The sequence below is a fragment of the Schistocerca cancellata genome, chromosome 2 (assembly GCF_023864275.1).
Source record: "Schistocerca cancellata isolate TAMUIC-IGC-003103 chromosome 2, iqSchCanc2.1, whole genome shotgun sequence".
Classification (NCBI taxonomy): Eukaryota; Metazoa; Arthropoda; class Insecta; order Orthoptera; family Acrididae; genus Schistocerca; species Schistocerca cancellata.
The window spans coordinates 60,425,142-60,486,132 of NC_064627.1; the positions used below are offsets into that span (position 1 = coordinate 60,425,142).

General features: G+C 41.0%; 1 protein-coding gene across 3 annotated transcripts; it reads left to right on the forward strand.

Annotated features, from left to right (window-relative positions):
* The first annotated feature begins 10,586 nt into the window (after positions 1-10,586).
* LOC126161335 (hydroxymethylglutaryl-CoA lyase, mitochondrial) lies at positions 10,587-57,056 on the forward strand. 3 transcript variants are annotated; one of them, XM_049917098.1, is made up of 5 exons: positions 10,587-10,791; positions 12,827-13,108; positions 29,041-29,253; positions 33,957-34,145; positions 54,172-57,056. In XM_049917098.1, the coding sequence occupies exons 1-5, from the start codon at positions 10,768-10,770 to the stop codon at positions 54,397-54,399; spliced, it is 936 nt and encodes a 311-aa protein (XP_049773055.1). In that variant the 5' UTR covers positions 10,587-10,767; the 3' UTR covers positions 54,400-57,056. The 3 variants fall into 3 exon arrangements, with proteins under 3 accessions (XP_049773055.1, XP_049773053.1, XP_049773054.1); XM_049917096.1 differs by lacking the exon at positions 10,587-10,791 and adding an exon at positions 10,819-10,966; XM_049917097.1 differs by lacking the exon at positions 10,587-10,791 and adding an exon at positions 11,075-11,205.
* Positions 57,057-60,991: the final 3,935 nt, after the last annotated feature.

Here is a 60,991-nt window from a genome sequence, read left to right on the forward strand (position 1 = left end):
GGTGGATGGTGCTTCGATACCGACGGCGTTGGTAATTCGACTGGTAAATTCGATAAGAGACAATGAGAATGCTCAATTGATTGTGGTGGAATACAGGAGCGGTGAGAACATTTGCGTATGTTTAGAGCAGGAAGGCTATCACGTTATGTCCGGGAGGAATGGATTCGGCAATATTTTGGTAAAAAGGTTCTGTTAGAATTTCCGTGCATACAAGCTGAAGCATCAAGAAAGAAAGCGTTAACTATTTCTGGGACACTATACAATTCCCGAGAGGTTGACTTGGCTCTTATTTTTTTTACAAAGCGGTGTGACGTAAGAATGAGATGGGGAAGGTTGTTAGACGAGTTTGTAATTATGTGCGTGCACTTGGCGGTGTTGCGTTGGTCACGCTGGGGGGCGGGTACGTGCGGTTGAGGGTGTGTGTCAGTACGCTTTGTGCTATTCTGCCTTCAGTGGTAAAGACAAGTGGTGCCTGGAGATGCCTCGAATATGAGACTGCAGTGAATTCACTTTGGAATGCTGTGACACTATAACGGTGACTGTGTAGAGGCATGCAACCTTCACCTGTGTTCGGTGGCAGCGGCTGGTAGGTGTGACGGAGCGGGCGGGACCCTAGCTGCGGCCGCCTCACTTCGCGAGGGTCGTGGCGCCCGCGGACCAGCTTCACTCGTGTCATCGTTGGCGTCTAGGTGAACATCTACAGGGTGTTTCAAAAATGACCGGTATATTTGAAACGGCAATAAAAACTAAACGAGCAGCGATAGAAATACGCCGTTTGTTGCAATATGCTTGGGACAACAGTACATTTTCAGGCAGACAAACTTTCGAAATTACAGTAGTTACAATTTTCAACAACAGATGGCGCTGCGGTCTGGGAAACTCTATAGTACGATATTTTCCACATATCTACCATGCGTAGCAATAATATGGCGTAGTCTCTGAATGAAATTACCCGAAACCTTTGACAACGTGTCTGGCGGAATGGCTTCACATGCAGATGAGATGTACTGCTTCAGCTGTTCAATTGTTTCTGGATTCTGGCGGTACACCTGGTCTTTCAAGTGTCCCCACAGAAAGAAGTCACAGGGGTTCATGTCTGGCGAATAGGGAGGCCAATCCACGCCGCCTCCTGTATGTTTCGGATAGCCCAAAGCAATCACACGATCATCGAAATATTCATTCAGGAAATTAAAGACGCCGGCCGTGCGATGTGGCCGGGCACCATCTTGCATAAACCACGAGGTGTTCGCAGTGTCGTCTAAGGCAGTTTGTACCGCCACAAATTCACGAAGAATGTCCAGATAGCGTGATGCAGTAATCGTTTCGGATCTGAAAAATGGGCCAATGATTCCTTTGGAAGAAATGGCGGCCCAAACCAGTACTTTTTGAGGATGCAGGGACGATGGGACTGCAACATGGGGCTTTTCGGTTCCCCATATGCGCCAGTTCTGTTTATTGACGAAGCCGTCCAGGTAAAAATAAGCTTCGTCACAGTAAACCAAATGCTGCCCACATGCATATCGCCGTCATCAATCCTGTGCACTATATCGTTAGCGAATGTCTCTCGTGCAGCAATGGTAGCGGCGCTGAGGGGTTGCCGCGTTTGAATTTTGTATGGATAGAGGTGTAAACTCTGGCGCATGAGACGATACGTGGGCGTTGGCGTCATTTGGACCCCAGCTGCAACACGGCGAACGGAAACCCGAGGCCGCTGTCGGATCACCTGCTGCACTAGCTGCGCGTTGCCCTCTGTGGTTGCCGTACGCGGTCGCCCTACCTTTCCAGCACGTTCGTCCGTCACGTTCCCAGTCCGTTGAAATTTTTCAAACAGATCCTTTATTGTATCGCTTTTCGGTCCTTTGGTTACATTAAACCTCCGTTGAAAACTTCGTCTTGTTGCAACAACACTGTGTTCTAGGCGGTGGAATTCCAACACCAGAAAAATCCTCTGTTCTAAGGAATAAACCATGTTGTCTACAGCACACTTGCACGTTGTGAACAGCACACGCTTACAGCAGAAAGACGACGTACAGAATGGCGCACCCACAGACTGCGTTGTCTTCTATATCTTTCACATCACTTGCAGCGCCATCTGTTGTTGAAAATTGTAACTACTGTAATTTCGAAAGTTTGTCCGCCTGAAAATGTACTGTTGTCCCAAGTGTATTGCAACAAACGGTGTATTTCTATCGCTGTTCGTTTAGTTTTTATTGCCGTTTCTAATATACCGGTCATTTTTGAAACACCCTGTATGTGGATAGGAATTTCACAGGTGTGGAGTATGAATGCGGCTGTCACCACCTCATGTTTGCGGAAGCCGAGCATGGAGCCGTGCATGGTTTGGCAGCCGATGGGCGTGTGACTTCGCAGTCCTGTGGACAGGGCGTGGCGGAGGGTGCTTGCGCGTGTTGATTGCATTATTTTGCGATTGGGCCTGTAGTCTGCGCTATGCGTTATTTGGACAGTTCATGAGTACTGAGTGTGTTTGCAGATATGTGCACTGCATTATTTAGGAGCAGTTTGCTATTGTGTACTTAAATTATGAGTCGGTTGCGTGTCTCTGGGCTGTGCGACATGGCCCCCGGCACACCTGGGTGGGTATTTTGTGATAGTGTGATAGATATACTCTATCGTTAAATAAGTTGTTTCAAAATAAATACAGTGCTGTCAATCTTTACCCTCCCCGGCAGCCCAGAGCAGGCTGAGTCGTTTTCCCTAACCATCTTGGTTTACGCCACTAAAAGAATGACGGCATCCTCTGCTGGTGATACTATTAGACCTCGTGGAGAATACACTGTTTGCCGCCATCATGGATAACGGTACTTGCGTCATCAGTTGGTGTCACTGTGGCGTCCTCTGATGGCGAGGAAATGTACTAAGCCAGTTGGGGTCTGGAGCCATCTTAGATTACGGTACTTGCGCCACTACAGCGTCCTCTAATGGCATCGATATGGACAGGTCAGGAAAACTACTGGTGAATCCTGTTGATGCCTTGGGCAGATGGAGGGAATATTTTGAAGAGTTGCTCAATGTAGGTGAAAATACGATCAGTAATGTTTCAGATTTCGATGTACAATGGGATAGGAATGATGATGGAAATAGGATCACATTTGAGGAAGTGGAGAAAATGGTCGATATGTTGCAGTGCAGTAAAGCGGCTGGGGTGGATGAAATTAAGTCGGAACTCATCAAATACAGTGGAATGTCAGGTCTTAAATGGCTACACAGGATAATTGAAATGGCCTGGGAGTCAGGACAGCTTCCATCGGACTGGACAAAAGCAGTAATCACACCAATCTTTAAACATGGAAACAGAAAAGATTGTAACAACTGCAGAGGTATCTCTTTAATCAGCGTTGTGGGTAAAATCTTCTCAGGTATTGTTGAAAGGAAAGTGCGAGTATTAGTTGAGGACAAATTGGATGAAAAACAGTGTGGGTTTAGGCCTCTTAGAGGTTTTCAGGACCAGATCTTTAGCTTACGGCAAATAATGGAGAAGTGTTATGAGTGGAACAGGGAATTGTATCTTTGCTTTATAGATCTAGAAAAGGCATATGACCGGGTTCCTAGAAGGAAGTTATTGTCTGTTCTACGAGATTATGGAATAGGAGGCAAACTTTTGCAAGCAATTAAAGGTCTTTACATGGATAGTCAGGCAGCAGTTAGAGTTGACGGTAAATTGAGTTCATGGGTCAGAGTAGTTTCAGGGGTAAGACAAGGCTGCAACCTGTCTCCACTGTTGTTCCTATTATTTATGGATCATATGTTGAAAACAATAGACTGGCTGGGTGAGATTAAGATATGTGAACACAAAATAAGCACTCTCGCATATGCGGATGACTTAGTTGTGATGGCAGATTCGATTGAAAGTTTGCAAAGTAATATTTCAGAGCTAGATCAGAAATGTAAGGACTATGGTATGAAGATTAACATCTCCAAAACGAAAGTAATGGCAGTGGGAAAGATATATAAACGGATTGAGTGCCAAATAGGAGGAACAAAGTTAGAACAGGTGGACAGTTTCAAGTACTTAGGATGCATATTCTCACAGGATGGCAACATAGTGAAAGAACTGGAAGCGAGGTGTAGCAAAGCTAATGCAGTGAGTGCTCAGCTACGATCTACTCTCTTCTGCAAGAAGGAAGTCAGTACCAAGACTAAGTTATCTGTTCACCGTTCAATCTTACGACCAACTTTGTTGTATGGGAGCGAAAGCTGGGTGGATTCAGGTTACCTTATCAATAAGGTTGAGGTTACGGATATGAAAGTAGCTAGGATGATTGCAGGTACTAGTAGATGGGAACAATGGCACGAGGGTGTCCACAATGAGGAAATCAAAGAAAAACTGGGAATGAACTCTATAGATGTAGCAGTCAGGGCGAACAGGCTTAGATGGTGGGGGCATGTTACTCGCATGGGAGAAGCAAGGTTACCCAAGAGACTCATGGGTTCAGCAATAGAGGGTAGGAGGAGTCGGGGCAGACCAAGGAGAAGGTACCTGGATTCGGTTAAGAATGATTTTGAAGTAATAGGCTTAACATCAGAAGAGGCATCAATGTTAGCACTGAGGAGAGGATCATGGAGGAATTTTATAAGGGGGGCTATGCTCCAGACTGAACGCTGAAGGGCATAATCAGTCTTAAATGATGATGATGATGAACTAAGTCAGTTGGCCTATGGACTCAGTGGCGAATACACTGGGTGATGGTGCTGCCTCTAAATAAAGGCTGGTGTATGATTTCGACAGTTGACTATTAGCAATGAGAGTCTTTTAGATGGATTATTATTTTGACAATTTACGAGTTGTTTGGCTATCTGGACCTAAATGCTCTGCATTGTTTATGAGCAGTTCGCATGTCTATAGGCTGTGTAATGTGTTACTTTTGACAGTTTGCAATTAGCAAGTGTGTGTGTCTAGAGCTTTATACATGAGTTATGTAGGAGTAGTTTGCAGGTCTGTATGTTGTAGGGCATGTCAGAGCGTGTGTTCTGTGATAGATATACTCCATCCCTAAATAAACTGCTCCCAAATAAATAAAGTACACTCCTTCCTCTCACCATCAGCCTAGTGCGGGCTGAGTCCTTTTACCACCTGACCTTAGGAAGAGGTGGCGGTCTGACGAATTAGGTTAGTGCTAGTGGTGAGCTTCATTTGCAGCAATTTTCTTAAGTTGGGAGCGAAAACGCAAGTGAGCTTTGTTTACTGGCAGAATTCACACTTGGCGCCGGATCCTAGGAGGAAGTGGCGGTCGGGTGGACGAGGTTAGTACAAGTCTCCTTTCTTTCCTCAGAATTTTCTTAGGTTGGTAGCAAAAGCGCAAGTGACCTTTCTTTACTGTCAGAATTCAAACTTGGCGACAGTTCCTAGGAAGAGGTACCAGTCTGGTCCTTGAAAAGCAGTTGAAACTAGGTAGTTGAATGTATAGTGAACACCTTTTCATACCTATATGAAATTGTAAATTGAATTGTTTAATATGATAAAAATTGAAATGCAATTAAGTACTTAGGTAACTGATAGGTTAGGTGCGCCCATATTTACAGAAGACTATGTTCGGCGTGTGTATGGAGGTGGCGGCCAAGGGTTGAAACGTCCCCTTAGAACAATTTATACAAGACTGTGCTTAACCTGACACACAATAATTTTAGCGCAACGCAATCTGACTATCAAAAATCCCTGCAAAAGAATGGCCCTGAGTAACATTAAACTATACCTTTCTGAAATCACTTACCTCACAAAAATCTTCGTTACTCGAACTACTGCAATACAGCGAGCGCCACTACTGCCAGCTAAATAAAAGATTCAAACTACTGAAGGTACTAACTACTGATAGGGATAGTTAGCAAATGAAAGATATTAATAGAGAACAAACAATGTATTTACCTTTGTTGTTGTTGTTGTGGTCTTCAGTCCTGAGACTGGTTTGATGCAGCTCTCCATGCTACTCTATCCTGTGCAAGCTTCTTCATCTCCCAGTACCTACTGCAACCTACATCCTTCTGAATCTGCTTAGGGTATTCATCTCTTGGTCTCCCCCTACGATTTTTACCCTCCACGCTGCCCTCCAATACTAAATTGGTGATCCCTTGATGCCTCAGAACATGTCCTACTAACCGATCCCTTCTTCTGGTAGAGTTGTGCCTCAAACTTCTCTTCTCCCCAATCCTATTCAATACTTCCTCATTAGTTATGTGATCTACCCATCTAATCTTGAGCATTCTTCTGTAGCACCACATTTCGAAAGCTTCTATTCTCTTCTTGTCCGAACTATTTACCGTCCATGTTTCACTTCCATACATGGCTACACTCCATACAGATACTTTCAGAAATGACACTTAAATCTATACTCGATGTTAACAAATTTCTCTTCTTACCTTAATATTCATAATTGACATCCAGTATTACAAATTATCAAAACTCCGCCATCTCTCTCCCCACATCCACCACTGCTGGCGGCTCACCTCCAACTGCGCAACGCTACGCGCTGTTCACATCCAGCTGCCGCTGCCCAACACTACAATGGCAGACAACAATGCAAACTAGGCACAGACTGCACACAGCACAGCCAGTGATTTTCATATAGAGCGCTACGTAACGTTGCCAATATAAAAATCTAAACAGCCTACTTACAGGGTGTATGACATAAGTGGTCAGACGCCTGCGGGCCAGTGGTGTGGCGCGTGTCTGATTACAATGCGTGCGCAAGAGAGAGAGCAGATGATCTTCTGTCATTATGCAACGTCACGGTAATGTCCTCTGGTATTGACGATATGAACTAAGCCACTTGAGCTCTGGAGCTCTCGGTGAACACAGTGGCTGCCATCATCTTGAATAACGGTACTTGCGTCATGATCTGACATCAGAAGAGCGCCCTCTGGTGGCACCCATATGAACTAAGTCAGTTGGAGTCCAGACCCAGTGGAGAACACATCTGCTTGAAATTGGTTAAATAATGAAGACAAGTCCGTTTTTCCCGCCATTAACGTAGGTGTGCCGCATTATCATGTTGGAATTTGAACTTGGCGCGATTTTTCTTGGGGAGGGGTTTAGGTTAGTGGAGGTAGGCCAAGTGTCCAATCATACACCACGTGGTGGATACACTGGGTGTAGCCATCTTGAATAATGGTACTTGCATCATGATCTGACATCACGATGGCACTCTCTGGTGACAATGATATGAACTAAGCCAGTTGGGCTCTAGAGCTCATGGAGAACACGCATGCTTGAAACTGGTTAAATAATAAAGACAAGTCTCTTTTTCCCGCCATTTTTCCAGGTATGACACATTATCATGTTGGAATTGAAATTCCTGGCATTTTTCTGGAGGAGGGGGGGGGTGGCACTTTCCTGCCAAAATTCAAACTTCCCGCCAAAATCCGCCATCTTGAATGAAGTCACTGCCGCCATCTTGGATGACTTAATCGCCAACTTCTTGGATAACTGTACTTTGCGCTAGAACACAGGTTGTTCCAATACTTTGGATGTCCTGTGCATAATGTTTATTGTTGCAAAATGACAACTAGAGGTACAATAAGTGGTAACGCACTTGATTTCACCTTTCTAAACGTCATAAGTACTGAAATATGTGGCTTGTAAAGGATAGCAAGGCCGTCACAGTTTCTCACATAACGCATCGCATGTAGTACTGTGCTGAGAGCAGGGGTTACCTGCACTGGTGCCTGTAGCTGCCGTAAACATATCAACACCACCGCGACATTCTCTACCTTCAGTGTACAAGTCTCTCCTACTGTGGTCCGCTGAACTGCTCTCATACTGTAACGTGATTCACGTATGTCGCCACATTAAAACCTGTCTTCTTGTGGCTTGTTAGATTTGCCATCTTCTAGTCGATATGCTGGCCTTCAGTAATGAAAAAAACTAGATATTATTTTAATTTATGGCGAATGTCATAGAAATGCAACCGCAGCTGTGACATTATACGCTGAACGCTACCCAGATCGGCGGTGTCCGTCACGTCCAACCAACGGCAACATCTGCAAGACACTCAAGAAAACAGGAAGCTGGGCTCCCACAAAAAGTCGACGTACAATGCCGGTGATTGGCAATGGAAATGAAATTGCTATTCTGGCTGATGTATGGCACAATCCTCAGGTGTACGAGAAATTGCGCGTAGTGCAGGAATAAGCCACAGTAGTGTGCGCAGAATCTTGCATCGGCATCGGTTTCATTCGTTCCATATCTCACTGCACCAAGAACTGTACGGGGATGACTTTGAATCTCGCATTGCATTCTGTCGTTTTGCACTTCACCAGTTGCAAGGTTGCAAGTTCCTAAGCATTACGTTGTTTACGGACGAGGCTTCATTTACAAACCATGGTAATGTGAATCTGAGAAACATGCACTACTGGTCCGTGCAAAGTCCCCACTGGATTCGCCAAGTTGCTCATCAACGACAGTGGAGTATCAGAGTTTGGTGCGGCATCATTGTTAACTGTATTGTAAGTCCCTATTCTTACTGTGGAACATTGAATGGACAGCGATGTGCATTATTTCTTCAACACACACTAGCGGTCCTCTTGGACGATATAGGATTGGGAACTCGTCAGTCAATGTGGTTCCAACATGATGGATGTCCTGCACACAATGCTAAAGTTGCCAGAGACGTTCTAGATGCGACATTTCCAAATAGGTGGATGGGGCAGGGAGGTACTGTGCGAAGGCCAGCACGGTCCCCTGACTTGACGCCATTAGACTTCTTTCTCTGGGGCGCAGTGAGGGATAGGGTGTGTCAACAACCCCCAACAACAGTAGAGGATGTGCGACATCGTATTACTGCGGCGTGTGCGGCAATATCTGTAGAAACTCTACAATCTGTGCAACACTCTCTCGTTACCCGTCTCCAGACGTGTATTGATGCAAACAGAGGGCACTTCAAAGTATGTTGACGTGACACATTTTCATTGGTCAAGATGTGGGTGTATTTTCTACATTGGATGTAATGCACAACAATACAGTTTCTGTGAGCGACAGGGCACTAGTAAACGTGTTTAGGAAAGTGAATTCAAGTGTGTTATCTCTAATTGTAGTTCTAGTTGTCAATTCGCTAGAATAAACATACAATTACAATTTGAAAAATGTAACTTTGCATTGGACGTGTTGTTTATTTTTGTGGATTGTGCATACCTTCCCATTGTGTGAACCTCTGACACAGGCAGGGTGAGGTCCACGCTTGAGTCTCACGACGTGCGTTAGCTGTGCGCTTCATTTATTTCAAGCATCAACTTCGCTTCGCAATTTCTCGGGATATAATTGACGTATTGCGATGCAACCAACGCCACTATTTTTGTGATTTTTCATGTTATTGATTGCTTACAAAATAATAGGGGGTGTCCATTTAAAAACACGCAAGATTGTGTTGAGGACAGAATTTGTTTACGTTTTAAAATTTCGCATAGTATTTGGTTTCCTAAACCCCTACCGTACGTTCACGCTGGTGAAAACCGTTTTTGAATATCAGTTGTTCCAGAGATACTTGAGGTGGCCGAGTTAGGTGAGACGCCCTGTATATCGATCCAGTGGATATATGAAAACGCATATGTATTCGAATGCAACGTTGTGTGAGTATTTCACAGGAATAGATAGGGGATGAACTTCTACAGATTAAAGATTAACGATTTTGAACAAAGTAACATTGACATTTTTATTTACACAGATTACAAGGCAGAACAACCCTGAGAGTTATTTGTCGATCGTTTCCTCATTCTCACCTTCATTTTTACTCGAGAATTTTGTCAGACTCTTCGGTCGTCTATCACAAAACAATCACCTCAATGGTCTGACGGCCAAAGCCTCGCTATTTAATTTTGAAAATGAATTATTTCATAAATGCTTACTGTCTTATACAAAGTTTTGCAGTATTTTGTCTAATAAAAGACTAACTTCTATTCTTCAACACTGGGGCTTTCTCGTCACAACATTCAAGTCATGCAATTTTTTTTATTATTCCTAATGTTCTCATGTCGTTGCTTCCTGAGACAATTTTTATTGAAACAGCTCAATCTGTTCAGAGAAGAGGAACACTTCAACAAACACTTTTCACATAATGCTTTTATAATTGTTGATTGTTATTAAAATACGAAATAGACTACAAGGTACACAACAATATACCTAGATCTTAAAAGAGAGTGAGGACGATACGGAAATCTTACACAATAAATTGAATTGTACTAACAGAAGCAGTAGGATGTGAAGTAAAATAGTGTTTCATTGTTGAGTGAAAGACGTCGACCCATATGTAGTCCAGCCTCTTAATTGCTACAGTTTTCCTTCTTTTCGAGCATTGGCTCCTATGGTCTACGGAACGGGAGTTTAGTTGCAAGTATAAAGTTCCGTGCAGATGACTGTGGCGACTTTTGTTCTGAACTCTATTGTTGATGACGAGAGTGTCCTGCAACCTCATGTACGTCTTTTAGAGATAAGTAATTTGTAAAGGATTTCATGGCTTTTTGCGAAATGTCTGTCGTTCAAAGACCTGTATACTGCGGTTGCCAGTTTGAAGCAAGGTCAGGGATAAGTGTGCCAACAGCGCACCTGCGGGAATTCAGTGGCTTGGTTTTCCTACGTCAATTGCGGAAGTTGGTGTGATCATACGCAACGCAGTCCCACTTCAAGAAGTGCCTCCTCAACGGAAGGTGTGATGTTCTTTCGGTGACTTTTCAAAATTTCTGCTGGTGTTTAGTGCTGAGAGATTTAATATTTAATTAAAACACCTACCCTGTGGTCACAGTTTTATAGTTATTGCTTCGCTAATGCACCTTACCCACGAGGAAACTGTGAGTAGATAAGCTATTCAGTGGTAGTACGTGATAGTACAATATCTTTGCTGTTGAGGCGGTATTATTCAATATGGCAGTGGCGTGTTGTGTGAGAAATGTTGTAGTGCAATCGAAATATTTTTGTTTCAACGTGAGAGGTGTTACTGCCAGCATAGTATCGCAGTTTGCTTCAGTAAGTAACGGGTGTGTCTTACTGGAACTGTTAACTGGATAATCAGCAAAAGAAGTTATACTACGCGACGTGCCGTTTCTGTCCAGCTGTAAGCAAGAGAATGTCAGAAATGTAAGGACTAATTATTGACACGAAAACCGCTCCCCTCATGGAATTCTTGTCTAACTATGTGGAGACTGGCAAAAGCAATTGTTAAGCAGTGTCAGTTTTCGTTTCTCGCATATGATTTCGAGAGTGAGGTGAGACATGGAGGGCTGCAAATGCATGATTGACAGTTTCTGAATTTATTTCAAATTTTCGAATGCGCACGTACTGAACGTTCCGCACTAGGTCACATTCACATACTGATAGTTTATTTCACTTAAGTAGCTAGCTTAGCATATCTTTCAGCTGCACGGAAGTGCAGCTGTTCCAGCACATTATGTACTAATAAGTAGCCACTGCACTTCCTGGTATGCAGCTGTAGCCTGTTTACCACCATGTCTCACAACCACTTGCACTGTTATTCCTTTTTCCCACAATGCTTGTGGTGCTATGTGAACAAGAGAGGCTATTAATTTTGGTGTCACACTGTGACATTAGTGTACTGTGATAATGCAGACATTTGCAATATTGCATCAGACATAGCAATGTCAGTTTTATGCATTGGTTCTAAGCGATTTTTTTTTAATCTTGCACAACTAGGCCAATGCAGAGGAAAGGACATCTCAGCCTGTGTGTCATTAACCCTTTCAGTCCCTCAGAACTTTAAGTTCAGTTGACAAGTTACGGATCTGCAAATGTAAGCATATGTACATTAATGCGTTCTTCCAGTTTTTCTTGGTTGAACATGGGTCATATTTAAGGGTAAAAAGCAAACAAATAATTTTATTCCATTACTATTTGTGAAATAACCCACCCCCCTCCAAAGCCCCTCTTGCATTTTTAGTTATTAATGTAGTGTATATGCACAAAAATAAGTGTTGTAGATACATCTATTGCATAATACAATTTTTCTGAGTGTACATTTCTGGTTTTGTTTTTATAATGAAATGCGTTGAGTATAGGGGTAGTATAGACCTTTGGCTATGTAACAGACCAGTTTAATATAACCTTGATTTTGTAGTTGAGTTCATTGGCTTTGCGAACTAACAATCCAACCTAAACTATCCCGAAGGTTACACTAGATAAGTTGGTTTCAGTATAGAGCAACTGTGACACTTAAAACTATTTGTTTATTATTGAATGAGTTTGTGCCTCACTAGGCCATGGTCAGATAACATCCTATTACTCTGGAACACTTCCTAGTCATTAACAAAATATGAACAAATAAGTTGGAAATTAATTAGTAATCAAAAAATATTGTAGTTCAACAACATGTAGTTTGTTTGCTTTTCATCTAAAACGTTCTGGATGTGGACTGCCCGATGGTTAATTAAAACTTTAATTTTTTAATGTGTGTATTTGTACATGCTTGAAGGATAGTGAAGTGCAAAAAAAATTTTTTTTCTGGGGACTTAGTTGTTCTCATTTCCAAATGGCTAATTTGAATCTCAGTACGTGTTTTGAATATATCCACAGTTGTCATTTAAAAAGTTTATCCAAAATCCAGTTTTGATATATGCAGCCATTATAGCAATTAGCGTATTTCACAAACTGATATTTAACTGGAAGTTTTCCGGTATGATAATGGTGTCAAAGGCAGTATGTGTTTTAAAACATTGTATGGTAGTTTATTTTGCTTTCCATAGCAGATGTAACTCCTTATTTAACTAGTCATTTTGTTTTTATCCCTGCACAATTTTTTGCTGTTATTATTATTCTCTAATTTTACTTGTGCTTCTGTGGTTGTGATTATTAAATTTGATAATTTTTCCTCAGACGCATGCTCATCCAAAGTACCCTACAAGTGTTCGTGTTGTTGAAGTTGGTCCACGAGACGGTCTACAGAATGAACCACAAATTGTTCCAACTGAAGTGAAAATAGAGTTCATCAACCGTTTATCAAGTGCTGGATTTAAAACAATAGAGGTTACAAGTTTTGTATCACCAAAATGGGTTCCTCAAATGGCAGATCACAAGGAAGTTTTAAAGGGCATAAAGAAATGGGAAAATGTAAGCTACCCTGTACTTGTCCCAAATCTCAAGGGACTTAATGCTGCTGTAAGTTTACATTATTAATATTTGCCTTTAATTTAAATGGCAGCTGTTTTGCTCGTTGTATTGTTTGTTAAATTGACTGTATTGTAATTTATGTGAACTATCCATTTGCCATGATGCTTAATATCAGTTTTACTGAGGCTTCTTACCAATTTTGAATAGGGGGTCCCGTGAGGCCACTAACGTAATGGTTGTTATCATGAGTCATAGCAGCTTGCAGAAAGGAAAATGCTCTTACTGTAAGGCAGCTATTGTAATATGAATTTGTGTGTGGACTGCAGGGCTTAAGAAAATGGAGCTGGAGTGTTAGTGTTGATCCTCCACTGCACCATCGCTCTGAATTCGTATTTTATGGTAATAATAATATTAGTTTACCACAGTATTATTGTATTTGGGAGTGAGGGTGCTTCTGTCGGGTTATCGTGAGCCTGTGTGTAATTGCGGTTGATAGTACGTGCACAACTGACCTGAAAGCATTAATAGTGCAATGTGTTTTAACTTAGTCACCCCTGAACTTGTTTACAGAAATGTCACTGCGTGTTTCCAATAATGGCAAAGCTCAATAATGTCTTTGAGTAGTAGTAACAACAATAATAATAATAATTGTTGCTGCTGGTCAGTGGTCTGGTGCATCTCTTTAAAGTCGAAGCCATGTTGGCAACTTGCATATCCATAACCTACCCTCAATAATTCTGTTGGTGAAAGAGGACCTATAGTTTAATGTGGAATCCAAACGGAAATACGGAAGCGTCCGATCCAACCCGTTGGCTTTGACCCATGACGTCACAAATATGGCGGAAACGACCATAAACGACAATTCCAATATGGCGGATATAAAAACGTTGCATACGTATCACAAAGACGAAAACACATAGAAAAACAACACACACAAAGGTTTCACAAGAACAATCTGCTAACATTGATAGCAAACAAAGATAATAATAAACAAGAGGGAGTCCTTCTCTGGACACACTGTAGGTTGGAAGGTAAAAGTTGTGTTGAGAGATGGCGAAGCTAATAAACATGACACCAAAATAAACCTTTTGGTAATAATTTAATCATGGTTCCAGCTGAACTAACAGTGCCGTGCTGTATTTTGGTTGGTGGTATGGTTGTGGTGAGAGTAGTGTCAGTTGGGGTGGGTAGAAGGAGAGGGAGGCAGAGAGGAAGTTGGATGGGTGCTAATGGCTTGAAGGGAGGTAGCCCATTTGCCAGCAATGAATGCAGGAGGGAGCGGTGGCAGGTGTGCGGGTAGGTATGTATGTAAGATTGTGGAAGCCAGTGGGAAGTGATGCACACTGAAGGTGACGCGGAGACATGTTTTGGGAGAGGTGGACAAGATGGAGGAAGGGGAAACTGTTGGGTAGGCCATGTCATAGACATCGGGTTGAGTCATTCCATGTCAAATCAACACTCCTATTTTACCTCACCCTCTTAGATTTTGCTGACAGTTGGTATACTTATAGTGGCCACAGAGACTAAGAAAAATACCAAATTTCAATTTTTTATCTCAAACCATTCCTGAAATATGGCTATGTAAAAATTTCAAAAACCAGTCAAAAATGTGTGAACGGACATTTTTAAAATTGTCCTAGGAGCTGCCCTAATTGAGCTAGAGAACTGGGAAAGGTGTCATTTTGCATGCTATTTCCAGTGATAGACAAAAAAACATAGCTTCTAATTAATAGCCTTTTTCAAAAAGGTAATTAATATTTTGATTTAATTTTTTTTTACAAATAGTATATAATTGAAAATTTTCAAAATATTTCCATAACTACTTCATACTATTGTAAATCATATGGCAAAATATAAATCTGGGATGACGATGGGTTCATTGTTAAAAAAAATTATTCCGGACTCTTGTTTTTTCACTAACGGCCCTAGTTTGATCAAATTGACCTTTAACAAACAGGAATTTATTTAAAATATACTGAAAGGTAAGTAAAAAAAGTATTAGAAATATCAAAACATCACCTTATTAAACCAAAACTAATCAGCATATTTTATAATTAAGTTGATGGCTTAGTTTAATTTCATACAACTTCACTAACAGTGTATTAACCGATATAACAAAAACAAGAAATTGAGCATTTAACTACAAACTGAAATAAAGTATGAATAAGTACAAGTATTTACATAATAGTTCTGGTCCATGATGTTCGAAATGGAACTATTAAACAAATTAAATACCTAATGCTTGTTTTTGAGTAACAGGTATCTGTACATAGCTAAATTTAACACAATGGGTACTACCAATAATTTTAAAACAGCTTTTTATAAAATATACATTAACACTAACCTGAGACAAAAATTAAGTTTTGAGTTGAAAGCAGTTTCCCAGTAAATTGTCTTGGAACTTCACATATTACATGTTAATAAAGCTGAATGTGTTTGGTTTACATCACTTTCATTAGGAATGTATGTTCTCCCTGTCGGAGTAAATGGATTCACTTTTGTGAGAACATCCACAACTGACACCCACAGGACATCTGCATGTGCAGGATAAGAGAATGACTTAGCTGGTCCACATGGATGAAGAAAAGTTATTTTCACTTCATCAAGTTCTTCATTTTTTTTTTTTTTTTCTAAAATGTACCCAAGCCGCCAGTTTCTGCCATATACAGTGGTGACAGAGCCTGATACATCTTGTAACTTCAGTTTGTATGGTGATGTAGTTACTTCCCTCTCCCATCTCTGCATATCACCTGAGAAATATTTGACTATTAATTTTGATGTAGTGTTGGGAATGAAAGCGTGAAATTGCTGTGTTCCTTTGATCGTCAATGCCTCTTCAAGTCGGCTTTTTAAGAATATTTCTGAAGCAGCGTAGTCTTCTTGAGTGGAACATGCAAAATCAACATTTGTGATATTATCTACTGCCCACTCAAATAGATCTCGTGCGGTTTGGATCTGATTTTGGTATGGCCTTTGCAAACTTGCACAAGCTGCCAGTCTCTTTACTGAACCCCTTACTCCATCACAAGGTCCTTTCCCATGTGCTGTGGCTGAAAAGTGCCACTTAGCTTTTATGTTGAAGTCTTCCTCATGAAGGCAAAGGTTCAGGAAGTTTTTCTTATTTTTATACTGAGCGGCAGAACTGTCAGAATAATAGTATATCTTTTTTGAAATCTTTTGAAATATATTGGTTAGATATGAAATTAGCTTCTTTTGAAAGGTGTAAACTGCAGTTGTATTGTGCTCCAGGCAATCAGAAACAATGACAAAGCTCATATGCTCAGTTTTGTCTTCCTGCTTGTAATATATAACAAAAGGATGAATGGTAATCTTCTGTCTTGTCCAGTGGAAACTCTGAGCTTCATCCTGTAGAACTATACTATAATTTTCTGAAAAATCACATACGACAACAAATTCAGATTCCATAAGGTTTTCTCTTGTGAAGTTAAGGATTGTTCGTTGTTGCTCTGCAATGAAGTCATGCCGAATCAAAGTCGACATCTTACTACAAAATAAATCTATGAATCTTCAGAAGTTTTCTGAACAATTTCCAGATTACATTGGTCAACTGACATCCACTGTCGGAACTGAACTTGTTCAATTAAGTTTTCATGAAGAGTCTTTTAAAATTTTACGTATGACAGTTTCTCCTGGGCAGTATTCACAGTTTCCCATGATGCAATCAACTGATGACGGGTTGCAAAGCATTTTTGCAATGCACTTCTTACAATTCTTTAAGCTGTTGTTTGTTTCTGTATTTAGTTTGGCATTTTCTATCATTAATTTTATGTTTTGGTGAGTTGTGCACACACAGACAGTTTGTGTGCCACTCCGGCCAGCTAATACACAGTGTTTTGGTCTCAACTCAGCAAATTTAGAGAAACCTATTTTTATGTTAGGAAACTTGTCTTTAAAATGCTTGTAAGCTTTTTTAAGGTTACACAAAATAAGTCTTTTTGATATTTTTGTTTTATTTCAACTTGTTTCTGTAATTGTCACACAATCTTTAATACCTGGCATTGCCCTGCTAACTTCATCATTTTCATAAAATGAATGTACAGTTTTGACAGTTTCTGTTGGTAAACACTTCCCTGGTTTTGGGGTTGGACCTTCCATAAATCCTTTCTCTTTCAAAATTTTTTTGGACTGCTGAACAATGTAATTAGGAGCATTAAATTCCCTCATTATTTTCCTGACACTCCACTTTTCAGGTAAACTTGTAAGAATCATTAGTTTTTTTTTGCTCTACTTATAGAATTTTTAAAGTTTCTTTTAAGATTTTCAAGAACGGATTCATCAGTAACTGATGAAGAAGTTTCAGGAGCAACAAAAAGTTTACGTGTCATTGATGAGATTTTCTTCACTTTTGATTTGGCGTAATGCCTAGATGTTAGTTTTCTCTTGTCAATTGGGGACTCACCTAGTTCTTGAAGTGTTGTTTTAAATGTTGTAACAGTTACTGAAGTTGGAGTGAAGTCAGGGTCTTGGTCTCGGATGATTATCTCTGATCCAGAAGATTCTTCTTCAACACTTTCATCCCTGATGGGCTCTGGTGTATTTTTCAATTTGGTTACATCTTTCCTACATTTATCACAAATCTTGGCACCACTTGGCATTTGAGGAAATAATTTGGGCATCCATGTTGTGACATTTCTCAGTTTTTTTCTGTCTCTAATAAAATGATTTGACTTCTTCAATGGATTACAACACTGCACTCTTACAGCACTGCACTTTTTACTTGGTTCCATATTTATACAAAAACCACTTATAAACTGCCCTTCAATGTATAGATTTACTTGAAAATGAACTATTAAATATAATAGATACAGACTGGTCAATACAGAGGTAACAATTGATTTGCACTAAAACCACAGTGCACAATAATGCTGTAGGCACACAAAGCCTTATAAGGTAACAATGGAGACTACATCATCTCAACAATGGCTCCAGTCTCTGAATTATTGTACAGACATCAAACCCTATGTATATGGTCCTCTACTGACGTACTTCCTTAAGTCAGTTTGATCAAACTAGGGCTGTTAGTGAAAAACAAGAGACCGGAATAATTTTTTTTAACAATGAACCCATCATCATCCCACATTTATATTTTGCCATGTGGTTTACAACAGCATGAAGTAGTTACGGAAATATTTTGAAAATTTTCAATTATGTACTTTTTGTAAAAAAATAAAATCAAAATATTAATTACCATTTTGAAAAAGGTTATTAATTAGAAGCTATGTTTTTTGTCCATCACTGGAAAGAGCATGAAAAATGCTGCTAAATGACACCTTTCCCAGTTCTCTAGCTCAATTAGGGCAGTTCCTAGGGCAATTTTTTAAAAAAAGTCCGTTCACACATTTTTGGCCAGTTTTTGAAAAGTTTACATGACCGTATTTCAGGAATGGTTTGAGGTAAAAATATTGAAATTAGGTATTTTTCTTAGTTTCGGCACCCACTATAAGTATACCAACTTTCAGCAAAATCTAAGAGGGTGAGGTAAAATTTTTATTTAAAGTGTGTTGATTTGACATGGAATGACTCGGTTGTGTGCGTGCATGCATGCTCAATAGCCAATGTGAATGCAATTTTGTTGTGTGTTTCTTTGCTCGATGCATTGATCAGCTAAAGTGTTGGTTGCCTTTCCCTTATTTTATGTAGTGCTGCATTCAGAAATTTCTGTTCTGAGAAAATAGGGTTAGGAAATGAAAAGTTAATATCTGTAATAATATAAATGCTTTTTCTTTGGTTGGTGGCACATGACCTCCATGATACAGCCTTAGGACTGAATATGGCCAGCAGAATCTCCACAGCACTTCAAAGGGGTATTAAGGGAGCTTCAGTTATACCCATTTATCGGAGCCAGTACAGTAACTGACTGAGTGACTACAGTTCATAGACTTTGGTCTGTGCTATAGGTTGCACTGTCAACATGCGTTTCGTGTACACAATTGTTGGCTTCAACATCTCTCAACCTAATTGTCACCATCCAACCTAACCGAAACCTTGGGCTATGCTACAAATCGTCACCTCAAAATACATTTCATATTCACATTTGATGGCTTTTTGACCAACTCACAGCCAGTCAGCTTCCAACCTAAGATATTGCAAAATAGAAATGCCAGGATGTTGTAATAGCAAAAAATTAAGGCTGGGCTGTCATCTCAATTGCTGAGTGTCTGTCATCAATACCAAAATACTGTTCTTCATACAAATCACCTCATATCAGTCTGATACAAAACATAAAGTATGTAATTTGTACAGTTCCATTGTCTACTTCAACAGATAAAATGCCGATATCAGTAATAGAAATGGCAGGATGTAGCAAATTTAAAAAAAAAAATAATGGGCTGTTTATACAACATGTGTAAGCCCTACCAGTCAGTCACTGCCAACAGTATTCCACATTTCAGACTAAATATTTCACAGTAAAAATCTGTATATAATAGAACACTGAGATGCTGCAATAGCAGTATCATCAGTACAAAAATTCACTACTGTAAACAAATTACTGCTTTTGGTCTGTCACAAGTAAAAAATTTTCATAATTTAAACACATCCTTGAAAGTAAAAAAAGTGTCTTCGCCAAATAGGGTTAGGAGAGAAAAATTACTAATGGTGTAGATATGCACAAGTTTTCAGGGCCAATGGCACCTTTTGGTGGAAAGGTTGAAGGGAAAGCAAGAAGGATGAAGGCAGAGGACTGGCCAGGTTTAGGAAATGGGGAGCGTTATGGGAAAGTCACCCACAACACCTAGTTGGTGAATACTTATTGGATGGGATGAGAAGGAAAGTAATTGCCAGTGCATGTACCAGATGCGATTTGAAAACATGAAAACTTAAAGGTGGAGGATAGAGTAATAAGCAAGATAGATTACTGAAAAAATACTACGCAAGAGCCAGTAAGAGCAGAGAGGTAAGTGGATTATTCAAGTTAGGCAGGTAGGGGGCTAGGTCAAGATATGAAAGATACAGAAAAACAAAAAGAAGCAACGAAAAGGAATAGTAACAGAAAAGAAATGCCACAGAAGAAATTAACACAGAATTAAGGCCAGATGGACGGCAAGAATAAAGCACTTGTTATGCCATGTAGTTTTGAGAACCTGGTGTCGGGAGGGAGAATTCAGATGGCACATGTGGTGAAAGAGGCACTGAGGCACAAACGTCATATTGTAGAGCATGCTGTGCAATGGGATACTGTGTGTTTGTTGCCAGTGTCTATGCCGATTCATCCTAAATGCTAACTTGGTCTTTGTACTAGAGTAGAAAGCCAAACAGTGTTTACATAACAGCTGGTACAAGACATGTCATTTCACAGATGACTGTCCCTCTGATAGTACGTTTTGCCAGTTACAGGGCTGCATGAGGCAAATTTTACAGTGCAGTAGGTCATGGGGACAGCAGTCATAGGGTAGGGAAGAGAGTACAGGAGGAGCATTGGGCCTGACTGGGATATTGCAGAGATTGGGAGGGGGGAGGGATGATATAAAGTTGTTCTGGGTACAGTGGGCAAAATGAAAGACAGAATAGACCTCATTTCAGGGCATGATTTTAGGAAGTTGTAGCCTAGCCGAAGTAGCTGATCAATACATTCAAAACAAGGATAGTATTGAGTGACAAGAGGTGTACTCCTAAGTTGTTTCTGGAGGGATCAGCAGTACCAGGATTTGATGTAATGGGCCAAGAAATCTACTTTTGACATAGGCTGATTGGGTAATTACATCCAGTGGCAATTGAGGTCAGAATGGTGGTGTATTGTTGTAAAGAGAGTGCATCTAAATGCATATGATTACCTTGAATGCCAAGTCTGTATGGCAGGGAACATTGGATATGGAAAGGATGGCAAGTGTTAAAATGTAAGTACTGTTTGTTTGTAAGTTTAACATAAACAGAAGTGTGTAGCTAATCTTCAGTGAGGATGAGGTCAACAGCAAGGAAAGTGGCATGGGATTCAGAAAAGTATAATGTGAAATCCAGTTGGAAGAATGTACTTAGAGATTCCAAGAATTTTAACAGGTCAGTCTCACTGCAAGCCCATATGGCAAAGATGTCATCAATGTATATAAACCAAACTGGGGGCAGAAGGTTCATGAATCCCAGGGAGCCCCCTCCAAGTGACCTGCAAAAAGGTTGACATAGGGAGTAGGCATCCTGGTTCCCATGGCTGTATCCCTGATCTATATGTATATACGCCCCTCAAAGGTAAAGTAATTGTTTGTAAGTATGAAATTTGCTAAATGGGTAGGAAGGAAGTTGTAGCTTTGGAATCAGGTGGGTTTTGGTTGAGGTAATGTTCAACAGCAGACCAGTTGTGTACATGGAGGATATTGGTGTAGAAGGAGGTGACAAGCAAGGTGTGTGGTAGGAGTGGGACTGTACAGATTTCAAACGATCTGGAAAATTGTTAGTGTCTTTAATATAGGAGGAGAGTTTTAGTTCAACAGGTTGCAGACGCTGATCAACCATATATGTTCATGGGTGCTTTGAATCCAGCAACTATGGGATGGCCAGGGTGACTGGGTTTATAGACTTTCAGAAGAAGGTAGAAGGTGGTAGTGCATAGTTTGGATGGGATAAGAAGTTCTATGGATTGAGGTGTTAGTTCTGGTGAGGGGCTTGAGGTTTTGAGATGGGATTGTAGGGCAGTTTGTACCACAGGGATGAGATCTTGTTGGCAGATGCTGTATACAGGGTGTCCACCCAAAATATCTCTGGAACAATAACAGCTATTGGAAAACGACTTTCACCTGTATCAATTTAGGGCTGGGGCCCATGAATGTACATATTTGGAAATATTCTAAGACAAAAGCATATGTGTTTTTTAACACAAACTTATGTTTTTTTAAATGGACCTCCTATATTTTTTCTTCAGCAATCCATAGCATGACAAAGCACATACACAATGGCGTTGATTGGATCCCAATATTCCCATGACATCCCGAGATATTAAGACGCGAAGTTGACGTTTGAAACACCCGACATGCGCTGCTAGCGCACATCCTGAGGCTCAGGCATGAACCTCATGCTGCCCGTAATCGCGATGTGATTGATATGCATAATCACACTTCCATACTTATCAAGAGGTCCGAAACGAATAATACGGTCTGCTGCCATCCTGCATTAACGTCGTACATTCCTGCAGGTATTTATCCCAAAGGTTAGGGGTGATGTGGTTCTGTAACATATCTGTGTACCGCAACGTTAGTCACAAAGTTAACTTCGCTTATCGTTAATCCGTTACTAAAAAGGTAATGCCGTTCAACGTTAAAACTTTACTTTACTGTAGATCTAGCGCAAGTGACAGTTAATCATTCACTCGTAATAGTAAAATTCATGCTTATAGTTTTAGTGAAACGAGCAAGTGGACTAAATGTTTTACCGTTGTTTAGGTAAAAATGTTTTGATTTGGGAGGTTCAGGTAGGACATAGAAGATGAATGTAAACATGTTTAACCAATTAGTTTTATTATCGCATAATTATCAATGTTATGTTTATCTAATGCGTTAAATGATAAATTGTTGCAAACAAATGTTTCTTAACATCACTGGGTAAAATGGCCCTTTGTAGAAACTTCCACTGTGATACCAGCATTACATACTAAATATAGCGTTCACATCTCATGCTCAAAGTGATGCCCATTGGCTTGCATACATAGGGTCACTCTGCGGATGAAGGATGCCCTACTTTGTGCTACCGTTTCCTCTTAGATGGCTGTACAAGCATCAATAATGTGTTGCTTCATCTCCTCTGGTGTTGTTGGTTCATGTTGGTAAACAGCATCCTTCACTGCTCCCTAAAGAAAATAATCCAGCGGTGTAAGGTCCGGAGATCGGGCAGGCCACCTAACTGGGCCACCTCGTCCAATCCACCTACCAGGGAACTTACGGTTCAGAAGTCGTCGTGCTTGTAAGGCATTATGTGCAGGGCATTCGTCATGCTGATAACACATGACCATTCTCCGGTCCAGAGGTGTGGTGTCCAAGAGAACAGGAAGATTGTGTCGTATAAATCTGGAGTATTGTCTCACACCAAACATTAACTTTCCACAGACATTGATGCTCTACCTGACGGAGCCATTTTGGATTGTCTGCGGACCAATAATGCATATTCCTCATATTGACAATTCCTTTGTTGGAGAATGATGCCTCGTCGGTAAAGAGAACATCTGCAAAAAAAATTAGACTAGTCAGAAGTTTTTGCTGAGCCCACCGACAAAATGTTACCCTATTGCGGAAGTCATTTCCATGAAGATCCTGGTGTAAATGAACATGGTAAGGATGAAATTTATGACGTTTAAGAATACGCTGTGCACTTGATTTCGACACACCAACTTCACGTTCAATTTGACATGTGCTGATTTGAGGAATCACAGCTATGGTAGCGAGCACAGCAGCTTCAGCACGTTCATCTTTGCATGTTCTAGGACGATGTCGAGGTCTTGGATTTAAGCTTCCCATTTCACGTAGACGAGATGTGAGACGACCAAACATCCAGCGCGAAGGTGATGGCTTGTCAAGGAATCGTCTTCTGTACAGCATTTCTGAACAGCATTTCGTCCACCTACAACAGGGTACAGTACAGATATGTAGAGTAGGGTAGAAAACAGACATATTAACTTAATAATCATAATGTTCGCTAACAGTACTATCAACAAACAAGCAATCTCATAATGTATTTCCCCTCAACGTACATTCTCCATAGATCAGCAGCATTTCTACCATATCTTAATATGTGTACATTGTACTGTACAGTATAAGTTCCACAACACAACGTTTATTCATAATGTGTACTGCCTCTGTGCTGTCACTAGATTACTCTGATGCACGGCTACACTGGCAAGCGGTGTACTGCACGCCAAAGCAATAACAAATGGGATGCTTGGAGGGTGGTGGAGTACAGGAGTTTGCATGGGTCGCAAATCATAAACAAGGCGAAGTGGTAACTGTGGCAGTAGTGGGAACTACGTTGGACACTTGACTAGGTAGAGCCAGGCCCTGCGCGACAGGCACAATGGGTCATATAACGCATTAGGTAAACCTTATTTTGGGTGTGCAGGATAAATAAGACAAACTGACGGGTGTACACCGATCGGTACTGGTTCATATTGTGTACGTAGATACGTAAAATGTGCAAGAGGGAAACCATTATGTGCTTATGAGAGTTGATGGCAGCAGACCGTATTATTTGTTTCGGACCTCTTGATAAGTATGGAGGTGTGATTACACATGTCAATCACATCGCGATTATGGGCAGCATGGGGTTCACGCCTGAACCTCAGGACGTGCGCTAGCAGCGCATGTCGGGTGTTTCAAGCGTCAACTTCGCGTCTCAATATCTCGGGATGTAATGGGAATATTGCGATGCAATCAACGCTATTGTGTATGTGCTTTGTCATGCTATGGATTGATGAAGAAAAAATATAGGATGTCCATTTAAAAAAACATAAGTTTGTGTTAAAAAACAGATATGCTTTCGTTTTAGAATGTTTCCAAATATGTACATTCGTGAGCCCCAGCCCTACATTGATACCGGTGAAAGTCGTTTTCCAATAGCTGTTATTGTTCCAGAGATATTTTGGGTGGACAAGATAGCTGAGACACCCTGTGTAGCAGAGTCCAAAAGCTGGCATAGACCCTCACTTACATGCTCCCGCTGGTTGAGTGCCCTGCGGGTAGATCCTGTGTCTGGCAGGATGAGGATGATGATGATGGAGTCATCAGTTTTTAGGTAAAAAGAGCCTGGAATTCTGCAGGGGTCAGGTTAGGGTCATGTTGTACGGACCTGAGAAAGGTTGGTGAAGCAGTGCTGGATATTAGGAACTCGTGGTAGGCTTGTAAGGGAGTCATTTTCAGGTATTCATCACCACCAATGGTGCCACAGTGGGAACTGTTCAAAGCAGGGTTCAGTGTTAAGTTTGCTGTTGGAAGGGTTTTGTGGTTGCACTACAAAGTGATACTTCCAGTTGACATTTTGTGGAAAGGATAGGGGGGTCCTTAACCAAAGCAGCATGATTAAATGCAGGTTTAGGGTGAAAGTGAGAACCTTGGATAATAAGGATATTGCAGGAGAGGAGGTGCCATTGATAAGAGGTTGGCAACATTGTACTGTTGTTGCTAGATGGTGAGATCTTGACATGCCGTTGCTCTTGGAGGCGGTAATGAAGGCTGGGGAATGTTCCGAAGATTGACCAAGCTCAGTTTAGGGGGTGGTGGTTGGTAGTATTGCTGTTTAGAGAACTGGCATATGTTAAGGATGTAACCACAACAGCTGAGGTAGTTTAGGAGAAGGCAAGATGGTTTTTTGAGGTGGAGTAGGGGTTGTTATTGCAGTTTGTTGTAGTTGGCTTGGCAGAGGACACCATCCAAGGAAACAGGAGGGCAGGTAACCGCTGCATTTTATAGGAGAGTAGTAGTCTGGTGGAGTGTAAATTGGCAGACAAGACATGTAAGTCACAGATTAGCCAGGTAAGTGCAAGAGATTGCTGTATTTAAAAGTGTAAAAAGGGCTGGTCAAGAATGATGTCACATCCAGAAATAGGGGACTTTCAAAGTTAGAAATTTGGAGATAAGTCCCTTCATCCATCTTCCTTCAGCCCTTCTGCCAGGATAAGGAGCCACTGGCTCTGAAAGCTTGAACCTGTCCTTATGTATGAGCTTCTCCTTCTGCCAGTTGGTGAGTAGATTTTTAATCTATCTTAATATATTACTTTAGCTGGCATACCCAGCTACAGGATTACTGAAGTGTCACATTCCACTCGTCTGCTTTGGCAACCACAGGAAATTCGGGGTTTTAGGGTGGGGACAAGTCGAATATAATAAGTAAAAAAAAGAAAAACCATGATCCCAAAACACACAAAATGAGGTATCGTGGTTTTCGTTTTATTTTTTGTAGTAGTTGGTTTTCGGCACCAATAGTTGTGGTTGACCTATATAGGTTATCGGAAATGACCGATTCCAATTTTCATAGTTTTAGTTGTAGGTGTTGGTGTTTTGATATGGTCACCTCTGGTTGACCTAAATAGGTCAAGGGAACTGTAAGATTCCTGTAGATTTTGTTGGTATAGTGGAATGTTGTGAATTTTTGTTTGTTTGTAGTATGGTGGTAGTGGAAGGTATAAGGCAAAATTTGTTCATTTCAGTAATTACCATGTCAGTTTTGAGAGCTCATGCTACTGATATTATAAGATAAAAATATTTCATAACATTTGCAGGATGTGGGTCATTCTGGAACAGACTCTTCTGTGGGAATTAACCACATAGTTTCTCATCAGATAGCTGTGCACTGGAAATGGTTTACTGAAGGTGAATTTATTAAATGGCTTGTAATAGTGGTAGAAGAGCTGTACCCACAGCTGGTTCACCAGCTACAGTCTGTGTTATTTTATCTAGCTATTTTAATGCACTGATTTGAAGGATTAGTAGAATATTTGGAGGCTCAGCTTACAACGGACGTTAAAGACAGTGTTGAGTTTTCTTTGTCTTTGGATGACATTCTTGATTTGTCAGAAACAGCACAGCTGGTAATTTTCATTAGGACAGTAAACAAAACGCTGGAAGTTCATGAGGAGATGTTAGATCTCATTCCACTGAAGGACAAAACAGGTCAAGATATATTTAATGCACTTGAAGCAGTTATGGAGAAGTTTGATCTGCTGTGGGAATTACTACCTTCTGTAGCAACAGATGGTGCTCCTGCTATGACCGGCGAAATCAGTGGCTTAGTAAGCACATCCAGAGTAAAATGAAGAATCATTATCTGGTTTCCCTACACTTTGTTTCATTCATCATCATCATCATTTTTAGAGGAAGTCTTCGTGGGTTGTTGGTCGATTAGCGTCATCGTCTTGTAGCAATGCTTCAATGGACTCTGTCTCCATCATCTTTGCCTGAAGATGATGGAGATGCATTCCATCGAAACGTTGCTAAGAGACGACAGCGCTACTTGGCTGACAACCCATGAAGACTTCATATATGAAATTCACTGAGAAAGCCTGCACTCACATATATAATCATTTGTGTTCCAAAAGCATAAAACTGAATAATATAATGAGTGTGGTTGTGAAAATCACTAATTCTATTCAAGCAAAAGGATTCGATCATTGTTTGTTCATAGCATTTTTGGACCGTGTCTGTTGTGAATATGGAGATTTACCACGTAACTGTAAGGTTCACTGGCTTGATCATACTAAAACTCGGGAGTGTGTTATGCAACTGCACCAAGAAATATAATTATTCGTGCAAATGAAGGGAGAAAGTGTTCCTGAACTGTTAGATGATAGATCGATTAGTGATTTAGCTTTTAACTGATGTGGCAGGGCATCTTCGCAACTTGTGTGTGTCATTTCAAGGCAAGAATATTCTTGTCATTCACTTCAGTGACAAAGGGAATTCAAAATGAAACTATTGCTCTGGGAATGGCAGGCTAGGAACATCTCTTACTTTTTGAAACTGCTGCATTAACAAATGTTGCCATTGCTGCAGATTTTTGTAGAGCATAGGGATCTTTTAAGAAAATTGTGTACTGAATTTGAAACAAGGTTCACTGATACTTCACGCTTGGAAGCAGGTTCAAGAATTTTTGCTACTCCATACTCTGGACGTTGATTCTGTAAGCTATCCTCTCCAGATGGAAATCACAGTTCTTCAGTGCGATTCAGAATTGAAAGATGGATATCAGAGTAGAAAGACTTTAAGTGACTTCTATGAACTTTTACCACAGAAACTTAATAGACATGCAGCATAGATGTTTAGTCTCTTTGGATCAACTTACAATTGTTATCGGCTCTTTTCCCTGATGAAACTGTGTGAAACACGACTGTGGTGCTGTATATCAGATTATCATCTGAAATGTGTTTTGAGACTGAGGTGTTCTGGTTCAGTCATTTCCAGCATTGAAGCTCTTACGCAAAGAAAAGTAAATAACTATAGAAAGTAGCAATAGAAAACTGAAGTGGATTAATTTATTTTCTTTGTTATTCAGTTTCCTGGTTTTGTCTTCCAGCTTGCCATCATCCATTAACTTTCGTACTTAGTACGTATTTACATTCATTTACTCTTTCTTCAGTTACTGGTAATGTTTCCTTGAATTTGAAGCTCTCTGTGGCATTAATACTATTGTAATAAGCATCTTCATAATGTTTAATTAGAATTGTGGTTTCTTTTTACAGTTCCTTAAGGATGCGTATCCCTAATTGCTCACCAGATTAGTGATTTGCTTGTGACTAAACAATTTTAAATGCTGTCTTGTATTTACTACATCACAGTTTTGCATAAAAGAAGAATAAGCTAGCTTGGCACAGCACTGCTTGGCTGTCACTGTCCAGCGAACAGTAAAGTTCTCCGTGCTCCTACTCACAGAGCAGGTAGTTAGTTTCAGCCATCAACACTTTTTGTATTGTGTGATATGTTTTAATGGCAAAATTGAAAGCTTTCATAGTTTTTTCATTGTATCCACCATTTTTGGAGTAAATCTTGCATTACACAGTGAAATGTCCTCCTCTTTGATGGTATTCGTACAACACCGTGCACAATTGAATTAGGTTGAAACCTGAGATAATTTACAATCATTGCTTAGAAACATCTTTAACTTGCACAGTCAGCTGTCACTGCCCATTCATTTTCCTTGACAATTCATTGTGTTGCCATATTGCTTTGCAAAACCTGTAAGTGCTAGCTCTGTTCTTAACTTTTATCTGGGAGTAGGATTTCTGTTTGTTAAATATTGACAATAAAGGTGACCTGGAAGTCTCAAACTTTACTCCATTTGCTTATCTGAATGAAAGGAAAAAAGTTTGTGATACACAAAGAGAATTGTTCAGCACAGGTGACAGGTCATTGAAGAGTGTGCAACATGAAGCTGAAGACACAGCAACCTCCCTCCACTTACCCAGGTTGAAGTGTAGTGTTAAACTATGATTTGTTATAAAAACTAGACGATTTCATATGTAATAACAAATTATTTACATAAACATTTTGATTTAGATTGAAGCTGGAGCTAAGGAGGTAGCAGTTTTTGGTGCAGCTTCTGAGACATTTAGCAAGAAAAACATCAACTGTTCTATCAGTGAAAGTCAACAGCGGTTCAAGGAAGTAATAACTGAAGCTTTAAACAATGGCATTAAAGTAAGAGGCTACGTCTCCTGTGTATGCGGCTGCCCATATGAGGGAAAAATTCAGCCTGAAGCCGTTGCGAAGGTGAGTTCCTTCAGCTTTTTCGTAACAAGAGCAATATTATTTGGTTTCTATTTTAAAGTTATTTTATAGATTGCAATAACCATATTGTCCAATATTTCTTGGGCATATAGTCAGCTGTAAACTAAAACTATTAACTTCTGTTCACAAGCTGTTGTAAACAAATTGGGTGAATTGTTATATCCGCAGTAGATACTGTATGCACATTGATACAGAACGTACTAATTTAGATTAATATGCAGCATGTTATATTGCAATTGGGAAGACCTGCAAAGAATTTCTAGGTTTACTGTTTTAACAATGGTTGATCTGATGTACTGGTTAAGTTCTATGTGGTTTTAGAAATTCCTTGTACTTTGGGAGGTAGAGGCTAGTTAGGAAATGTTTCAGAAAAAATACCCACAGTTTAAATAGGAAGACACATTCAGCAAACTTCAGGTTTGGATGTGTAGTGCATGTGAATATTGTCTTAATGTAAATCATAGCTGCAACAACAAAAAGGATCCAGCTGTAAAATTCAGATAAAATAATTGCGGAACTATTGTGAATATTGTACTCCACTGTAGTATGCACTACTGGAAGAGCACATCTTGGAAGTTTATCAAACTTGATTGGCCCTTATCTTGAACTAGACTTTTGCAGTGACCAGGTTTGAGACCAGATCTGGCACACAGCTTTAATATCAGTTTTATCCAAGGTTCACAAACAATTGAAAGATAGTTGATAAGCATTATCAAATGATGATATATTAGGATAACTAACGAAGAAAAAGGTATGGGTCAGAAATTCTTGTAGACCATATTATTTAATGGGTTGTTAGATCCGTGATGCTGTAAAGCAAACAGAAACAGTAATGTGCCGTTTTTCATGTTTTGTATAGCACATTTGCTATATGGATGAGTGCTGTCCAGTTTTTCGTTGAGGAACTCTGTCAATGCAAGTTGGCTTGAGGGCCACAAGAGCTTATCTCCTGATGATGGCAGTAGTAGTGATACTCGAAATTGTTAATTATGGCCTGCAATAAAATACAGGTCATTTAAATCCTCCCACTCAGCACTAGTTTCCCAGAACTTCGTAGATGGAAAATGTTCTCCAACATTCCCTCTCATTCTGCCACACTTTCAAAGTTAATCTTCATTTATACACCTTCTGATATTATTCGTTTTCTAATGATTGACACTTACTTTTGAACTCCTATTCTGACAATATTGTGTGATGACCATTGGTATGTTGGACCTGCCAGAATCGTGAAAACGTCTTCTTCTTCTTCCCCCCCCCCCCCCCCCCCCCCCCCCAACTGCATTCCCATTACACTGTCATCTCCCAGATTGGAATCCTTGTCCTCCAATGTCTGGGTAACAACAGCAACCACCACCTCCAAAATGTTTCCAATTTACAAGTGGATCTTATGGATGGGCCCCTTTTTGATTTTCTTCATACTTACAGAACTTGAAGGCCTGTGCCCAGCTGCCAGTTTCCTAAGGCAGTACAGTACAGTTCTAAAAAGAACATGATAAAATCATCTGTGAAGATTATAATATTTCTGAGGCCTGTTAAGTACAAAACATTTCGAGCTTGTGAAGTTATTTTTCGGTAACTCAGAGCATAGCATAATGGGTTTGTAATCATGATGTTGCTGGTTCAAATGTCAGTATACCAGCTTTTTAGAACTTTTATTAGGAAGTGAAAAGGCAAAAAATACTGTTTTAATTTTTTAAGTAAAATAGTATCTGTTTTGTTTTAATTACTCATTATGTTATTACCTTGGTGACTCACCTATTCCACCAGTGCAAAGGGACAGCTTTGTTTACATGTTTAAATACAGCATTGTTATGCTCTGTGCCTTTTGTGTGTATAAAATGATTGAATAAATAGAACTTTGGTGTAGCAACAATTAGCTGGAATAGATTTTGCTGCAGAGAATAATGAACCTCTCTCTTTTTTAAAAAAAGGTCCTTCTGCCTACCTTACACCTCTCTGTTGTCATATTCACCTACATCAGTGAGCATGGTTCTGTTGCCACATCAAGACAATGAGTTAGTTAAGAGTGCAGATCTGTTTTATAGCTTGTACACATGATGCTTTGACTTTCTCCAAACACTTGAGGAGCAGTTATCTAAGCAGAGAGATACAGCTGTATAGCATCATTTATCATAAATCTTGTTTTCTATCACTACCTCCTCCTTGATAAATGCCTAAATGAGTTCAGTGATACTGAATTCACAGTGTGCCACCAGCAGCAACTGACGTTTGTCCACAGAGACCAATACTGCTTCCAGAAAGAATTATTATGACCTCAAGTACAGTTTCATATGTTCTGGAACAGTTGCCATGCTAAATTCTTTGTAAAATGTAGCATTAGATGGAAATTAAAGTTTCTTTCCTGCTGTTGAATTAGAGGAGCCTACCTCCATTTCATGTGTGGATCTCATGTTATGGGAGTTATCGTAGTATGATGCAGAGCCCGGCCACTAACATTTAAAAGTGTATTATATAACTTCTCAAGATTGCCCTTGAACCACTCTTTGTAGTATATAGCTTTCGCATCAGAATGGTAATCTGCATTGCTTTATTACCCAGCAAAACATAATCCAGCATTTCCTAACCCCACCATTTCCAGTATGATAGACCATAATTCGCTTTCCAGAAATGGATGTGGTTTTAATTCCATCTTCGGAGCCATTCTACTTGTGAACATTTCCTGTGTGATAATTGTATCTGCTTTTTCGATGCTTAGAAAGAAGGATCCTTTATTGTATGATTATATGATAGCGGAACAAACACTGGTAGCAGTTACTTCTGTAAAATATCTGGGAGTATGCGTGCGGAACGATTTGAAGTGGAATGATCATATAAAATTAATTGTTGGTAAGGCGGGTACCAGGTTGAGATTCATTGGGAGAGTCCTTAGAAAATGTAGTCCATCAACAAAGGAGGTGGCTTACAAAACACTCGTTCGACCTATACTTGAGTATTGCTCATCAGTGTGGGATCCGTACCAGATCGGGTTGACGGAGGAGATAGAGAAGATCCAAAGAAGAGCGGCGCGTTTCGTCACAGGGTTATTTGGTAACCGTGATAGCGTTACGGAGATGTTTAACAAACTCAAGTGGCAGACTCTGCAAGAGAGGCGCTCTGCATCGCGGTGTAGCTTGCTCGCCAGGTTTCGAGAGGGTGCGTTTCTGGATGAGGTATCGAATATATTGCTTCCCCCTACTTATACCTCCCGAGGAGATCACGAATGTAAAATTAGAGAGATTAGAGCGCGCACAGAGGCTTTCAGACAGTCGTTCTTCCCGCGAACCATACGCGACTGGAACAGGAAAGGGAGATAATGACAGTGGCACGTAAAGTGCCCTCCGCCACACACCGTTGGGTGGCTTGCGGAGTATAAATGTAGATGTAGATGAAGACACTTTAATTTCATTCTGTCCAAACATCCTGGGATGATCTGCAGCACACAAAGTCTCGTGTGTGTAATAAATAGTTCAGCTTGTATTTTGTAAGTGCGTTACTTTTTGCAAGAACTTTTATTTATTTATTCAGTTATTTATTTATTTATTTTGCAGTTTATTCTGTTATCCATTTTGTTGAATATTCTTGTATCAGAAACTAAATTTCTGAGTAATCTGCCAAAAAGTTGTTTCACCCATTTCAGAAGATCTTACACTTAGGTTTTCATTTTTCCAGCATGCCTGTTAATGTTGTAAACTGTTATTCCACAGAAAAGTTGTAAATTTTTCTTGTTATGTTCCCATTTGAAAACTGTCGATACTAATTTAAATCACCTGCGAGAACACGTTTTTGATGATAAAATTTGAAATTTCTCAGTATTGTCTAGAAATTTGTTTCACCACTGCCAATGAGACGTTCAGCAATTTTCTTTACTGGCTGTGATATAAAACTATGTGCCATTATTATTATTATTATTATTATTATTATTATTATTATTAACCCCCCTCAAAATAAAGGTGTGCGCAGATCACAATGTACTTAACACAACTCTTTTAATTCGTGCGTAGTCTCCCACAAGTACACAACAGGGAATGACAGCATATTTGTCACTTACCTAACAAGAAACTCCAACATCTGTTATGGCACTCAGAGGCAAAATATGGCCCAGATGTCCAGTGATATAACAACTGCAAACACACAATCCACTGGAATACAAAAACAAGTTAAGCACATACAAGTGGTGCTTTGTGTAGCATTTTTTGCATAAGCACATAACAGCTGTCAGATGCAACAGCAAAGCTTGCATTTCCAAGTTGAAAGTAAAGTTCAAAAAAGAAAAGGCACACAGTCATGTAAAAATTTCCATGTACATGTGGCCCCCCCCCCCCCTCCCCCCTTGCAGCTAAAATATTACACACCTATCAAATTAAAGAAGACTGTCACGATTCCAGGAAGATCCAACACATCAATGCTCATCATGTGATGGAGCCACAAGAGGAGTGTGACGTCATTGGTCAGTGAGCATGAAATGAATTTGAGATTGTCATTTGAACTCTGTCACATTTTCAGAATTTCATTAACCACTTCTGCATCACTTATTCTGAGAAAATTGGTACAAAGAAAAAGCTGAAAACTACATCATGCAAGTAATTGATGCCCAAGTAGTATTTAAAGTATGAAAGGTTGATAAAATCAGTGATCACTTAAGGTATTTCCTGTTAATCATCACAGACGAATGAATTTGTTTTCAGATGGCTGCTGCTCTTTACGAATATGGGTGTTATGAAATTTCGCTTGGCGATACTATTGGTGTTGGCACTCCAGGTTCCATGAGAACGATGCTGGAAGAAGTGATGAAACATGTACCTGTCAAAAGTTTAGCAGTCCATTGTCATGACACATATGGACAGGCATTAGCCAATGTCCTCACTTCTTTAGAGGTGAGTAACAAAGTTTGCAGTGCAATTCACGGAGTAGGTATTACCAGTAAACCCCCATTCTTTAGACGCAAACTCCCATGTATAAAACAGCTTCACACTTCTAATTACTTTACAAATAATTTAATGTGTTAAATATTTTACATGAAGTATGTCAGAGAAAGCTTAGAAAAGGTTTGAAATTATGTTTATAGTTAAGTGGAAGTCAGTAAGTGCTCTTACTTTTAAATACTGGATTGCCTCAGGTGTGAAGCCATTGTCATACCCATACCTAAGCCTGGTAAGTGCCCTTCCTGACACCTTCCTTTTAGCTACCATCATATTTCTCTCACCAGCTGTGTTTGCTAAGTGATGGAATATGTGATCCATTCCCAGCTGGTATGATTGCTCGAATCTTGCAATTTACTGCACAATGTGGATTCCAAGCTTGCCATTCTACAGTTGACCATCTTGTCAGTTTGTCAACCCATGTCATGAATGGTTTTCTACAGAAATACCAGACACTGGCTGTATTTTTTGATTTGGAGAAAGCCTACAACACCTGCAGGAGGATGGGTATCCTCCGCACTCTCCACATGTGGGGCTTCTGAGACTGCATGCCCCGTTTCCTTCAGGAATTTTTAAAAGACAGAGTTTTCAAGGTACATGTGGATTCTGCCTTGTCGGGCACCTTTATCTAGGAAAACAGGGTGCATCAGGGCTCTGTTCTGAGTGTCATCCTTTGTGCTATAACCATTAAGCCTATTATGGCCTGTCTCCCGCTGGGCATCTCTGGCTATCTTTTCGTTCACAATTTTGTGATCTATTGCAGTTCTCCATGGATATGTCTTCTTGAGTGGTGTGTTCAGCAGTATCTTGATCGTCTACTCATGGAGCATTGACAGCGGCTTTCGCTTGTCCACTGACAGAACCATTTGTTTGAATTTTTGGCAGCACAGTGGGTGTCTTACACAGTCTTCACATCTTGTGCCTGTTGCTCTTGCTGAAACTACGAAATCCCTGGGCTCATATTTGATAGAAAACTTCCTTGGTCCTCCCCACATGTCTTAACTAGCCAGCCGCTGCACCCAGTCCCTCAATGTCATGTGTGCCCCAAACGGTATTTCCTGGGGAGCAGATTGGACCACCTTCCTCAGTTTTTACAGATCCCTTGTCCATCTGAAACTAGACGAAGTGTGTTTCATTTACGCATCTGCACATCCATCCATCTTATGCCATCTAAATACAATCCACCATTGTGGAGTCCATTTGGCCACTGGTGCCTTTTATGCTAGCCCGGTCTCTGTGCAGAAACTGCTGAACTGTCGCTGTCATATTGGCATGATATTCTCCTCAGCGGATGTGGATGCCCTTTGTATGTCACGCTAGGCCACCCATCCTATGCTCCTGCTTTGATGACTCTTTTTGACTGCCAGTATGAGTCACGTCTCTCTTTTCTGTTACCTCCTGGAGTTTGCTTTCGGATATTACTCCGGCAGCTTAACTTCACACTGCTTGCCATTTTCCCAATGGGTATGAACCCTCCACCACCTTTGCTTCACTCGATGGCACGTGTTCACCTTTGGCGTCATTTGCTTCCTAAGGAAACTACTCCAGATTTGATCTGTCACTGTAAGTTTCTTGACCTTTCCACAGAACTTGGCAATAGTATCTTAGTATATGCTGATGGCTCTCCGACTGACCGTGGTGTCGGGTGTGCCTTCATCATTGGTACCAACAATTTTTCATATCTGTATAAAGTAGGCCTATCTGTTCTTCCGGACAGAAACAGAAACTATATTCATATAGTTGAGGCTTACCGGCCAATGATTTTCTTCAGTGCGGATGCACTCACATTGCCCGAACTCTTACGGGAATCAGTAGATTGCCTGCCGCGAATAATAAGTTAATAAGTATAGTAGGCAGGGGCACTACAAATGTAGTGAGTGGACAGTAAGTTGGGAATGTGGGTCTCACGGGGAGCATGCCAAAGATAAGTCCCTGCAGTCGTAGTATCCTCTGTCAGCACTATCCATCTGTCAGCAGGTAGTGTCACTTTGGCATTACCATCGGTCTTCCCTTCATGGGAACTAGCTCCAGGGAATTAAACCTCTCCCAGCAGCTTGGCCGACCTCCTCTCGGCCCTCTTGCCTCAAGGAAATCAGTTTAGCTTGGTTGCATATTGGGCACTCATGTTTCAGCCATCGCCATTTGTTAAGTGGTGATCCCCCAACACACTGTGCTCAGTTCGCCATTTCCTGACTAGAATGTAAGTGGTTAAAAAAAGGACATTCAGTGTCTCTTTCCATCTGAGTTATCGGCCATTTCAGCAAATGACTTGCAGGCTGTTGCCCACATTTTACTTTACATTTTACAGTATGGTGAAGGACATATAATCTTCAGTTCAGAACCTCCGTTGTCTCTAATGCATATCTTGTGGGTCTTTTTCTGAGAGGAAGTCCTGGTTCTTAGCTGTCTTCCCTCCCATTGATTAGGCTTAACATGTAGTCATTCTTAACACCTTTTTGTGTTAGTGTTATAAGGCTCTGACCTGGGCTCATATGAAATTAGTTGTTTTTGCACCCTAAAACAAAACAACATAACACAAAACAAAACAGTAATTCCGTAGTCTGCCTGGTGCTGGTCGCCAACCAGTTGTGCGAGATAAAGTGGAATCTTACAATAGAGTCCATTACTTATTCTTAGATGGTGGGTGCAGATGAGAAGGGGTTATAGCATGATTGATGGACATTATGGCAGTCCTCCCTTACAGAGGATCAACCAGAACCTTTGCAGTGAGTGGGGTGTGGATTTTAATGATCTAAAAGGAACTGCAAAATATTATATAAATATGGCCTTAAAAATAAAATATGACTTTATATAATTGTATTAAAATCATTCTTGTTGATTTCTGTATATACCATGTAATACAAAATTCACTTCCGAACAAATTGTGAGTATATTTTTTGCAGTGTTTGAACGTAATTAGCACATATTTTTGAAATAGTGACTTGTGTCAGAAAAGGACATAAAGTACAGTGAAAACAAAACACTTGTCCAAACAATAAAACGGTGTTTTTACTACTGCTCACCAATAGTTTGAAGCATCCTGAATAAGTTAACATGTCTTGTCAATCTTCAGTTTCTGTATAGTCGCACTAGATCACAAGGTACATTTTCAGGTCTTCCATTTTCTAAGGTTTTAAGTTGTTGCTGAATGTAGGTTTCTACATGGAAAAGCTCCTCTCCACATCACAGGAGTGTATTTGAAGGTGGCGAGGTAACTTCAGGTCAGCTTTGAATAATTGTATTCAAATCTTACGGCCTTCCCAGAAAGATTCACTAGTTTTGCATGTTGAAGAACATGCGGGGTTCTGCTGGAGAACACTTCGCAATTTGTTGTTCAGCTTGTCACCCACATGAGCACAAGCTTGGTCACCTCACTCTGTACATGTTCCACAATATCCAGGGCCTCACCCAGATGAGTGCAAGCAGCTTCCAGTTGTGTGTCGGATTTTGATACTGCCGAAAATTTGGCATTGATATATGCCAAGTTTCTGGACAACGTATCTGCAAAGACCTCTTTCACAATTTCGATACCACTTAATTGCTCGTTGTCAGGCTCACAAAGGTTTGTCTTTTGTTTTGATATTGCTAGCACACTAATACTCAGCATCATCAAGCCAAGAACCCATTGAGTAAGAACAGGTTGGGGGGGGGGGGGGGGGGGGTGCTCATTCCTTGAATTTTTGAAGCTGTATCTGAGCTTCCACATAGATTTCCTTGCCACAGGTAATTTGGTCACATATTTTCAGAAACTCTGTAATGCATGTTCAAAGCAAGTGATCTACACCATACTGGGGTAGAAAATCTGAAGCCCCTTGGCTACCTTTTTTTCTGTGTATGCTTTAGCCATATAGTGACCACCATCTGTTACTAGTATCAAATCGTCGTCCATTCGCACCATCCAGCCACAGTAGCTTCATTGAATTGTCAAAGTGCCAAGTTGTTTACCCTATCTAGAGAGCTTTATGCATTAGGAGGAACATTTCTCCAGGCCTATCAACTTGTAGAACACCATCATCATTTGAAGCTTAAGACCCACTCACATCAGTGGTTTGTTCTATGGACATCCAGAGCTTCGAGTCTATTGGGTCTTGTCCAATTGTCTCATAGGGTGCCTAAGGGATGCTGCTTTCTCAGAATGCTATACAACAATCCAAGCAAATAACATTAGTATATTTATTTCTATAAATCGGATTGACGATACTTTAATGTGCAAAGGTGTCTCAAGCGATGGGCAACATGCAATGTAAATCAGAGTTCGTGCTATACACAGTGTTCGGACTAGCAATGGGTATGGATCACTACAATCTGATATTGTAGCACTCTCTGCTAGGCTATGCTAATACTCTGCGAATCCTGTCTGCTAAAGCCTATATACTGAGCCGATCTGAGTGGCCGAGGCTGGCAGGAGCGGTGCTTATATTGACTTCTTGCAGTGGGCTCTCCTGTCGTCGTGCAGTCCTTGTCAGTGGGCTATTGGCTGACGTCACCTCACCACCTTCTCTGGTCTTGTGTTCTTCCTCCTGGCACTTGTGCTTACGCCAGAACATCCCCCCTCCCCCCCAAAGTGACGGATCATCATGTAGGGAGTGCGACAGTGGGGGATGCAGGAGTGTGGGCACAACGCCGAGCCGGAAGCTGTGGTTGCAGGTGACGTCAAGCTTCTGGCCGAACCCTACCATCCGGCCTGAACTATGGCAGAAATGTCCCCTGGAAAATGACGAGAAGGGTACGTGTCAACCTCTTGTAGCCATGAACCAGATGAAGAAGATGGCAAGGCTACAGTGTGGGCGGGTCCAGCTGCATCGGTAGGACAGAAGGAGTCGGAGGAGACAAAGGCTCTATCACTATGGGGTCATGCTGTGGTGACGCCCTCTGGTGTCTGGTGTGGCCACACTGTCTCTGGACCCATGAATCTGGGGGAAGAGAGACTGAAAGATCATCATGTATATGACAGAGGTGAAGTTGATTTTGATGGAGGCACTGCACACCATCGAGACCGGAAATAAGGTACATGCAAGCGCCAAGTTGACAGATGATCTTGCCTTGCGCTCACCATCTGCTGCCGCTAAAAAATCTGTGAAAGACAATATCATGTGGTGCGGAATGATACTTGCAGCCTTCCTTCAGCGCTGGATGCTGAGGATGGTGGAACAGTGTCTGATGGCGGTGGCCGTGAAGCAATTCCACTGACAATGGTCCATCTCGTGGGTGCGAATGATATGAGGTGAGAAACAGTTGCAATGCTTGATCCCTGGTGTGTGCGGAGTGAAGTTTGGCCATCTGCTGTTTGAAAGTTCTGACAAAACGTTCTGCTTTGCCGTTTGACTGCAGATGGAATGGTGCACTAGTTAGCTGCTGTATGCCAATGGGTTCACAGAATGTTTCAAATTCATTTGACGTGAACTGAGGGCCATTGTCTGACACTGTAACTTCATGTAAACCTTCTAGGCAAAAAATAGAGGACAACACCTGAATTGTGCTATGTGATGTTGAGTTCATGAGCTTAGCAAAAGGAAACTGGCTATATGAGTCAACCACAATTAACCAACAAGTGTTCCAAAAAGGCCCCACTAAGTCTCTGCATATGTTGCCATGGCAATTGCGACTTAGGCCAAGCAGAGAATTTTTGTGGTGAAGCAGACTGATTTTCCGCACATGCGTGACACTGTGACGTCATCAGTTCTATTTGGGTGTCCACACCCTGCCACGTACAGTGTCGACGCGCTAATTGTATCAAATGAACAATCCCCCAGTGTCCTTGGTGAAGTAATTGCAACACTTCTTTTTAAAGATTGAGGAATCAACATGTGACTGTCCACTGTAAATTTGAAAAATAATTACACATTTCTGTACAGCAAGGGTATGCCGGCGTGGAAAGTATCGGCACACTACAGAGTTCTTTATGCTGTTCAATGAGTGAAGCCAAGATGTGTGAATGTATGTCAGTAAAATGTTCAAATCGGAATCAGCTTCCGTGGCCTGTGCAATTTTCTTATAGTTCAGCAGAAAAGACTGGAGCAATTCAGAATCCTAAGCATCAGTGTGACAACAAGATGCAGCAGAAGCGTCAAAGTCTGTGTCAGGGCCAATCAGAAGATGTGAAAGTGCGTCCGCATTACCATGTTGAGCTATCGGACAGTACGCAATCTTGTACTGGTATTGAGATAACAACAAAGCCCGTCTTTGCAGTTTTTGTTCAGTTCATACAGGAACCGGTTGCGTCGGATGAAACAACTGCAAAGGCTTGTGATCGATTACTAAATAGAATTTTCTGCCATACAAATAGTGGTGGAATTTGGTGACACCATACACAATAGTCAAAGCCTCTTTCTCAATTTGTGAATAGTTACATTGAGCTTTGGACAACACTTTTGATGCAAAAGCAATTGGCCTGTCTGGATCACCAATTCTGTGTGAAAGCACTGCACCGATTCCGTAAGAGGAAGTGTCTACTGGCAATAAAACTGATATTTCAGGAGGGTAGTGAACTAAACGTTGATCACTGAGCAATGCAGCTTTAAGTTTTTGAAAAGCTACTTGGCACTCATCTGTCCAAACAAAGGGGACAGTCTTGCGATGCAAGTGATGCAACAGATCTGCAATTTGTGCAGCACTCAGTATGAACTGAATATAATAGTTCATTTTCCCTAAGACTGACTGCAATTCTATGACATTGCAAGGAACTGGCAAATCTCTAATGGCTAACAAATGCAACTGAAGAGGATGTACACCTTGACTGTTCACGACATGACCAAGACACTGCAACTAAGGTTTAAAAGAATCACACTTGTCCAGTCTACACTTTAGTCCTGCATCAGGTAACACCCAAAACAAAGCACATAAATTTGCAATATGTTCTTCAGGTGTACAACCTGCTATGACAGTATTGTCCGAATAGTTTGAACAGTTTGGCACTTGCACAATCAGCTGTTCCAAATAACATTGGAAAATGGTGGGTGCCAAAGCACTGCTGAAAGGCAAATGCAAATATTTAAACAAGCCCAAGTGAGTGTTCACTATACATACTTTCTGAGATTTATCATCGAGTGTTATTTGAGGATATACGTCGCGCAAATCATTTTTGAAAAGTAGCGTCCATCACCAAATTTGTCCACGAGATCCTCTGGGTGTGGCAATGGATAAGAACCAATGACTGATTCGGGGTTGACCGTAGCTTTAGTCAACACAGAGGCAAGTGTGACCTGAAGGGTTGTGGAGCAAAACCAGTGGACTTGCCCATTGACTAGCTGAGATGGGTGCAATAACTCTGTTATCTTGGAGTTCTTTAAGTTCAGCAGCAACTTCGTCGCATAATGCAATGGGAATAGTTCTGGCCTGGCAAAGTTTTGGTGAGCAATGTCTTTCAGAGGAATATGTGCAACAAAATTGTTAGCTTTGCCTAAATGTTCAGAAAAGAGTTTCAGGAATTCTTTTATTGAGCTAGCTACACTGTCTTTTTCTTGGAATGCAGACACCGACAACACATTTTCCTGAGTGGTAAAGCCAAACAAATTGAAAGAATCAAGACCAAATATGTTATCACACTCACATGATTATAGCACTGTAAAAGTCACTGTTTGTGTATGCGGGTGATACATGGCAGGCAAAGTACATGTTCCGAGAACAGGAATGTCTTGTCTATTATAAGCCATCAGTTACGTGATAGTTTTAGATAGGCATTAGGAGCTTAGAATTTCGTGTGTATGACGATTTAGCAGTGTGACAGAGGCACCCATGTCCAACTGAAATTTCACACAATTCCCAGAAAGAAGTAAATGAACAAAAAGTTTGTTTGACCGGCCTATCACTGAAGAAACTGCACACTTGGTGGTTTTGCTAATGCCAATTGCAGATGTTGAATATACAACATTTATTACATGTGCCTTGCAACTAGATTTTGGTGAGTGAGCTAAATTCATATGTTTGTTCCATTGCAAACATACGGATTGCACATGTCCTTTCCTACCACAAGTGTAACACTGAGCTTGTCAGGAGGGACAGTCTTGGTACTTGCGTCATGAATAACATCGAGGGCAAGACTTAATTCTCTTCAGCTGTGTAGCCACCTGTTTAGTGAACTGCTTATGCGGCGTAGAGAGGTGGTGTTTACTCGGCTTGGCTAGCGCAAGCCGCCGGTGCAGAATGGGGCGATCACAAGCAAGGGACTCAACCCGCCTCATAGCTGGCTGCTCAAGTGTATGTGCTGACAAAGCACCGGAATTGTGCTGATCTAGTATTTGCACTACCTGCTGAAATGATGGATTGGACTGTTTCAAAATCTGTTCCCTGGGATTGACATCAGTTACATGTACACAATCACATCATGCAACATAGCATATGGATATAAAGCACCGCAAGCACATTTGAATTGCATTTCTGTGTCATACCCTGCAAATTGGTTACCCACTCACCATAAATTCGTTCTGACCATGTTTTGCAATTAAAGAATTGATACTTAGCTGCTACCACATTCACTTGTTGCTCATAATAGTTAGCAATGCTACCACATCGTCGTAATCAAGTTCACTCCAAGTTGTGTTAGAAAAAAGTTTTGTGATTAATCTGAACACTGCACTTCCCACCGTAGAGAATAGATAGGGAAGTTTCAGAGTACCTGTAACATTGTGAGCTAGTATATGCGCCTCAAACTGTGACAAGCACTCGAGCCATTTCTTTTGTTCACGAAATTGTCGAAAAGGTGGTATAGCAGTAGGTGTAGTAGGTGGTGCTTTTTCCGTTGGACACACAGTGTTGGTCAGTAGCTGCACTCACTGTGTTGAGTAGTGTAGAAATCTGCTGTGTCTGAAACTGAAAATATCTGCATTAGGTGTGTGGCATCTAACACTTGGGGTTGCGATGTTTTAGCAGGGGGCGGGACTGGTGGGGAGAGCATGTTGGAAGACACGAAAGCAACAAACAGATAAGGCAAGCAAGCTAAATAATGACAAAAGCAAAGAAATTTTGTGCAACGCCAACCTGAAAACACGAATTAGCAAAAAAATGACAAATTGTTAATGCAAATTAGCACTCATACAAAGTAAAGACGAGAGAATTAAGGCACCAGCACAATATATACAAAAAGTTCATGGCCGTTGGGCACTGGATTCAGAGGATACTAGGCGCCGAATGTGGGGTCTTGCCCATTGATCTCAAGCAAATAACATTAATAGTTTTATTTCAGTAAAGCAGACTGACAATATTTAACTTTGTATTTATAATAATATGTCGCAAGCGATGGGCGACATGCAAATAAGTTAGAGTCCTTTGCTATATACATCATTCATGCAAGTTTATCACACCGTTTGTGGATCACTAACTGTTCTGCGAGTGCCAGTCTAAAACTGGTCGAATACTGAGCCGATCTGAGTGGCCAAGCCTGCCAGGAGCAGTGCTTATATTCTCCTGTCGTCGCGCGGTCCTTGTCAGGGGCTATTGGCTGACGTCACCTCACTGCCTTTTCTGGTCTTGCGTTCTTCCTCTTTGTTCCAGTGCTCGTTTTTATGCCAGAACAGTCAGTAATAGTAATTCATATTTTGTTGAGTACCACCTTGTAGAAAACTAGTAAATAGTTCATGCATATTGGCATCTGATGATGTCTTCTGGTTGCTTCTCCTTTTTCTTCTCAGGAATTGTATTTTCAGTGGACATTGTAAATAAGGTATAGCCTGGTAAAGAGACATACACTGGCCATCATAATTTGTGTCAGTTGAGATTATTGGTGAAGATTTGTTATTTTAATGTTACTAGATTGTTGGTGACCAAATAAGTGAGGTAGCATAGTGTTGAGATCTGAGAGTGATGTTTAAATTAGTGTTCAGCAATGTAGACATGAGTTTTCTATGGTTTTCCTAAACCACTTGAGGCAAATGCTAGAATGGTTCTTTAGAAAAAGCCACAGCCAACTTGCTTTCTCGTTCTAGTCCAAGTTGAGCATCTGCTTTATCAATCGTGATCTTAAATGTGATGAAAAGTTGATCAGTGATCTTCATTTTTGAAAGTGAAAATCTTCAGTTTCTTAAATCATGAACAGTGCTGATATGCAAATAGCAGCCAACCTTACACAATGTGGCTCTACATGTTAAGGCATGCTTGATGTTTCCGAACATGCTTCATACCCTGGAGGTGAATTTCTGAAAGGAGTATGATTTTTAGGAATTAAATGTAGTGTTAAGTGTGGCATGTGCACAGAAATGCATTCTCATCATGAGCACTGGGTGATTCTGTCTCATTATTCTGTTGGGGTGACTGCCTCAGTCAGATGTCACCTGCACACTTAGAGCATTCTCATTACTTTCTCTTTACTACATAGCACCATAGGTGCCAGGAAGTTCTTCATAATCAGGCACATGTGATTATATGCGATGCCATTAAATTTTTGTTGGAAGATGCAAAATCAGTGAAAATGTCACTAAAAACTGTATTAGGGAGGTGGCAGGAATTGCTGGGTATTCATACTACTTTAGAAAAACAAGGAGGAAGGAGAAGCAAATTGAATTGTATTCTAGGTAATATGTTAAATAAGGGAAAGACAAACCCTCACCTGTAGTAGAATCATGTGATGCATTGACATATAGAATAGAAAACAGTTCACTATTTTTAGAGCTATCTTACTTTGCTTCTAGCTGAAAGTACACACATTGACATACACAACTAAACAGACCTCCAAATGAACGCTTCTGTGGTGACACTAATTATTGCTTATTGAGAGCAGTTGCCTCATTGATGGGTGTGGGGAGGGGGTGGAGAAAGATGTACAAGCAGTGAGGGGATAGTGGGATTTTACTAACTATGAGTGGAAAAGGCAGATGACTCAAAGGCTGCACAATGTCAGAAGAGAAAGGGTAAAGGTAAGGTGAGGCGAGGGAAAGCAGGTTAGCTGAGTTTTTGGCAAAGAAGATTATAAGAACTTGAGATATCCTGAAGAGAGAATTCTCACTGTCATAATTTAGAGAAATCTGTGGTGGAAGGATGTGTCCAAATGGCATGCATATCGAAGAGCTTCAAAGTAACAGGTGTTGGGGTGAGCAGCATGTTTGGCAATTGGATGGTGGACTTTGCGGTTGGCTAGTTTGGTGATGGCTGTTCATGTGAATACAGAATTAGTTACCTGTCATGCCCACAGAATGCTGCACAGGAATTGCAGTAAAGCTGATAAATAACATGACAGCATTCAAACATGGTCCTGCCATTTATAGGGTAGGCAATGTCTGTGACTAAACTGAGGCGGTAGATCCGTGTGTGGGACAGGTCTTGCATGTGGGTCTACTATAAGGGAATGACCCTTCAAGTACAGGTTGCCACCCTGGCTGGGTGGCAGGGCACTACTTCGGGTGATGTGGGTAGGATATCACCCATCTCAGTGCACTAGGACATCGCTCATCTCAGGGCACTGTGAGAGGTACTCAAACCCCTGGTGAAGGATATGGTGGGCTTTTCAAACTCAGAGTGACAGTGGGTGATCAGTGGAGAGCTAGTCAGTGGCTGGCTAACAGGTATACTGGTGTCAAAGGAGGAGATGGCATAGGACGCATTCAAGGATGAGCTGGAAAAGATATTGTTCTGTCAGTGAAGACTCCAGTACAGCTAAAGGTATATTTTGACAACTCCTGCTTTTCACTGAGTGTCGGATAGTGTCAGATACAGAGCACCTCGTGTTCCTGCTGCTAATAAGGCGAGTAGACCATTCGTTTGTTGTATACTTTTATGAGCTTCCGACAGGAACGCCTTATTTACAGATACGTGTGTAGTTACTAGATTCTTTTTGTAACTTCTTACATGTTCGAGTGCTTATTAAGCACAACCTTTTACGAGGGTCGTTTGAAAAGTCCTTTAAAAAATAAAAACTATTACATGTTTGGGGTAAACTTTTCTATTTTTGGACGTAGTCTCCTTTTAGACTTATGCACTTAGTCCAACGCTGTTCTAATTTGTTGATCCCTTCCGAATAATAGGATTTGTCCAAGTCTGCAAAATAGCTATTAGTTGATGCAATAACCTCCTCATTTGGATAAAATCTTTGTCTCGCCAGCCATTTCTTCAAATTGGGGAACAAACAGTAGCTCAAGGGAGCCAAGTCTGGAGAATAGGGGAGATGTGAAGAGAGTTGGAATCCTATTTCCATTAATTTTGTGACCACAACTGCTGAGGTGTGTGCTGGTGCATTGTCGTGATGGAAAAGGACTTTTTTGTGGTCCAATCACCGGCGTTTTTCTTGCAGCTCGGTTTTCAAATGGTTCAATAACAATGAATAATATGCACCTGTAATAGTTTTACCCTTTTCCAGATAGTCAATGAGGATTGACCCTTGCGAATACCAAGAGACAGTCGCCATAACCTTTCTGGCCGAAGGAATGATCTTCGCCTTTTTTGGTGCAGATTCTTCCTTGGTAACCCATTGTTTAGATTGTTCTTTGGTCACAGGAGTATAGCAATGTATCCATGTTTGATCCACAGTGACAAAACGGCGCGTAAAGTCCTGCGGATTCTTCCTGAACAGCTGCAAACCATCCTTGCAACACCTCACACGATTCCGTTTTTGGCCAAGTGTGAGCAATTGCGAAAGCCATCTTGCGGATAGCTTTCTTATGTCCAAATGTTTATTTAAAATATTATGTACCCGTTCATTCGAGATGACCACAGCACTAGCAGTCTCAAGCACCTTAACTCTTCTGTCATCCATCAACCATAGCATGGATTTTATCTATGATTTCTCGAGTCGTAACCTCCACAGGGCGTCCAGAATGTTCAGCATCACTTGTGCCCCTATGGCCACTCCGAAAATTTTGAAACCACCTATAAACAGTTCTAATTGAAGGTGCAGAGTCTCCATAATGTTTATCAAGCTTCTCTTTAGTAGGCATTTTGCATTTCATAAAGCAATGTTTAATCACCACACGAAATTCTTTTTCATCCATTTTTTGACAATCATTCAACTTCCTTGATTCACACGAATGCCAAACACAAAGGAATAGCCCAACATGGCTGAAACTTGGTGTGCGTTCTTTCCAAAGATGCTACTGACTAAACATGACCTCAATACGCGCTGAAATGCCATCTCTTGGAGTTAGCACGGACTTTTCAAATGCCCTCATATTTTAATAAGAGTGCAGAATACAGTACCGCCATTATTATCTACCTTTATACTGAACCTCGTATCGTGCACGCTTTTGTTTGTTTTGGTTAGAATAGCTCAATGTCGGATAGACCGTCGTAGACAGAGCACTTCGTATTCCTGCTGCTAATAAGCCGAGTACACCATTCGTTTGTTACATATTTTTACGAGCTTCAAACAGGAGCAACTGCAGTAATGGATAGGAACTGTAATTGCTGTGTACAGATGCGAGCTGAGTTGGCAACCCTTCGCTCACAGCTCCAGGCTGCGTTGGCTTCTGTTGCACAGCTTGAGGCTGCTGCCAAGGGTCATCACTGTGGTGGGTTGGATGTGGAGATGGAAGGAATGTCGAGCAAGTCCCACTTGTCCCCCGATTGGTCCACTGCTGTGGCCATCTCAGGTACTGCCTGCACCAAGGTTGACCCCTCACCTGTGGTTGAGTGGGAGATCATTCCAAAGTCTGGCAGGCAGTGAAAAACTTTCGAAGGGGCCTCCCCGGTTTGTTTGACGAACAGATTTCGGGTGTTATCTCTGGCTGATGATGTCTCTAAGCTGGATGAATTCGTCCACCGTGTTCCAGAGGAAGCTTCTCGGCCCGCAAGATCTGGGCATTCTCAGAGGATGGGTTTCCTGGTAGTTGGGAGCTCCAATGTTAGGCACGTAATGGGGCCCCTTAGGAACATGGCTGCCAAGGAGGGGAAGCAAGCCAGTCTGCACTCTGTGTGCATGGAGGGGGGAGTCATTCCAGATGTGGAAAGAGTGCTTCTGGATGCCATGAAAAGTACAGGGTGCAGCCAACTCATGTTTGTACCAATGATGTGTGTTGCTTTGGATTGGAGGAGATTCTCTCTGGTTTCGGGTGGATAGCAGAAATCGTAAAGACTGCCAGTCTTGCTTGCAAGATTAAGGCGGAACTCACCATCTGCAGCATTGTTGATAGAACCGACTGTGGTATTTTGGTGCAGAGCCAAGTGGAGAGTTTGAATTAGAGGCTCAGGTGGGTCTGTGACAGTGTAGGCTGCAGATTCTTTGACTTATGCCATCAGATGGTGGGTTTCCGGGTTCCGCTTAAGTCTGGAACCACTACACACAGGAGGCGGCTACACGAGTAGCAGGTGCTGTGTGGAAGGGACTGTGCAATTTTTTAGATTAGAGGGTCTCAGGGAACCACAGAAAGGGCACCCGTCTAAAAAGGGGGCAGGTAAAACTCAGTAAGGTAGTTGTAGAAATGATTGGTATTGTAAATTGTCGTAGCTGTGTTAGGAAAGAACAAGAGCTCCAAGCCCTAATAGAAAGGAGCTCCAAGCTGTAATAGAAAGCTCTGAAGTTCAGATAGTTACAGATACAGAAAGCTAGTTAAAGCTGGGAATAAGTTCAGCCAAAATTTTTTCAAACAGTCTAACAGTGTGTAGAAAGGATAGATTACATACAGTTGGTGGTAGAGTATTTATTGCTGTCAGAAGTAGTTTGCCTTGTAGTGAAATTGAAGTAGTTAGTTCCTGCAAAATAGTATGGGTAGAGGTTATACTTGACAATTGGACTGAACTATTAATTGGATCGTGTACCAACCCCATGATTTAGAAGATATAATTGCTGAACAGTTCAAAGAAAACTTGAGTCTCATTTCAAATACGTACCCCCACTCAAACAATTATAGTCAGTGGCGACTTCAATCTACCCTTCATATACTAGAAAAATTATACTTTTAAAACCGGCAGCAGGCATTAAACGTCATCCGCAATTGTACTGAATGCTTTCTCAGAAAATTATTTTGAACAATTAGTTGATGAACCCACTTGAAGCGTAAATGGTTGCGAAAGCATACTTGACTTCTTAGCAACAAATAATCGTGGACAAATAGTGAGTATCATGATGAATAGAGGGATTAGCGACAACAAGGCAGTTGCTGCTAGGCTGAATACTGGAACTCCTACAACCATCAAAAAGAAACACAAAGTATATCTGTTTATAAAAGCTGATAAAAATGCTCTTAGCGTCTTTTTAAGAGACAGTCTTCACTCCTGATCTGAACATGCAAGTGTAGAAAAGTTGTGGAATGGTTTCAAAGAGATAGTATCGACAGCAATTAAGAGAGATATATACCACATAAATTAATAAGTGATGGTACTGATCCCCCATGGTACACTAGAGGTCAGATCGCTGTTGCAGAAGCAGTGAAAAAAGTATGCCAAATTTAAAATAACGTAAAATCCCCAAAGGCTGGCAAGGTTTTGCAGAAGTTCAAAATATAGCACATACTTCAATGCGAGATGCTTTTAATGATTACCACAACGAAATTCTGCTTTCCGATCTGGCAGAAAACCCAGAGAGATTCTGGTTATGCATAAAGCACACAGTGGCAAGACGCAATCAATACCTTTACTGCAGGATAACAACGGTGAAGTCATTGATGAGAGTGCCACTAAAGCAGAGCTATTATACACGGTTTTGCAGAACTCCTTCGCCAAAGAAGATTTTAAAATTCCCAAATTCCTATCAAGAACAACTGCCAAGATGAGAAACATAGAAGTAGATATCCTCGATGTAGCAAAGCAACTTAAATCACTTAATAAAGCCAAGGCCTCTGGTCCAGATTGTATACCAGTCAGGTTCCTCTCGGAGTATTCTGATACAATAGCTTCATATTTAGCAGTTATATACAATTACTCACTCACAGAAAGATCCATACCTAAAGACTGGAAAATTGCTCATGTCACACCAATACCCAAAAAGGGAAGTAGGAGTAATCCGCTGAATTACAGGCCCTTATCACTAACGTCGATTTGCAGTAGGGTTTTGCAACATATACTCTATTCGAACATTATGAAGTACCTCGAAGAAAATGATTTATTGACACATAGTCAGCATGGATTCAGAAAATATCATTCTTGTGAAACACAACTAGTTCTCTATACTTGTGAAGTAATGAGTGCTATCGACAGGGGATGTCAAATTGATTCCATATTTTTAGATTTCCAGAAGGCTTTCGACACGTTCCTCGCAAGTGTCTTCTAACCAAACTGCGTGCCTATGGAATATCGCCTCAGTTGTGTGACTGGATTCGTGATTTCTTGTCAGAAAGGTCAAAGTTCGTAGTAATAGACAGAAAGTCATGGAGTATAGCAGAAGTAATATCCGACATTTCCCAAGGAAGTGTTATAGGCCCTCTATTGTTTCTGAGCTATATTAATGACACAGGAGACAATCTGAGTAGCCGTCTTGAGATTGTTTGCAGGTGTTGCTGTCATTTACCATCTTGTAAATTCATCAGGTGATCATCAGGTGATCAAAATAAATTGCAGAATGATTTAGATATCTGTATGGTACAAAAAGTGACAACTGACCCTGAGTAAAGAAAAGTGTGAAGTTACTCACATGAGTACTAAAAGTAATCCGCTAAATTGTGATTAAGCGATAAGTCACACAAATCTGAAGGCTGTAAATTCAACTAAATACTTAGGGATTACAATTACAAGTAACTTAAACTGGAACAACTACGTAGATAATTCGTGGATAGAGCAAACGAAAGACTGTGATACATTGGCAGAACACTTAGAAGGTGCAACAGGTCTACTAAAGAGACTGCTTACACCACGTTTGTCAGTCCTATTCTGGAGTGTTGCTGTGCAGTGTGGGACCCACATCAGGTGAGATAGACGCATTACATCGAAAAAGTACGAAGAAGGGCAGCTCATTTTATATTATCGCGAAATAGGGGAGATAGTGCCACAGACATGATACGTGAATTGGAGTGGCAGTCATTAAAACAAAGGCGTATTTCGTTGTGATGGGATCTTCTCATAAAATTTCAATCACCAGTTTTCTCCTCCGATTGCTAAAACATTCTGTTGACACCTACCTACGTAGGGAGAAATGATCATTACAATAAAAGATGAGAAATCAGAGCTCGCACAGAAAAATTTAAGTGCTCGTTTTTTCCGCAGAGAATGGTAGAGAGACGGCTTGAAGGTGGTTCATTGAACCCTCTGCCAGGCACTTTATTGTGAGCAGCAGAGTAATAACGTTGATGTAGATAGATGTAGATGCAGACGCAGATATGGCATTCCCAGGTGGCGAGGCTGTAAGGAAGATATGGAATGGGCGACAGCTGACAAAGTGGTGGTTGTTGGATGGTGCACTTCATATGAAAAATGTATTTACAGAGCCATCTGAGAGGTGGAATCGACATATATGAAGGTGCCATGTTGTGTTGAGAAGGACAAGGTGAAGTGAATTTAGAGTAGGTATAGAATTTAGGGAGGAAAGAGTGAAGGCTGTCCTGCAGTGAGTTCAGATCATGAAAATGTCATCAGCGAGTCAGAACCACACTAAGAGTTTCAGGTATTGACTAGATAGGAAGGATTCTTCATGTTAGCCCATAAATAATTTGGCATAGGATGGTACCATCTGAGTATCTCTGGCAGTACCACCACAGATTTGTTTATAAATTTGGCTCTCAGAAGTGAAATAATTGTGCGTTGGTATATGGTTGGCCAGAAGGATTAGGAAAGAGTTGGTGGGTTATCAGGTCACTGGAAAAGGTAGCAATCCATGGCCTCAAAGCCATGGGATAGGCATGGGGGAAATTGGTATAAAAGGATGTAGTGTCCACAGTGACCAGAGTGGAGTCTGGTTGTAATGATACAAGAGTTGTGGAAAGTTAGTGAGGGAAATGAGCAATGTCTTGGATGTAGGATGGGAAGTTACAGACAATAGTTTGGTGGAGTTGGTTAACCGAGTCAGAGATTAGTTGTGTGGGAGCATAACCAACCACAGTGGGATGACCAGCAGGGTGCCTTGTGGGGTTGGGTTTGTGGACCAGGTATAAGGTGGGGGTGTGAGGGGTTGCTGGTGTGGGGAGGAGGTGGATTCGGGTGTTAGGTTTTGTGATGGACCTTAGGCCCTGTGGTGCTGTCAGGTTGTATTCAACTTTAGGGATGGAATCATAGTCATAAAGTTTGTGTGCAGAGGTGTTGGAAAGTTGGTTGAAACCCGCAGAAAAGTCACCACAATTTGTGGCCACAGTGGTGGAGCTTTTGTCCACGGGAAGGTCTGGATTGGTTTTCATCTTCGAATAGCTGTGTTTTCCATAGGAGTGATGTTGGACTCACTTGGAAGGTATGTAGAAAAGGAAGGGAAAGCCAGATTAGAAATAATGGACACTTGAAACATTGCCATGGAATGACTGGGTGGAAGGGGAGGAGGATCACAGTTGAGCAAGGTTGGAACTGTTTTAAACAAAGTTCTTTGTGGAGTTTTGGCTGTCTGTTGTCCGTGGAGTGTATGGCGAAGAAATGTTTTCACAGTAGAGAATGAGTGAAGCAAGGTAGGTTCTCTAAAATCCAGCATGGTTGAACTTGGGTTTTGGTCTAAAGGCGATGCCTTTAGATAGCACTGAGACTTCTGAAAGGGTCAGAGTTTTGGCAGGTAGGTTGACAGCAGTGATATGGGATGAGTGATCAAGAGCAGTGTGTTTCATGGAGGGTGGACAAAGTTCTTGGGGATATGGAATGCTGAGTAAGTTAGAAAGGCATAGTTGGGGAGCTATGAGTGGTTGATGAGAGGGTTAAATCAGAGTGGTAGGTTCTTCATTGGCTAGAAGCAGTCCCTTTTGAGCCTAAGAAAGGAGTAGCTGGGACAGCTTCCTTAAAGGGTGCTGGGAATGCTGTTCCAACTGTTGGAAGAGCAAGAGTTCCTAAGTACAGTGATAGCATCCAGGAAGCTGTGGCCACAGAGTAAAAGGATTTTGCAAAAGGAGCAGAGGCTGTCCGATATATGGTTTGAGCTTGGATTTTGTGATTATGAAGGAGCATATTAATGAGGGTGATGGACTTCTGGAACTGGAAAAGGTGAAGATTCTTGCAGTAGGGGTGACAGCCCAAGATGCCACTTTTAAGGTAAAGCCCATTTTATACAGGGGCTACTTTCCCCAACATCTTATATCTTCCTGAAGTAACCCCTTGCTTCAGTCTTCATTGGGCCTTCTATTTCACATCTCAACTTGTGCCCCCCCCTTCCCCATCCAAACCAAATCCTCTGCCTTTCCTTGTCCTTCTTTTTCAGCATTTCTCCTAATAACCTCCAATCCTGCTCCTGCCTGAATTAGGTTGCAAATATCTACGTGTTCCACTCCAGAATGAATAACACTGACACATCCTCTACTGGTCTTTCCTCGAGTCCACTTTCTGTCTTATCCACACCTCTCCCACATAACTACTGTCCAAGGTTACCTGGTTAGGCTACAGCACCATGAGAGAAAATGTTTGTGTGCATGTGCTTAAGTAAGTGTGCCTCTTGTGTGTCTGTGTATTTGTGGCATTTCTGCAGTTTTGTAGAGCATACCTTTGAAAAAGATACTAGTTCTGGGTCAAAATATACTTATTGTTTGTTACTAAAGACGTGCATTGAAATAAAGGTGTGATTTGGCTTAGGCTTCATACCTTAGCTGTTGTTATTAGTGAATTGTGTGCTGTGCAGTGTTTAGAGGCGATGTGTTCTGACAGCTTTTGATTAAATGTACGCTTCATCATTTAACACTTCTGACATTTTAATGAAATACATTAATATTAAACTTAGTGTACACCATAAACTTCCTCAGTCATTACATTGTTTTCTCATTGGATACCAAATTTTATTTAGTGAATATGTTAATAAATGTGATAGTTGGTGACTTGTATGAAGCAGGATCTATAATTGGTTGATATTCAACTTTCAGCTCTGCTATGACGGTTAGCATTCTGCTATTCTCGGTGTTGTGACCTATTCATTATTTGTAGCTTGAGTTACAGTTTTAACATTTTCATATAACAATTATTTGTAAACAATGCAAGCAGTGCCTCTTCACATCATATTGTCACCTGTGTTTTTCAGTGTGGTGTAACAGTTGTGGACTCATCAGCGTCTGGGCTAGGTGGCTGTCCATATGCCAAAGGTGCATCAGGGAATGTTGCCACTGAAGACCTTGTCTACATGCTACATGGAATGGGCATTGAAACAGGAATTGACATGGAAAAGCTTCTTGAAGCTAGTGAATTTATTGCAAATAGTCTTAAAAGGCCAACTGGTTCTAAAGTGTGTCAAGCTCTTAGCAAGTTATGATATATTAACAAAAAGCATCTTGGCTGTATTTGTATCTGTGATCATACCTCATTATAATAACTCAAAACAAATTCAGTACTTGTGAGTGTAATATATTCTATTTTGAGGCGCTACTTTAGTCCTGAGCAACATATTTTGAAACTGTTAAGCAAAACTACCTACGAAATAGCAATACCTGTTAGTAACTCAGCTGTGTGAATAGTAGATGTCTGCCTGCTGCACACTCAACCTTTCAGTTTTTGAAAAGTAATTATTTCTCATCATTGTAGTTTGTTAAAAAAAAAAGTAATTCCAAATTAGATTTGTGGATTTCCCATTGTAAGAGAAGTAATATTTTATATTTATGGGGGCAAAGACTGATATTTTGCAACCATTATATTTCTGTGTTATCTGGTACATGATTTGCTCATCATTAATCTGCACCTATAGTTGGGGCTACTAACGCATGCTGGGGTGGTGCCACTTGTCTCAGTGCCTCTCCTTCAGTCATCATCATCATACAAACATGACAGTTGACAGCCATTACAGTCACCTACTCTCAGCAGATAACAAAAGACACAACCCTCATTCACGGAGAGAAGAGACTATTGTGTGTGGAAGAAGGAAACCCTTTACAGTTAGGCATCTGAATCTACCCCTGAGGAACTCCCAGCCAACAAAGCCAAACACTTTCTTTTTGCTTTAAACTGATACAAACAAAAGTTCATTAACTTAGAAAGTAAGCTACTATAAGAATTACTGGATTACTAATGGCCCAGTGATAAAGTGCCAGATTTATGATCCAAATGTCTTGGGTTGTCTTCTTGGTCAGTTCTAAGGTTTTTGTCTGTTACTTATAAATTTTTTCATCTCCAGCAACGTTTGTTAATGTTGAAAATGCAAAGTTGTGCACTATTACTTTACCACTGAGGTATGCGACAAATTTGTTAAGATACAGCATTCAAAAAATCATCCAGTTAGCCGGATTTCAGTTTTCCTTGACTTCCGTAAATCACTTAAGGCAAATATCAGGGTGATTCCTTTCAAAGTACATGGCAGAGTTACCTATGCTTGTCCTATCTGCGCATGCGCTGCCTTTAATAGCCTTGTCATCAATGAGGTACTAAATTTTGATCCAACAAATAGTCTCTTACACTAGTGTTAATGACTTCGACCAGCAGTTGTCCTGTGATGATGCTGCTTCCTTAGTTATCACAAGTAAATATCAAAATAGTCTTAATAATTCATCAATATTTAATGCAATTTACTGATTTATAACTTGGTTTTTGCTGGCAGCATTGCTATAGTGTATTGAACTACTGACACACACATCACACTTCATTTCCTGTTGTTCCTGGGATTATGTTATGTTAATGTTACATATTTTTTTACTGATTTCTGTAGGGAATCATATTCATATGTGCTGAGATCAGAGTAATTACTGTGTTCTGAAATAATTTACTTGTTAATGATTGTATGGAATTTAAATGCTGACACTTCTTTCATATTTCCATCTCTGTTCCTCAGTCTGGCTTCAGAAATGTGTCCATTTCAGTAATACAGAGAAAGCATTCCATTTACTGTGTAAGTTTCTACTTTCAGGTAAAAGCAGATTTTGAAAAACAATTTATCAGTGAAAATATAAATTTGAGTTGTTTGATAGGATCTTCAAAGAAAAAGTCCCCAGAGTTAAACTTTATCAGGTTGAAGGATGTCAGCCAACATACACACTGCCAGCTTTTAAATTCGGAATTTACTTTTATTTGCTGAGGAGGAAGAAACAGAGCTAATAGGCCGTCAACTTCATCAGCTTATACCAATGCATCTCAGACCCTTGTGTGTGGGGGAATTATAGATTGAATTTCTTGCAAATAGTTTTGCACAAAACAGGGTATATAAGGGCATAATACTGTTTGCACAGCACATAAATTATATAAAAGAGCTGCAGGAAATGAATTCTATTTTGGTTGCAAAGGACACTGATAGTCACTGTCGAACCGCCTGTCAGGGCTTTCTAAGCATTTGAAATCACTCTAGTATTCAAAAACGGAATAATAACTGGAAGATATATTTCCTAATATCGTAGTGGATCCATTGAAGCCTACTTCAGTGTTTCTAAAAGTGATTGTTTAATGAATTGCATTTTGTATTGACATATTTGTTTCTTCATTTATGTTAGTCTGTTATGTATACTGCTGTTAGAATGAGATTGTTATTGACTTAATGTTATTTACATTCCAAAATGATTTGTGCTCTTTTTTAATATTTTGTGTCTACATAAACTCAACTATTGAGGTAACAATTGTTGGCTTTCATAATTTCTCTTGTAACCTTTTATTTATTTTTGTTGTGTGCTGTGTACACAGTGAAACTTAATAATGTGAATCTGAGAGCAAGAAGTGCAAGAAAAAATTGAGAGACTTCAAAAGAGAGACTGGCTGTAGAAGACTTGGAAAAATTTTTGTACTATACTAACACTACACGTCTGTTCATCCTACTTCCTCACAATTGTCCAAAATGAAGCATGTCACTATTTGTATTTTTCTGCCTCTTAACAGTGTATATTACGTATTACAAGCACTACACAAATTAAATCATCTAGGTTGCATATCAGAATGTGTGTTTGCAGGTATTAGTACTGTCTGTGTTCTATTAGAAATTAAACAATGGAAAATTCAGGATGGAATAATGATATTATCTGTAGTGGCAAGCAGTCCCTCTCAAAATATACCAAGGGTCTCACTGAGGCATTCACAGACTGTAATTACTCTCCCAATTTTATACAGAAACATATCTCCCGTGCCTTCTCTCTCCAGTCACCCATGACCTGCGACAGTCCCACTATTGGGCCACATAGGGACATTCTCCTCACGACTCAGTACCACCTAGTGCTGGAGCAACTGAATCACATTCTCTGCTAGAGTTCTGACTGACCCTTGTTATGCCATGAAATGAGAAATGTCTTGCCCACTATCCTTCCCACCCCTACAACAGTGGTATTCTGTCACCCACCGAACCTAGGCAGTATCCGTGTCTATCCCTACTCCACCTGTTCCCCTAGTCCCTTGCCTCATGGCTCATATCCCAGTAATAGATAGGTGCAAGATCTATTCCATATATTCTTCTTCCTCCTCCTCCTCCTCCTCCTCCACCACCACCACCACCACCACCACCACCACCACCAGTTATTAAAGTCTGGTCACAAGCACTACTCATCCAATCAAAGGCAGGGCGACCTGTGAAAGCTGCCATGTGATCTACAAACTAAGCTGCAGCTACTGTACTGCATTCTACGTGGGCAGGACAACCTACAAGCTGTCTGTCCTCACGAATGGGCACTGCCAAATTGTTGCCAAGAGACAGGTGGACCACCCAGTTGCTGAGCATGCTGCCCAACACAGTGTTTTTAAGTTCAATGACTGCTTAAGTTTTTGCCACCTTGATCCTTCCTACCAACACCATCTTTCCCGAAGTGTGCAAGTGGCAGCTCTCTCTGCAATATATCCAACATTCCCATAATCACCCTGGCCTCAACCTTAGTTTTTCCTTGTCCAGCACCCATGTATCCCCTTCTGTGCTCCCACTACAGAACTTCTATTTCATTAATGAACCCACAGTCTTTTTCCCCTCTTCACTTCTCCTCCACTGCACCCAGCAGTCCTACCAAGTCACCACCACGTCTCTGCATGCCCCGCACAGCGTCCTCCACACTTACCCTGTTGTCCCTATCCCTCCGTGCTCCACTCCACTCCTACCCCCACAGCCTTTTGCCCAAAAGCTCACACATTTAGCAGTCTTTTTCTTGTGCCTCTTGGCAAATCTACGTCTGTTCTGTATAATGTTAAGAGTGGTTCTAGGCGTTACAGTCTGGAACCGCGCAACCGCTACGGTCGCAGGTTCGAATCCTGCCTCGGGCATGGATGTATGTGATGTCCTTGGGTTACTTAGGTTTAGGTAGTTCTAAGGTCTAGGGGACTGATGACCTCAGAAGTTAATTCCCATAGTGCTCAGAGCCATTTGAACCATTTTCTAGGGGACTGATGACCTCAGAAGTTAAGTCCCATAGTGCTCAGAGCCATTTGAACCATTTTGTATAGTGTTAGCAGTTAAATTGTGAAATGTAACTGCCCTTCTGATACGTCCTTTCTTCCTTCTTCACAAAGACAAGTCGTGTGAGGTCTTCCTTAAATCTTGTTTTTGGATGAATTTTTAGAAAGTCCTAGAATAAAGAGTATGAATCACTTCATTGCAAAAGCAACTGGCCCTTACTTATCATGCTAGACAGAAACATCAATCTCTATTAGATGAGGGTGGATACATCTACATGAAGTATAAAAGTTAAAGGAAAAAATAAAATGATATCATTGAACTGCAGTAAATTAGTGAAAACGGCACAGTTAACGGTAATAGGATACACTTTGTTAGTATGAGCTGTGTGTCAAATTTATCTGAAATTATGATGTGAAGTTGAGTAATAGAATACGCCTCAGAAAAAGACACTTTAATAGGAGAATGGTAGATGAATACTACACACATAATACATTGCAGAAGAAACATCAGCATACACTTGAAATGTGGCCATCTGTTTATTATAGTTATAACAGACCAGGAGACCATAGATACCGGTTGACCCAGAGTGGGCAGCAGTTCCCTGTCCAAGCATCGGTGCAGGGTGTGGCAGCATCAAACACAAGTGGGCAGTAATCCCAGAATGACTGTACGAGTACATCCCTGTAGGTGAGCTAAAATGAGTGTCTGCTTGCTCAAACAAGACACACATTTATTGGCACCTGCGGCTTAACTCACTTTGATAGTGCATTCTCATAAGTAGTGAAGTGCCCTGCATTTCCTCCCCTAAATGGTAAAAAAAAAAAAGAGGCATAGTGTCGCTTTTTGATTTATTCTATCTCCAGATTGCAAGCTTGTGAACAGAATACATATTTATATGTATAAGTTACAGAAATACATTGGTTATGTGTTAACTCTGCAGTAGTGCTGTGGATTTGTGCAGTTCTCCTTGAACATGGGCCTGATTTAAACCCGCAAACCACCCACCAGTGTGTTGCTTCACCATGTATCAGCGTTATCCTTCATGTATGAACATGAGTGTATTTTATACTATGGTCTCTCCAAAAGAAATTTACACTATTTTTGTAAAAATACAGTTTTCATTCTGCATGTGTGAAAGTTTTATGGTGTGTAGACACATCCTTCCTGCTTGTTTTCAAATTTAGTTCAACCTGTTCCCGTGAGTGGCACTGCCACAGCATGTCTTCAAGATGGCTGCTATACTTGACGTTCGTCAGAAGCAACATGCTGCCATAGAATTCCCGTGCTGTGAAAACGAGACAGTGGGAAACATCCACAAGAGGTTGAAAAAGGTGTATGGAGATGCTGCTGTCAATCACAGTACGGCTAGTCGGTGAGCAAGCTGGTTACGTGATGAAAGCGGGCACGGCAATATTGAGGATTGCCCTCGCAGCAGCAGGCCTCGTGCTGCACACACTCCAGACAATGTGCAGAGAGTTAACGAATCGGTGACTGCTGACAGACGCATCACAGTGAACGAATTGTCACGCTACGTTGGGATAGGGGAAGGAAGTGTTTGCAGAATATTGAAAGTGTTGGCATTAAAAAAAGGTTTGTGCCAGGTGGGTTCCCAGGATATTGACAGTGGCTCACAAAGAAACAAGAAAAACGGTATGCAACGAACTTTTGGAAGAATTGTGACAGGTGATGAAACATGGCTCCATCATTTTTCACCAGAGACGGAGAGGCAATCAGTGGAGCGACATCATGCAAATTCACCCAAGAAAAAGAGTTGAAAACCACACCTTCTGCTGGAAAAGTTATGGCTACGGTGTTTGTCGATTCCGAAGGACTCTTGCATGTGGATATCATGCCAAGTGGAACCACCATAAATTCTGATGCATATGTAATGACACTGAAGAAACTTCAAACTCAACTGAGTCGTGTTCGACCACATCGGAAAAAACAGGATGTTTTGCCATTGCACGACAATGCACGGCCACATGTCAGTCAAAAACCCACGGAAGCGAACACAAAACTCGGATGGACAACACTCAAACACCCGCCTTACAGTCCTGACCTGGCTCCATGTGACTATCATCTTTTTCGGAAACGGAAAGATTCTCTTCACGGAACAAGGTTTGAAGATGACGACTCCCTTGTGCACGCTGCCAAACAGTGGCTCCAACAGGTTGGTCCAGAATTTTACCATGCGGGTATACAGGTGCTGGTTCCAAGTGGCATAAGGCAGTTGAGAGGGATGGAAATTATGTGGAGAAATGAAAATATTGTTCTTAAAGGATGTATCTACACACTTAAAAACTTTCAAACATGTAGAATAAAAGATGGATTTAAAAAAAAATAGTGTACATTTCTTTTGGAGTGACCCTTGTACCATCACGGACACCTCCATACTGCTGATCAGCAGGAGAGGAAGATTCAGTATGGAGGTGGCCGTGATGGTATAAAATACACTCATGTTCATAAATTAAGGATAATGCTGATACATAGTGAAGCAACACTCTGGTGGGCAGTTTGTGGGTTTAAATCACCTTAGGGTAAGACCATGCGGTGCATTTGACCT

Bases quoted from the DNA above. Each gene is read 5' to 3' on its own strand.
- LOC126161335 (XM_049917096.1), top strand. From the start codon at position 10,865: ATGGCAGTGGCGTGTTGTGTGAGAAATGTTGTAGTGCAATCGAAATAT. The intron at 13,109-29,040 runs GTAAGTTTACAT...ATTTTGATTTAG, and splicing joins TCAAGGGACTTAATGCTGCT to ATTGAAGCTGGAGCTAAGGA. The intron at 34,146-54,171 runs GTGAGTAACAAA...TGTGTTTTTCAG, and splicing joins ATGTCCTCACTTCTTTAGAG to TGTGGTGTAACAGTTGTGGA.